The 72,089-nt window shown below is 43.7% G+C and overlaps 2 protein-coding genes across 2 annotated transcripts; both read right to left on the bottom strand.

Moving 5' to 3' along the window:
- Positions 1-44,735: 44,735 nt before the first annotated feature.
- Positions 44,736-45,348, bottom strand: LOC127348447 (uncharacterized). Its single transcript, XM_051374474.2, has one exon. It carries the CDS (start codon positions 45,207-45,209, stop codon positions 44,913-44,915), a length of 297 nt encoding a protein of 98 aa, XP_051230434.1. The 5' UTR covers positions 45,210-45,348; the 3' UTR covers positions 44,736-44,912.
- Positions 45,349-53,327: 7,979 nt separating this feature from the next.
- Positions 53,328-60,042, bottom strand: LOC127292979 (uncharacterized). Its single transcript, XM_051322531.2, has 14 exons — positions 59,701-60,042; positions 59,543-59,625; positions 59,055-59,112; positions 58,312-58,371; positions 57,547-57,676; positions 57,198-57,424; positions 56,675-56,767; positions 56,515-56,586; positions 55,657-55,689; positions 55,388-55,528; positions 54,404-54,460; positions 53,955-54,041; positions 53,794-53,874; positions 53,328-53,636 (listed from the first exon to the last, which is right to left on the bottom strand). Exons 1-13 carry the CDS (start codon positions 59,794-59,796, stop codon positions 53,836-53,838), a joined length of 1,176 nt encoding a protein of 391 aa, XP_051178491.1. The 5' UTR covers positions 59,797-60,042; the 3' UTR covers positions 53,328-53,636; positions 53,794-53,835.
- Between the last annotated feature and the right edge of the window lie 12,047 nt (positions 60,043-72,089).

Genomic DNA, 72,089 nt, shown 5'->3' with positions numbered 1-72,089 from the left:
CGACGGTACCCCGGAGGAGGGATCCTCACGAGGGGGAGAAGAAGTAGGGGCCATAGGGCGGAGTGCACACGGGACGATGGTACGCGATTTACCCAGCTTCGGAACACCTGCACGATGACAGGGCCTACTGCTGCTTGTCTGGTATTATCTGGGCGCTTTCGCGTTGTTACAATGAGTTGTTGTTCTGCACGTGAACGTGAACGTCAACGTGCCTCTAGGGCTCCCAGGATCCGGCTTATAAAGGCGCACGAATCTAGGGTTTACATGGAGAGTCCTAGCCGGATTACAGGTCGCCTAACTACGGTACAATGTCTTGCCGTGTACGTCAAGGATCTGCCTTCCTCCCTACGTCGTACTGGATCCGGGTTCCACACTGGCCTCCATGGATCCGGGTTACTCCTGGGCCTCCATGGATCCGAGTCACACATGGGCCTTCACGGATCCGACTTCCTCCGATGGTCGGTTGGGATCCGGCTCCCCTATCCTGGGCTGGACTTCATCCCTTAGGATCAACAGCAACTGGGCCGCCCGACGGGCCACACGCCACGTCACCATCTATGGGCCACCCGGGCTTGCCGAATCCAGGCACTGTCGATGGTACACCCATGAAGTATACCCACAACAGTAGCCCCCAGAGTTCTCCGAGTTTCTCCTCTCATTTCCGCCTTGCTAATACCTTATGGTTTCCGGCAATATTGGTAACGCGGAGAAACTTGAAGAGCTCTAACTTCACATTTTCTTCTTTCCCAACTTTCAGTCGGAAAAAAAAAACCCTCATCCTGCGGGACTTCATCCATCGACAGTACAGAACATGTCTCCGGGTTACTCCCCTGCTTGCGGACAAGAATTTGCTTATCTTCACGCCGTTACCCGGAACCTTAAAAGATTCAAACGGTTCCGCCTATCTTGGCGCCATTTTCACGTGATTTGAGCGGTAGGTTGAGGTGCGGATCCGACTACCAAAAATTAGGTGCAGATCCGACTACCAAAAAATAGTTGCAGATCCGGCTACCAAATATATAGGTGCGGATCCGTCTACCAAATATATAGGTGCGGATCCGGCTAGTTAGCCCCCGAGCATTGAGTCGGCTTGCTCCAAGGAGACTCGATGCTCAGAAACTTAGCCCCCAAGCGTCAAGGTGGAAATTTTCCGGCTTGTTGCTCAGAGAACTTCATCGATGTAGCCCCCGAGCGCCAAGGTGAATTTTCTTGAAAATCTGGCTTGGTGCTCTTAGAGTAGCTTTATCTTTATATGTGACTTAGGAATAGCGTAAATCCCAAGCATCTAGGCGGAAATTTCCAGCACTGATACCGAAAGGAAACACACTTTTCACCTAAGATCAAACCGCAGCCCCCGAGGGTTGGTTCCGGCTAAGCATAGCGGAATCAAGACTCAAGCTGCTTCTCCAGCTGTGCACGCCATGGATCCGCCTAACCTTCTCTCATTGGATCCGGCTAGCTTCTCCTGGGGCTTCGCGCGATGCTAGATCTGCTTGAAAACACCTTAAATCGAGGACTGTTGTATGTCCAAGTGTCATGTACCTGATACATAAACATAAAAACATATTTGTATTAAATTGTTTCTTTGATCATGTTCAACGAACAAATGTAAGGCGGAACAAAAACGGCCTTTGAACAAATGTTTTAAAGCTGAAACTATGCAGCAGTTGAACATAAAACTGTCAAGGCGGAAATAACTCGACTATCTTGAACAGTTAATGTAATTTATATGTTTTAAGCAAGTGCTGGTTTATCCGTTCTTCTGGTTTATATGCTTGACTTTTCGTGAGACGGCAAACTTTAAACACAGAACATGTGCTGAGGCGATAGCGCTTGATAGCGAAACAATCAAGAACCTCAGAAACAGAGGCCGGCTTTAAGTACCGAGATGTCACTACTAAGGAATCCACACATAAAACAACAGAAAACGTGTAGGCCAGAAAACTTAAGCTAACGCCCGAAAGCGGAATTTTTGCAGCGTACTGGAGCCTTAAGCGGCAAAAACAGTACAAAAATTTTCACGAGCGCGAGGCAAATCGTGGAAAAGATATGACCAACAGTGAAAGCGGTAAAAGACTCAGGATATGAGTGAACCAATCTTAATCTCATGATCATAAAATTTTAAAATATTAAATATAAATAGGGACTTAGCTGTTTGGAGCGGAGTCAACGTCGGTCGTGGCGGTTTTTCTTCAGCGTTCCGTCGAGCCGGTGCGAGATTGATTGTCGCAGTGGTCATGTAGGTGCGGATCCACCTACCAAAATTTAGGTGTGGATCCGACTTCCAAAAATTTAGGTGCGGATCCACCTACCAAAATTTAGGTGCGGATCCGACTACCAAAAACGTAGGCGCGGATCCGAGTACCAAAAACGTAGGCGCGGATCCGGCAACCAAAAACATAGGTGCGGATCCGACTACCAAAAACGTAGGCGCGGATCCGGCAACCAAAAACATAGGTGCGGATCCGACTACCAAAAACGTAGGCGCGGATCCGGCTACCAAAACCAGAATTTGAAATTTCCAGGTCTAAAGCGGATTCTTCCGTGGAAAGCTCCAGCGACTCAGATCGGATCTTTGCAGCTGCGTCCTGCTCGGCGGCGGTCGTAGCTACATTACTTACCAGTGCGTTTCCGTCGAAATCAACGGTTTCGCCGATGAAGATGTGTATGCCACCGACTGGGACGATGGAGAGCTTGACGGGGTTTGTCTTGGCCGGAATCCAGCACTCGTCCGGAGGGACGATCGGAAGGTTTCCGGCGTAAAGGACGCGCCCCACAGCGATGGTGTCGTCGTAGCTTCCCATGGCGGAACCCTCCCGGTTCCGGCCTCCAGACGCCGCAGGCCCCACGGTGGGCGCCAACTGTCGTTGCCTAATCGACAGTACCCCGGAGGAGGGATCCTCACGAGGGGGAGAAGAAGTAGGGGCCATAGGGCGGAGTGCACACGGGACGGTGGTACGCGATTTACCCAGCTTCGGAACACCTGCACGATGACAGGGCCTACTGCTGCTTGTCTGGTATTATCTGGGCGCTTTCGCGTTGTTACAATGAGTTGTTGTTCTGCACGTGAACGTGAACGTGAACGTCAACGTGCCTCTAGGGCTCCCAGGATCCGGCTTATAAAGGCGCACGAATCTAGGGTTTACATGGAGAGTCCTAGCCGGATTACAGGTCGCCTAACTACGGTACAATGTCTTGCCGTGTACGTCAAGGATCTGCCTTCCTCCCTACGTCGTACTGGATCCGGGTTCCACACTGGCCTCCATGGATCCGGGTTACTCCTGGGCCTCCATGGATCCGAGTCACACATGGGCCTTCACGGATCCGACTTCCTCCGATGGTCGGTTGGGATCCGGCTCCCCTATCCTGGGCTGGACTTCATCCCTTAGGATCAACAGCAACTGGGCCGCCCGACGGGCCACACGCCACGTCACCATCTATGGGCCACCCGGGCTTGCCGAATCCAGGCACTGTCGATGGTACACCCATGAAGTATACCCACAACAGAGGGGAATCATCTCCCGGAGGACTCTTACCGCCATGGTCGCCTCCGGAGTGATGAGTGAGTAGTTCACCCCTGGACTATGGGTCCATAGCAGTAGCTAGATGGTCGTCTTCTCCTAATTGTGCTTCATTGTCGGGTCTTGTGAGCTGCCTAACATGATCAAGATCATCTATCTGTAATGATATATGTTGTGTTTGTTGGGATCGGATGGATAGAGAATACTATGTTATGATGATTATCAATCTATTACCTATGTGTTGTTTATGATCTTGCATGCTCTCCGTTATTAGTAGAGGCTCTGGCCAAGTTTTTGCTAGTAACTCCAAGAGGGAGTATTTATGCTCGATAGTGGGTTCATGCCTCCATTAAATGCAGGACAAGTGATGAAAGTTCTAAGGTTGTGGATGTGCTGTTGCCACTAGGGATAAAACATCGATGCTATGTCCGAGGATGTAGTTGTTGATTACATTACGCACCATACTTAATGCAATTGTCTGTTGTTTGCAACTTAATACTGGAAGGGGTTCGGATGATAACCTGAAGGTGGACTTTTTAGGCATAGATGCATGCTGGATAGCGGTCTATGTACTTTGTCGTAATGCCCAATTAAATCTCACTATACTCATCATATCATGTATGTGCATGGTCATGCCCACTTTATTTGTCAATTGCCCAACTGTAATTTGTTCACCCAACATGCTTATTCTTATCGCAGAGACGCCTCTAGTGAACTCTGGACCCCGGTCCATTCTTTTAATTGAATACAATCTACTGCAATACTTGTTCTACTATTTTCTGTAAACAATCATCATCCACACTATACATCTAATCCTTTGTTACAGCAAGCCGGTGAGATTGACAACCTCACTGTCACGTTGGGGCAAAGTAATTTGGTTGTGTTGTGCAGGTTCCACGTTGCCGCCGGAATCCCTGGTGTTGCGCCGCACTACACTTCGCCGCCAACAACCTTCAACGTGCTTCTTGGCTCCTACTGGTTCGATAAACCTTGGTTTCTTACTGAGGGAAAACTTGCCGCTGTACGCATCACACCTTCCTCTTGGGGTTCCCAACGGTCGCGTGTTGTATGCGTATCAAGACTGTTTTCTGGCGCCGTTGCCGGGGACCTGAAGAAAATTTACACCACAAAGATTTCTAACTCCCACGTCAACTGCACGCCATCAACTGTTTTCTGGCGCCGTTGCCGGGGAGATCAAGACACGCTTCAAGGGGAGTCTCCACTTCCAATCTCTTTACTTTGTTTTTGTCTTGCTTTATTTTATTTACTTTCTTGTTTGCTGCACTAAATCAAAACACAAAAAAATTAGTTGCTAGTTTTACTTTACTTGCTATCTTGTTTGCTATATTAAAAACACAAAAAAATTAGTTACTTGCATTTTACTTTTGTTACCATGTCTAGTTCTGCACCTGTTACTTCTTCACCTGAGGAATTAGTCTTCACTTTTAAACAAGGGGATGAGGAGAGTTTTAAAGATGCTTGGTCCAGAATTTTTGATTCTTATCGTAAAGCTGAACCTCAAATGACTCTAAGTTTGCTCCTTAGTAACTTTTATTTTGGGCTTATGATTCGCTATAGATATGCCTTGGATGCTGTAGAGGGAGGAGATTTCCTTCATTGCAATGGGGATCAAGCTTTTAACGCCATAAAGAAATTGGTTGCATCACATGATTCAGCTAATAACTTTGATTCAGCCCTTATTAGCATTTATAATAGATTAAACACTCTTGAGACAAGTGCATCTCGCATGCACGAAAATTATAGCTATGTTCGTAACCGTCTTGATCAAGTTTTAGTGAACTCTGAACCTTCATTATGGGATCCTACTATTAAAGTTGTTATCGGTGATCAAACTTTTCATGCCAATTGTGATATTATGTCTGAATTTTGCCTTATGCCTAAGAGTATTTATGAATCTTTGACACTTTGGGGACTCGTTGAAGGGGGAGAAGGAATAACTCTTATTGATAACTCTGTTATAATCCCTAAGGGAATAGCTGCAGGTGTGCATACAACCATTCTTGGAAGAATAATATCCATTGATTATCTTGTTATTGAATGTGTAGGAACATGACAAATCACACTCGGAAGATCTCTGCTGAAACTATTGGGAGCAGTCATAGATGTGGGAGAAGGCACCCTAAAATTCACCTCTACACCGGGGGGTAGACATGTATTCCCTAAATCAAAGAGTAAGAAAAAGAACAAGAAAGGTAGGTGTAAAACCCAAGGTAATGTTGGTGCACCATCTCTTGATAATACTTGATACACACTTTATGCGCCTAGCTGAAAGGCGTTAAAGAAAAGCGCTTATGGGAGACAACCCATGATTTTACTACTGCACCTTTATTTTATATTTGAGTCTTGGAAGTTGTTACTACTGTAGCAACCTCTCCTTATCTTAGTTTTGTGCATTATTGTGCCAAGTAAAGTCGTTGATAGTAAGGTTCATACTAGATTTGGATTACTGCGCAGAAACAGATTTCTTTGCTGTCACGAATCTGGGCCTAATTCTCTGTAGGTAACTCAGAAAATTATTCCAATTTACGTGAGTGATCCTCAGATATGTACGCAACTTTCATTCAATTTAAGAATTTTCATTTGAGCAAGTCTGGTGCCTCTTAGAAATTCGTCTTTACGAACTGTTCTGTTTTGACAGATTCTGCCTTTTATTTCGCATTGCCTGTTTTGCTATGCTTGATGGATTTTTCGATTCCATTAACTTTCAGTAGCTTTGTGCAATGTTCAGAAGTGTTAAGAATGATTATGTCACCTCTGAATATGTGAATTTTAATTGTGCACTAACCCTCTAATGAGTTGTTTTGAGTTTGGTGTGGAGGAAGTTTTCAAGGATCAAGAGAGGAGGATGATACAATATGATCAAGGAGATTGAAAGCTCTAAGCTTGGGGATGCCCCGGTGGTTCACCCCTGCATATTTCAAGAAGACTCAAGCGTCTAAGCTTGGGGATGCCCAAGGCATCCCCTTCTTCATCGACAACATTATCAGGTTCCTCTAGTGAAACTATATTTTTATTCCATCACATCTTATGCACTTTGCTTGGAGCGTCTGTTTGTTTTTGTTTTTGTTTTGTTTGAATAAGATGGATCCTAGCATTCATTGTGTGGGAGAGAGACACGCTCCGCTGTTGCATATGGACAAATATGTCCTTAGGCTTTACTCATAGTATTCATGGCGAAGGTTGAATCTTCTTCGTTGAATTGTTATATGGTTGGAATCGGGAAATGCTACATGTAGTAATTGGTAAAATTTCTTGGATAATTTGATACTTGGCAATTGTTGTGCTCATGTTTAAGCTCTTGCATCATATACTTTGCACCTATTAATGAAGAAATACATAGAGCTTGCTAAAATTTGGTTTGCATAATTGGTCTCTCTAAGGTCTAGATAATTTCTAGTAAGAGTTTGAACAACAAGGAAGACGGTGTAGAGTCTTATAATGTTTACAATATGTCCTTTATGTGAGTTTTGATGTACCGCTTCATACTTGTGTTTGTTTCAAATAATCTTGCTAGCCTAAACCTTGTATCGAGAGGGAATACTTCTCATGCATCAAAAATCCTTGAGCCAACCACTATGCCATTTGTGTCCACCATATCTACCTACTACATGGTATTTCTCCGCTATTCCAAAGTAAATTGCTTGAGTGCTACCTTTAAATTTCTATCCTCTACGTTTGCAATATATAGCTCATGGGACAAATAGCCTAAAAACTATTGTGGTAATGAATATGTACTTATGCACTTTATCTCTTATTAAGTTGCTTGTTGTGGGATAACCATGTTCCTGGGGACGCCATCAACTACTCCTTGTTGAATATCATGTGAGTTGCTATGCATGTCCGTCTTGTCTGAAGTAAGGGAGATTTACCATGAGTTGAATGGTTTGAGCATGCATACTGTTAGAGAAGAACATTGGGCCGCTAACTAAAGCCATGATCCATGGTGGAAGTTTCAGTTTTGGACAAATATCCTCAATCTCATATGAGAAAATTAATTGTTGTTGAATGCTTAAGCATTAAAGAGGAGTCCATTATCTGTTGTCTATGTTGTCCCGGTATGGATGTCTAAGTTGAGAATAATCAAAAGCGAGAAATCCAATGCGAGCTTTCTCCTTAGACCTTTGTACAGGCGGCATAGAGGTAACCCTTTGTGACACTTGGTTAAAACATATGTATTGCGGTGATAACCCAGGTAATCCGAGCTAATTAGGACAAGGTGCGGGCACTATTAGTATACTATGCATGAGGCTTGCAACTTGTAGGATATAATTTACATGATGCATATGCTTTATTACTACCGTTGACAAAATTGTTTCTTGTTTTCAAAATCAAAGCTCTAGCACAAATATAGCAATCAATGCTTCCCTCTGCGAAGGGCCCTTTCTTTTACTTTTATGTTGAGTCAGTTCACCTATTTCTCTCCATCTCAAAAAGCAAACACTTGTGTGAACTGTGCATTGATTCCTACATACTTGCATATTGCACTTGTTATATTACTTTACATTGACAATATCCATGAGATATACATGTTACAAGTTGAAACTAACCGCTGAAACTTAATCTTCCTTTGTGTTGCTTCAATACCTTCACTTTGATTTATTGCTTTATGAGTTAACTCTTATGCAAGACTTATTGATGCTTGTCTTGAAAGTACTATTCATGAAAAGTCTTGGCTATATGATTCATTTGTTTACTCATGTCATTACCATTGTTTTGATCGCTGCATTCATTACATGTGCTTACAATAGTATGATCAAGGTTATGATGGCATGTCACTCCAGAAATTATCTTTGTTATCGTTTACCTGCTCGGGACGAGCAGGAACTAAGCTTGGGGATGCTGATACGTCTCCGACGTATCGATAATTTCTTATGTTCCACGCCACATTATTGATGATATCTACATGTTTTATGCATACTTTATGTCATATTTATGCATTTTCCGGCACTAACCTATTAACGAGATGCCGAAGAGCCAGTTGCTGTTTTCTGCTGTTTTTGGTTTCAGAAATCCTAGTAAGGAAATATTCTCGGAATTGGACGAAATCAACGCCCAGGGGCCTATTTTCACACGAAGCTTCCAAAAGACCGAAGGAGTCACGAAGTGGGGCCACGAGGTGGCTAGACACCAGGGCGGCGCGGCCCAAGCCCTGGCCGCGCCGGCCTGTCGTGTGGGGCCCTCGTGTGGCCCCCTGACCTATCTCCTCCGCCTACTTAAAGCCTTCGTCGCGAAACCCCCAGTACCGAGAGCCACGATACGGAAAACCTTCCAGAGACGCCGCCGCCGCCAATCCCATCTCGGGGGATTCAGGAGATTGCCTCCGGCACCCTGCCGGAGAGGGGAATCATCTCCCGGAGGACTCTTCACCGCCATGGTCGCCTCCGGAGTGATGAGTGAGTAGTTCACCCCTGGACTATGGGTCCATAGCAGTTGCTAGATGGTCGTCTTCTCCTAATTGTGCTTCATTGTCGGGTCTTGTGAGCTGCCTAACATGATCAAGATCATCTATCTGTAATGCTATATGTTGCGTTTGTTGGGATCCGATGGATAGAGAATACTATGTTATGATGATTATCAATCTATTACCTATGTGTTGTTTATGATCTTGCATGCTCTCCGTTATTAGTAGAGGCTCTGGCCAAGTTTTTGCTAGTAACTCCAAGAGGGAGTATTTATGCTCGATAGTGGGTTCATGCCTCCATTAAATGCAGGACGATGTGAGAAAGTTCTAAGGTTGTGGATGTGCTGTTGCCACTAGGGATAAAACATCGATGCTATGTCCGAGGATGTAGTTGTTGATTACATTACGCACCATACTTAATGCAATTGTCTGTTGTTTGCAACTTAATACTGGAAGGGGTTCGGATGATAACCTGAAGGTGGACTTTTTAGGCATAGATGCATGCTGGATAGCGGTCTATGTACTTTGTCGTAATGCCCAATTAAATCTCACTATACTCATCATATCATGTATGTGCATGGTCATGCCCTCTTTATTTGTCAATTGCCCAACTGTAATTTGTTCACCCAACATGCTTATTATTATCGGAGAGACGCCTCTAGTGAACTCTGGACCCCGGTCCATTCTTTTAATTGAATACAATCTACTGCAGTACTTGTTCTACTGTTTTCTGCAAACAATCATCATCCACACTATACATCTAATCCTTTGTTACAGCAAGCCGGTGAGATTGACAACCTCACTGTCACGTTGGGGCAAAGTAATTTGGTTGTGTTGTGCAGGTTCCATGTTGGCACCGGAATCCCTCGTGTTGCGCCGCACTACACTTCGCCGCCATCAACCTTCAACGTGCTTCTTCACTCCTACTGGTTCGATAAACCTTGGTTTCTTACTGAGGGAAAACTTGCCGTTGTACGCATCACACCTTCCTCTTGGGGTTCCCAACGATCGCGTGATGTACGCGTATCAAGGTCGCAGTCGCCGGAATTGCTCGATGCCGGCACCGGAGAAGACGACCTGGCATGGTCGATTGAGGATGTTTCAGCTTGATTCCTTGTGCACGGTGACCGAGTCGAGGACGGTGGTCACAGTGGTGGTCACGGCGGGGCTTGGGGCTTCCCCAATCGACGGCGGTGATCGGTGCCGGAGCAGGTTAGGGTTTTGGTATGGGGAAAAATTGGAGCCAGGGAGAAAGAACCCGATGCTGCTGTGCGTTGTGAAGCTTTTATACGGTGCAGGTTCACGCCTCGTCATGACGTCGAGCGAGGATGGGCTGCCAGCGGCTAGGAGAAGCGAAGCACGGCTTCGTGCTGTCCACCACGCGAGGAAGAAGATGAGGACGAGTTCCTGGCGTGGATATTTCCCTGAAGGGGTATGTTGGGCTGGGCTTGGGCCAGTGCTAGGCTGTGGTGCTGGACTGCACCATGGGCTCCGTTGCTAGGTTCTACTGGCCAGGTAAGCCCATTTCTCTTCTCTCTTTTCTTATTTCTGATTTTATGTCTTGTTTTGAATTCTGTTTTGAATTCATACTTGAATTATTTTCTATTTTGCAGGTCTTACTCATTTCATTCATACAAGAATTAGTTCAATGGTTATTACACCACTTGCTTATTAGAAGAAGGTATTTTATATTTGATTATATTTCATACATGTGAGATTATTCAAAACATCAATTAAGCATGATTATAGGTGTTCTTTAAGTTCCCTTTTTATTTGGATTGCAACTCCCTTTTTAGTTATTAGAGTTGATAATTCTTACTGCAAATACTTTAGAAGTTATCATTAGAACTTGACCTCTTAATTAAGATGTTGGTTTCTTACATATGATTTCATGTGAGCATTTATTTAATAAGGTCATATAGATTTTTGTCATAACCCTATTTTAGGGGTAGCTTTAAAATCATATTTAATAACACTTTGAATTACCTAGAGTAGATATTACTCTCATCATGGTTTGGTCTTGGTTATAATGATGAGTGGTTGATCACCACCATGGTTCTAATCAAATGGTTTAGCACTAGGTTATTCTTAAGTTCCATAATGAATCATGAGCTTTAATTAGTGAACAATTCTAGGGTTCTCATCATATTCACCTAATGGCAATTGGTTTGAAGCTCACTTAGGATCTGGTTTTATAATTGTAATCACCCAAGTGGTTCATAACTTGGTTTGAGATATAATTCTGGGTTGTAGAATTGAGATAACACCATAGTGCATTGGCTAGGGTTTAATCTCCCCTAACCATGGTATTATGGTTACTTGCTTCATATCTTATGTGCTTCTTTAATCACTAAGGATTTGAGAATTGGTTTTATCTTCTACCAATTAACTTCTATTATTATCTCCAATTTATCATTAAAGTAACTACAGTGGTTATAGTTCTTTTTATAGTTAACTTTGGTCATATGTATTGATGGTTTCTCACCATATAAAGTATAGAGTTTGTCTCTAAAGGTTTTCTTGTGGTTCTTAAGTGAAGAATAGGTGGAATGTAAATGTGGTAGGATTCTACTTATGATCACCAAGTGATTCACAAGTTAAGGTTGGGATCTAAGCCTAGGGTTTCTTACTAGTTACCTCCCTATGATTTCATGTGGTGAATGATATCTACTTATCCTATTAGAATTTAACTTATCCTCACATACCTCAAGAGCATGATCATGGTTTAAGCATGATCAACTTGTTCTTAATATCTTCTACCTCAAATTCTAAGGGTTTATGCTCATTACTCAATTTATAATGATCAAGGTTTAGCTTTCTCAGTTATCTCTCATGGAATAGGTTCTCACTTCCATGATCAAGCATAGTCTTGATCAACTAGGATATAATACTTCTATTTTACTTTCTTAGATGGGACTACTATGGTTGCCTCAATAATTTATATCCTAGGAGAATACCTGAGATATTCTGTTAGGGTTTTACTTAATCAATGTTGATATACTCATCAGGACATATGGATAGTCCTCTCCCCTAAATTTAAGTGTTGCCTCAACTAACTTGAGTGTAGCACTATAGCTTGAGCTCTCTTTCATAGGAATAGTTATTCTGGGGTTTATGGTGTATTCACAAGATCTCATTAGATAGTAAAGGTTAAGTCTCCACCTAGATGCTTAGTTGGATTAGTTGCTACTTTACTTCATCAATTCATGGATATGATCTTACTCCATTTGGTATTGGCTATCTCACCACTCCCAAATGAAATGGTTTAACTCCTAATACTTTAGTCCAAAGGTTGTCCTTTATTCTTAAATAGGTCAAGCTAGAATTAATATGATTGGTCTCTCTCATTTTGGAAGGTCTTTAATACTGACCTAAGGTTAGGCTCCTTAGAGGTTGATGTGATCATCAATATCTATGGTTAACATAAATGGATTCTCTCACTAGGGATTGTCTTGAATAATATCCTAGGGTTTCTCTGAAAGATGATGATTTGATTACATGGATGTATATCCAAGGTTTCAGCTTAAGGTTTTCCATTGCTTCTCTAATAAATACTATAGAACTCTCACCTCTCTGGGTTTGAAGTATAATAATATGTAATAGAGAAGAATATATGCTTCTAGAGTTGATCTCCTTGTCTTGTTTCCAAGATTGAAATAGAATGAATACCATGAGGTTCATGGTAGGATCAAGGATTAGTTTAATACATGGAGAAGATAAGTGAAGAATAGTTTCTCCAATTATTGTTACTTGATTTCCAATTAACTGGATGTTCATTTGTTGTGGCCAGGAATATCATGTTGTGATCTTTAATAAGATCAAGTAGTTGCTCCTTGATTAATAAGTTCTTGTGTTGATTTTAATTCCATTTGATCTAACCCCTTAGATCAAATTATCTCTACCCAAAACAAGGTTTTAGCAAAGTCACATTGAGGTTTATAGCGCTTTACTTGATGAGCTACTTCAATTCCACCAAGGTCAAGTGAAACTTCAGTTACTGTGACTGTTTTACTTTAAAGCGCGAAAATTCCCCAGATTTTCTATGCATGAATGCAATGCACACATCTGTTTCCTCTATTTTTGTAACCCCAATACCTGGGATATTACAGTCTCTACCCCTTAAACTAAACTTCGTCCTCGAAGTTTGATCACTCTCACGTTTCCGAAGTGTGGATCAGACTTGTGCAGACTACGACTTTTCTTGAACTCCGTATTGATCTTACTGGATATAATTGAATATATCCCTTGTCCAGATTCTTCCTGGAATCCATTACGGTTTGTCTCTGAATATTAGTTTCTTACTCCAGTTCTATGATTTTTCCCTGGAATCCAATACCTGGGATATTACAGTCTCTACCCCTTAAACTAAACTTCGTCCTCGAAGTTTGATCACTCTCACGTTTCCGAAGTGTGGATCAGACTTGTGCAGACTACGACTTTTCTCGAACTCCGTATTGATCTTACTGGATATAATTGAATATATCCCTTGTCCGGATTCTTCCTGGAATCCATTACGGTTTGTCTCTGAATATTAGTTTCTTACTCCAGTTCTATGATTTTTCTCTGGAATCTAATAATACCTATCTCTGAGCCATGGCTTCGTACTTCAATTCCATGATTTCTTTCCATAGTATAATCTTATTTCATTTCCCATTGAAAATTCAATGACTGGGACTTCTTCTGGTGCTGCTAGTCTTGACTGAAGACTAATTTGATAACATACTCCTAATTGGTAAATAGGTCTTTGTTTTCCCTTACTACCAAAACTGCAATAATGGTACTAAGTAAGGTACTTAACATGGAAATGATCTTGACGGTTTATTTCCCTAAGAATGGATTAAACTCACTTAGTCCATCCAATCCTGGATTATGATTGATACCTCTAACTAGTTTGGTTCTTTTAGGTTCCATGAAAGGAATCTTTCAATTAACATTTAGTTTTGATATGGTCAATCTTCTTCGGTCTTTGGCCTTCTTGAGCTGTATTTGGTCTACGGTATTTTCTTCGTCCAACTTCTTTATGCTTGACTTACTTGAGCATTCCTACTTCTGAGTAAATACTACTTACTTTCTCAAGTTATAGACCACTTCTTGCTTCCTCGAGGTATAAATCTCTACTTCTGGTCTGACATCCTTCTGAAATTAGTGTTCAACATTCTTATGAAAATAAGATCGAACTTCCTCTCAGTTCAGACCTTCATCAACTATCTTGCTCAAAATATTGAGTTATTATACAGCCAACTCAATCTTTACTCTACCCCTTAGAGTTTTCTTATGGTCTTCAGCTCCTTTTCTTCCAACCATTGGACTTATGGTTAGAATATTGGTCTGGGTCTAGCTTATGGTTTATACTTTTCTAAAGGTCTTGTGAAGAATCTTTGTGGTGTATCCACTCAATTGTGGACATCCAGTATGAATCCTTCGACTAAATGATTATAGGTCGTTGTTATTTGGCTAACAAAATTTTATTTGTTCACAACTTCTTGGTACAAATAATCCAATTATGGACTACTTGATACCAATTGTGGCTATTTGTTATCTAAAAAAATGGTTTCTATTATAGGTTCTGATCAACTGGTCGAGACATCTTCTACTTTATCTCACAGTTCTGATCCTATACCAATTGTGGTCTTCTGATACCAACTGTGGTCTTCTTATATCTCCTATGGTTTCATAGGTCATCTTCCTTCATTCAGGGTTTATTTTGCAAGAAAACCACTAGCTGACACTATGAATATAGTATCCTAAGTGATTTCCCATGCATTCCCTCTTCTATAATGACTATGGTTCTACTTCTACTTCTCCATAGTCATCATATTTCTCACCTTCATGCTTCTAATGTACTAAAGTACTCCTCTGTTGAGGTAAAGCATGAGTTTTGATTGGTACTTCCTTCTGAATATTGTGGTTGCTTCCCACAACTTTGTTTCCTTTATCTGATGAACCTTCATCTTGTCTTCAGAATCTTCAGTATTCGTCACTTCCTCACACGAATACTATTACCCTCTAGATCTATAGCATCAAGTAAGGACTTGATATTGCAACATGCATTTGCATACCAGAGTCAAACTTCATGTATGGATCTAGTCAAACAATGAAAATCCAATAAAATCCAAGAAGATTCAGCTTTGTGCATATAATACACACCATCATAAGCCCGAATATAATAGTTGAGTAAAACATCTCTAAACATCAGGCTCTGATGTGTAGTATATAACACCACATAAGATAGGTTTATATTGTGATACTTAGCACATATATTTGGGCATTCTACTATTTGTCTTGACATTTACCTGAATTGCACAATTGCAATGAGATAAACTTGAAACAAAGTGGTCTAGGATAGTTGTGGTTGACCTAATTTTGTTTGGAAGTACCAAAAAAGTATTATACCATATATAAGTGCTATTGAGGACTATTTTGTATGATACCACTAGTTCTAATATGGTTACTCTGAATACATATTTATTAGGATATAGTTCCTATACTTCTAAGTGTTTCTACCATAAGCATATGGTCATGATGTGCTTGGCACACTTCCCATGGTTTTGGAACACAATTCTTGCACTATTGTTTAACACTTGGCTTCTTATTGTTCTCTTCCTAAATACTTTAGATGTTTATCACATAATGATCCTCAGATGAATCATATATGATTACTACCTCTACTCTGTAAGTAGACATGATTTATTTCTATTTCCCTTCCTTACTTCCCATGATTGACTCATCATGGTCTATACTACCTCATATCACTTGTTTGTATCACTTACTATGAGTTGTTTCACATGTATAGATAATTTTCCTTACTCATTACTTAACTTGGTCTACATCTTCTATTAGGATATCTTAATTATCTTCATCCCTTGATATTACTCCTATTACAGGTCTGGATAACTCTTACTTAACCATAACATGTGTTGGTACACATCTTCCAATAGGATATCTTCCTTATGGTTGTATCCTCTCTTTGGACTATCATGTGTTGTATACCAACTGTGATCTACTCATCTATTGTTTTAAGGACTTATTGATGTTCTACATACTTGGGATTGGCTATCTTTACTTAGTAAAGATAGGTAAGAAATGTTGACTCAAGTGTGTCAGGATTATTCTCAAGTGAATATCCATCTCAAGTCATAAGAAGTATTTGGTTTATCTAAAACAACTTCCTATAGACACTACCAATCCTATAGGTCTCCTTTAAAGGGTTTTAATCCTAGGGTCAAAGCATTTGCTCTGATACCAACTGTGGTGACCCGGCATACCACTGCATGGTGTAGTATGCAAGTCTGATATAACATCAATGAAACACCGTTCCACTAGTATTATATCGCTCAGAGTGGTACAACAGAAACATATGCGGGTCCAAGGCATGTCTATAGAATTACAACATTGACTCTGTTACATAAGATCAACACAACCTCCTACTTTACAATGAGGTAAATCTGCAAATAAACTCCAGAAGAATGACTCGTAGTCTAATCCTATCACGAACTCTATTTGTAGAGTATTTGACTAGCTATATAGGCTATGAATAGATTCTAGCTAAATAGGAGCTAGGTTTAGGAGGCTAGTTCCCTTCTATGGCTAAACTAGGTTTTCTCCATGTTGGATGTGGTATCTGACTCCTTTGACAGGGTCCTGTCTCTTGAAGTAGTTGTTGACTCCTCGGCCTTTGAGTTGCACTATAGATCCTCCTTCGATGCCTCCATATCTAAGCAGGGGATTTAAGAGTGGGATGAGTACGAGCCTACTCAACAAGTTCATTATAGGAAAGAGGTGTTTAATGCACTAGATACGGCATTAGACCAGAAAGTCTAATACCAATGCAAGTTTTCATAACCATTTCTTCAAAAGGTTGCTTTTATTCAGAAGAACTATGTCTGTCAGCCTTCACCGGTTTACTAGAACTTCATGGAGCTCCTTTCCGGCAGCGTTCGCAGTTCCATATCCCGGAACAGGGAGTGACAGGTCACGATTCATTACACTCTGCATAGGTGTGTTGCTTTACCCATAAGAGATCTTAACCTTGGTGCCAACCGGGCGATCTTCCCGTCCACACTTCCTATGGTGTGAGGCCCGGTATAAGGTCATAGCCAATCATATTCCTCCGCTACCTCGCACACCCACCCTTTGTTGCAGGCCCCGACCCTGGGTCCTCGCCGGTCCCATTATTCCCATATTAGGGTGGACCCTGACCACGACAACAGTTCTGGGCTCATACCATAAACTCCTTCGCCGGTAGCTGCAACCCCTCATAGACTGCAATACCGTGGGGAACTTTGGCTTCCCCAGCCTACCGCTTGCACTTCGGCGACAAGTGTGCTACAGACAAAGCCGTGGGGACTTTTTTGGCTTCCGCAGCCTACCGCTTGCCCCGATAGATGACAAGTGTCTACTGTAAAGCGCGTCCGTTGATGTACAAGAGGTGGAAATACGATTGACTATTCCGTCCCACTCCAGATCTTACGGTTAACACGGGTATTACGGCACAAGAATCACTGGATAACATTTGTTGTTTAATCCTAGATGGATATAACCCTTGCAATGGAACCTCCACCATATCAACACAATCCATGGTTCCATTGCCCACCACATAGTCATATTCATAGTTATAAAAATAGTGGTTTTGGTTTTTATGCAATAGTGATAAACATAGTACTTTGAAAGTAATTTGGTAAAAATACTCAAATGACATGAGCAAGTGATGAACTTGCCTTTCTTGGCTGCAAGATTATGCAGACAAGGTCTTCGATACATAATAACTCCAAATTCTGAAATAGCATCATCGTCCGGTAAGGACGATGTTTAAAAGATTGGCAAGGATGCAATAATGCATAATTATGAGATACAATCGCTCTAAGCGTGACTTAACCCCGATGATTTAGGATTAGTGAGTTGTAATGATTAGTTCAGGGTGTGTTGCACTTTTAGAATGATTCACAAACAAGGTTCTTATTCAGGGTTGTGTTGTTTTAGAATCATAAGCAGGTGGTAAAATGAATAGTAACAATCATACACACCCAGGAATAGTAGTTGTATAATAAATAAAGAGCAGTTGTCGATTTTTAAGTCCTATAGTGCATGGTTGATGATTACTTATTATATATTTCAAAAGAATAACTTTTGAAGAACATATTCTTTAATAACGAACAAGTATGATAATTAGGTTGGGGGTTCTATGGTTGACTATGGTTTCATATAGTTGCTGGAGTAAATATTAAATGGATCACAACCTAGCTGGATTCATCAACACCAAGGGCTTGTAAGGTTGAGTTAAGCCTAGGTATCCTAAGTAATTATTCATACAAGGTTGCTATCAAGATTGGTTCATCTTATTGGTGATAGCTAGCTAGGGTTTATAGGTTCTTATAAGCAGGGCTGATGATTCTTTATTTACTTCAAAAGAATAATTTTTGAAGAACATACTTCTTAAGTAATAAGAAGTATATCAATTAGGGTTGAGGTGGTCTAGGTTTTACTGTTGGTTCTATTAAGTAAGGAATAATTGGCTCCTAAATAGGATGGTTCATAAGTATCTAACACTAGTAGGGTTTAGTGGAGTATGGGATTGTGGCATCCGAAACCCACCGGAGAGTAGCGACGGGCAACACGTAGAGCCGGGAGGCTCCCAGAGCTGCGGCTGGCCCTGGTCCCTCGAGCGACGGCCCGCAAAGCCTCGGCACGCACGTCCAATGTTGGTGCAAGGGCGTGCCACCTGACCTATACCTGGTCAGGAAGGTGATGGATTTGCTTCGCTTAGTTTCCTGCGTGGCATACACGTAAACATTAAATACGAGCCTCGATCGGCTCTCAGGTTGTCCCGTGAATCGGCTCAAGGAGCCGATCCACCCATGATTAGTATGAGGTCTACGATCACATGGTGGTCCTGCTTGATCAATATAAAGCTAAAACGACCTACGACGATTTAGGGTTTTCACCGCATAATCGGAACATCCTACACGTGATTGAGCCTGGCAGCCACGCAAGATGATAATAAACCAGCCCTAGATAAGGCCTAAAAACCAACACGGAGTTGATTCCCGGAACATCTTATCTAGGGCTAGCAAACTACACCCTACGTGCTACTGGATCCTTCAACCCGTTTGCAAGGCCTAACTATGCAGATATCAAACTAATCCTTGAAGAACAATGAGCAATCATAACAGATCGGATCTACTAAACACAGATCAAGCAAGGTGCCGCCCTTACACCTAAGATAGGTGTAAAGGCGGCTAGACGTCTAGGGATAGCATGGATCAAAGCATGTATAAAGGTAAAACAATGCTAACCCTAACACGTCTACGATAACTACGTTGCTCGCCATCAACAAGGCTTCAGCACGAGCAACGCATGGACAACGAATAAACGTATACTGCCTAGATCGCAAGATGCGATCTAGGCAGCATGATGCTTACCCGGAAGAAACCCTCGAAACAAGGGGTTGGCGATGCGCCTAGATTGGTTTGTTGTGAACGTGATTGTTGTTTCTCTCAATAACCCTAGATACATATTTATAGTCCGTAGACTTTCTAACGTGGGAATAATCCCAACCGTGTACGAGCCAAATTCTATCTAACCAACACGTATCCTACTATATTTACAGATACACGGGCAAACTAGCCCAAACTTCTTGTACAAGGCCGTATCATGTATATCTTTCGTGTATATTCTTCAAGCCCATCTTTAATCACGGCCCACCTCTGATCTGGTCAAATTCTGGTGATAACACATGCCCCCCTGGTTTTGGAAATGATAATTCCAAAACCATTCCGCCTTTTCTTCGTTGGGTCACGTCGTGGCAGGGCAAAACCGCCGCAGTATCCTTCATCATGATGCCTTGCCTTCTCAACTTCTCCGCGTGATTTGACAGTTGTTTTTTTTCTTTTGGCACCCCTTCCTCGGAAACTGTTATGGCATTAAATCCACCATACTCCTTTTATTTAACTGCGCCGAACAGTTTGCATCTTCATCCTATTGCTCTGCTCTAGCCATCGGCACCCAAAAATTCCCCATCTCCTGTAGCAATGTCTTCCTCCTCTTCCTCCTCCGCCTCGTCGGATCTTTCTTCCCAGTCCTTCTCCTCTTCATCCTCCTCCACCTCATCGGATCTTTCCCCCCAATCTTCTTCATCTCGTGAGGCGACGCCGGAGTGGGGCTCGCTGGCGGCGTACGACATCCTCGCCTCAACGGAGTGGGACAACGAGGATCACGAGCCCTTCGTCTGGTCCGAGGACGACAAGTCCTTGACCAGCGGCGACGATGACCTCCAGTTCCTCGCCGACGGGGAACTGGAAGCGACGAGCGAGGACGACTCGTTCTCCTGGGACGGCTACACTTCCTCCGAGGAGGAGGAAGAAGAAGACGACGACGACTCCCTCGAGGACTACCCGCCGGCGAAGCGCTTCCGCGCCGGATCAGATGACGACTGATACGTCTCCGACGTATCGATAATTTCTTGTGTTCCATGCCACATTATTGATGATATCGACATGTTTTATGCACACTTTATGTCATATTCGTGCATTTTCTGGAACTAACCTATTAACAAGATGCCGAAAGAGCCGATTCTTTGTTTCTGCTGTTTTTGGTTTCAGAAATCCTAGTAACGAAATATTCTCGGAATTGGACGAAATCAACGCCCAGGGTCCTATTTTGCCACGAAGCTTCCAGAAGACCGAAGAGGAGACGAAGTGGGGCCACGAGGTGGCCACACCATAGGGCGGCGCGGCCCAGGTCTTGGCCGCGCCGACCTATAGTGTGGGCCCCTCGTGACGCCCCTTGACCTGCCCTTCCGCCTACAAATAGCCTTCGTCGCGAAACCCCCAGTACCGAGAGCCACAATACGGAAAACCTTACTGAGACGCTGCCGCCGCCAATCCCATCTCGGGGGATTCTGGAGATCTCCTCCGGCACCCTGCCGGAGAGGGGATTCATCTCCCGGAGGACTCTTCACCGCCATGGTCGCCTCCGGAGTGATGAGTGAGTAGTTCACCCCTGGACTATGGGTCCATAGCAGTAGCTAGATGGTTGTCTTCTCCTCATTGTGCTTCATTGTTGGATCTTGTGAGCTGCCTAACATGATCAAGATCATCTATCTGTAATACTATATGTTGTGTTTGTCGGGATCCGATGGATAGAGAATACTATGTTATGTTAATTATCAAGTTATTGCCTATGTGTTGTTTATGATCTTGCATGCTCTCCATTATTAGTAGAGGCTCTGGCCAAGTTTTTGCTCTTAACTCCAAGAGGGAGTATTTATGCTCGATAGTGGGTTCATGCCTCCATTGAATGCAGGACGATGTGACAGAAAGTTCTAAGGTTGTGGATGTGCTGTTGCTACTAGGGATAAAACATTGATGCTATGTCTAAGGATGTAGTTATTGATTACATTACGCACCATACTTAATGCAATTGTCTGTTGTTTTGCAACTTAATACTGGAAGGGGTTCGGATGATAACCTGAAGGTGGACTTTTTAGGCATAGATGCATGCCGGGATAGCGGTCTATGTACTTTGTCGTAATGCCCAATTAAATCTCACTATATTTATCATGACATGTATGTGCATTGTTATGCCCTCTCTATTTGTCAATTGCCCGACTGTAATTTGTTCACCCAACATGCTTTTATCTTATGGGAGAGACACCTCTAGTGAACTGTGGACCCCGGTCCTATTCTTTACATTGCATACAATCTCTTTGCAATACTTGTTTTACTGTTTTCTGCAAACAATCATCTTCCACACAATACGGTTAATCCTTTGTTACAACAAGCCGGTGAGATTGACAACCTCACTGTTTCGTTGGGGCAAAGTACTTTGGTTGTGTTGTGCAGGTTCCACGTTGGCGCCGGAATCTCTGGTGTTGCGCCGCACTACATCCCGCCGCCATCAACCTTCAACGTGCTTCTTGACTCCTACTGGTTCGATTAAACCTTGGTTTCTTACTGAGGGAAACTTGCCGCTGTGCGCATCACACCTTCCTCTTGGGGTTCCCAACGGACGTGTCAACTACACGCATCAAGCAAATTTCTGGCGCCGTTGCCGGGGAGATCAAGACACGCTGCAAGGGGAGTCTCCACTTCCCAATCTCTTTACTTTGTTTTTGTCTTGCTTTATTTTATTTACTACTTTGTTTGCTGCATTATATCAAAACACAAAAAAATTAGTTGCTAGTTTTACTTTATTTGCTATCTTGTTTGCTATATCAAAAACACAAAAAAAAATTAGTTACTTGCATTTACTTTATCTAGTTTGTTTTATTTACTACTGCTAAAATGAGTAATCCTGAAGTTGAAGTTCGTTCGTTTAAGCAACAAGGGGGAGAATGTTTAAAAGATGCTTGGTATAGAATTAGTGATGCTCATAGTAGGTGCACTAAGAAACACTCCACCACTATCCTGCTCAGGAATTTTTATGTAGGTATCTCTAGTTGGAATAGATATGTTCTTGATTGTCTCGCGGGAGGTAACTTCCTTGGCGCTCCCGCTTTAGAAGCTAGTTGCATTATTGAGAGTTTATTTGGAACACCACCTGTTAATGAAACTAAAATTCAAACCTCTCTTGAGGATGTTATGAAAAAATTGGAAACCATAGAGCAAAACCTTCCAATTATTGATACTACTTTGAAAGCATTACTTGATAGCACTGATAAACCTGATAAATCTCTAGGTGGAATTAATGAGAGAATCGCCATCTTAGAATCTTGTGCTATTCATGATAATCAAACCCAAAGGATTAGTGAACTAGAAGAGGCTATGGGAACATTGGGTTCAACCTTTTCATCTATAAAGTTTAGAGAGAAAGCTTATGTGGGAAAGGAGCAAAGGTTCATGTATATCTCTAAAGGGGCTAAACCAAAAAGCTATTATAGGCCCAAAGTCGATAAAGCTCTTAAAACCACTATAGATAAGGGAGCATCTAAGGTACCCAATGGGATAAATTGTGAAAATGATGTTGATGCTTCGTCTCTCGATAATACTTGATATACACTTTCTGCGCCTAGCTGAAAGGCGTTAAAGAAAAGCGCTTATGGGAGACAACCCATGTTTTTACTACAGTATTTTTGTTTTATATTTGAGTCTTGGAAGTTGTTTACTACTGTAGCAACCTCTCCTTATCTTAGTTTTGTGTTTTGTTGTGCCAAGTAAAGTCTTTGATAGTAAAGTTCATACTAGATTTGGATTACTGCGCAGTTTCAGATTTCTTTGCTGTCACGAATTTCGACCTGCCTCCCTGTAGGTAGCTCAGAAAATTAAGCCAATTTACGTGCGTGATCCTCAGATAAGTACGCAACTTTCATTAAATTTGGACATTTTCATTTGAGCAAGTCTGGTGCCTCAATAAAATTCATCTTTACAGACTGTTCTGTTTTGACAGATTCTGCCTTTTATTTCGCATTGCCTCTTTTGCTATGTTGGATGAATTTCTTTGATCCATTAATGTCCAGTAGCTTTATGCAATGTCCAGAAGTGTTAAGAATGATTGTGTCACCTCTGAACATGTTAATTTTTATTGTCCACTAACCCTCTAATGAGTTGTTTCGAGTTTGGTGTGGAGGAAGTTTTCAAGGATCAAGAGAGGAGTATGATGCAATATGATCAATGAGAGTGAAAGCTCTAAGCTTGGGGATGCCCCGGTGGTTCACCCCTGCATATTCTAAGAAGACTCAAGCGTCTAAGCTTGGGGATGCCCAAGGCATCCCCTTCTTCATCGACAACATTATCAGGTTCCTCCCCTGAAACTATATTTTTATTCCGTCACATCTTATGTGCTTTGCTTGGAGCGTCGGTTTGTTTTTGTTTTTTGTTTTGTTTGAATAAATGGATCCTAGCATTCATTGTGTGGGAGAGAGACACGATCCGCTGTTGCATATGGACAAATATGTCCTTAGGCTTTACTCATAGTATTCATGGCGAAGTTTCTTCTTCGTTAAATTGTTATATGGTTGGAATTGGAAAATGCTACATGTAGTAATTCTAAAATTTCTTGAATAATTTGATACTTGGCAATTGTTGTGCTCATGTTTAAGCTCTTGCATCATATACTTTGCACCCATTGATGAAGAAACACCTAGAGCTTGCTAATTTGGTTTGCATATTTGGTCTCTCTAAAGTCTAGATAATTTCTAGTATTGAGTTTTGAACAACAAGGAAGACGGTGTAGATTCTTATAATGTTTACAATATGTCTTTTATGTGAGTTTTGCTGCACCGGTTCATCCTTGTGTTTGTTTCAAATAACCTTGCTAGCCTAAACCTTGTATCGAGAGGGATTACTTCTCATGCATCCAAAATCCTTGAGCCAACCACTATGCCATTTGTGTCCACCATACCTACCTACTACATGGTATTTCTCCGCCATTCCAAAGTAAATTGCTTGAGTGCTACCTTTAAAATTCCATCATTCACCTTTGCAATATATAGCTTATGGGACAAATAGCTTAAAAACTATTGTGGTATTGAATATGTACTTATGCACTTTATCTCTTATTAAGTTGCTTGTTGTGCGATAACCATGTTTCTGGGGACGCCATCAACTATTCTTTGTTGAATATCATGTGAGTTGCTATGCATGTCCGTCTTGTCTGAAGTAAGAGAGATCTACCACCTTAATGGTTGGAGCATACATATTGTTAGAGAAGAACATTGGGCCGCTAACTAAAGCCATGATTCATGGTGAAAATTTCAGTTTTGGACATATATCCTCAATCTCATATGAGAATAATAATTGTTGCCACATGCTTATGCATTAAAGAGGAGTACATTATCTGTTGTCCATGTTGTCCCGGTATGGATGTCTAAGTTGAGAATAATCAAAAGCGAGAAATCCAAAATGCGAGCTTTCTCCTTAGACCTTTGTACAGGCGGCATGGAGGTACCCCATTGTGACACTTGGTTAAAACATGTGTATTACGATGATCCGGTAGTCCAAGTTAATTAGGACAAGGTGCGGGCACTATTAGTATACTATGCATGAGGCTTGCAACTTGTAAGATATAATTTACATAACTCATATGCTTTATTACTACCATTGACACAATTGTTTCATGTTTTCAAAATAAAAGCTCTAGCACAAATATAGCAATCGATGCTTTCCTCTTTGAAGGACCATTCTTTTTACTTTTATGTTGAGTCAGTTCACCTATTTCTCTCCACCCCAAGAAGCAAACACTTGTGTGAACTGTGCATTGATTCCTACATACTTGCATATTGCACTTATTATATTACTCTATGTTGACGATTATCCATGAGATATACATGTTATAAGTTGAAAGCAACCGCTGAAACTTAATCTTCCTTTGTGTTGCTTCAATACCTTTACTTTGATTTATTGCTTTATGAGTTAACTCTTATGCAAGACTTATTGATGCTTGTCTTGAAGTGCTATTCATGAAAAGTCTTTGCTTTATGATTTACTTGTTTACTCATGTCATTACCATTGTTTTGATCGCTGCATTCATTATATATGTTTACAAATAGTATGATCAAGGTTATGATGGCATGTCACTCGAGAAATTATCTTTGTTATCGTTTTACCTGCTCGGGATGAGCAGAACTAATCTTGGGGATGTTGATACGTCTCCGACGTATCGATAATTTCTTGTGTTCCATGCCACATTATTGATGATATCTACATGTTTTATGCACACTTTATGTCATATTCGTGCATTTTCTGGAACTAACCTATTAACAAGATGCCGAAGAGCCAGTTGCTGTTTTCTGCTGTTTTTGGTTTCAGAAATCCTAGTAACGAAATATTCTCGGAATTGGACGAAATCAACGCCCAGGGTCCTATTTTGCCACGAAGCATCCAGAAGACCGAAGAGGAGACGAAGTGGGGCCACGAGGTGGCCACACCATAGGGCGGCGCGGCCCAGGTCTTGGCCGCGCCGACCTATAGTGTGGGCCCCTCGTGACGCCCCTTGACCTGCCCTTCCGCCTACAAATAGCCTTCGTCGCAAAACCCCCGGTACCGAGAGCCACGATACGGAAAACCTTACTGAGACGCCGCCGCCGCCAATCCCATCTCGGGGGATTCTGGAGATCTCCTCCGGCACCCTGCCGGAGAGGGGATTCATCTCCCGGAGGACTCTTCACCGCCATGGTCGCCTCCGGAGTGATGAGTGAGTAGTTCACCCCTGGACTATGGGTCCATAGCAGTAGCTAGATGGTTGTCTTCTCCTCATTGTGCTTCATTGTTGGATCTTGTGAGCTGCCTAACATGATCAAGATCATCTATCTGTAATACTATATGTTGTGTTTGTCGGGATCCGATGGATAGAGAATACTATGTTATGTTAATTATCAAGTTATTACCTATGTGTTGTTTATGATCTTGCATGCTCTCCGTTATTAGTAGAGGCTCTGGCCAAGTTTTTGCTCTTAACTCCAAGAGGGAGTATTTATGCTCGATAGTGGGTTCATGCCTCCATTGAATCTGGGACAAAGGATGTAAAGTTCTAAGGTTGTGGATGTGTTGTTGCTACTAGGGATAAAACATTGATGCTATGTCTAAGGATGTAGTTATTGATTACATTACGCACCATACTTAATGCAATTGTCTGTTGTTTTGCAACTTAATACTGGAAGGGGTTCGGATGATAACCTGAAGGTGGACTTTTTAGGCATAGATGCATGCTGGATAGCGGTCTATGTACTTTGTCGTAATGCCCAATTAAATCTCACTATATTTATCATGACATGTATGTGCATTGTTATGCCCTCTCTATTTGTCAATTGCCCGACTGTAATTTGTTCACCCAACATGCTTTTATCTTATGGGAGAGACACCTCTAGTGAACTGTGGACCCCGGTCCTATTCTTTACATTGCATACAATCTACTGCAATACTTGTTTTACTGTTTTCTGCAAACAATCATCTTCCACACAATACGGTTAATCCTTTGTTACAGCAAGCCGGTGAGATTGACAACTTCACTATTTCGTTGGGGCAAAGTACTTTGGTTGTGTTGTGCAGGTTCCACGTTGGCGCCGGAATCTCTGGTGTTGCGCCGCACTACATCCCGCCGCCATCAACCTTCAACGTGCTTCTTGACTCCTACTGGTTCGATTAAACCTTGGTTTCTTACTGAGGGAAACTTGCCGCTGTGCGCATCACACCTTCCTCTTGGGGTTCCCAACGGACGTGTCAACTACACGCATCAACGACGACGACGAGGAGGAGGAGGAAGCTCCCATAGAGGGCTATGGGAGCAGCGACGAGGAGCCCGCCGGCAGCAGCGCCGACGAGAGCTCCGACGACGAGGGCAGCGACGGCCCGTAGGGTAGCGTCTACTAGTATAGGTCTAGTAGTAGTAGATTGGTCAATAGACCTTTCTTTTGTTTTTCCTCCTTTGAGCAATCGGCTCTTTCTTTGTAAGAAATCCCCTTTATTAATGAAGAAAATATTCTCCTATTGCTTTTGCTCTCTTATCAAATTTGCCGATTGTCAAACGAAATCAATGCACAAAGAGCCGATGGCAGGGCATCGGCTTGTACCATAAACACGCTTTAAGGCCAAACTAGTTGCCTATCCACACGGTCAAACAGATCCAATCCGCATCCACGCCATCCTCCAATCTCAAACGCACAGATCCAACTCCTCAGCAAATCCAGTGGGAGAATCATCTCAAATGCCATGGACTCTGGCCCGACCTGATCTGTTAACCTGCTCAACTAAGCTTGTTCCTCTAGAGTTGATGACTCTGCATCGGCTTTTTATTATTCTAAAGTCGATGTCCGAGCATCGGCTGTACTGGTATCCATATTTCTCAAGTCGATGTCTGCGCATCGGCTGTGATTTGCATATAATTTTTTTTTACTGGCCGATTTCATGAATCGGCCCCCATATTTCACTGTTCGTCATCCCACATGCTTGGGAAATATTTCTTGAGATGTTGACCATTGACAGCTGCTGGGAACTTAGCGCCGTCCAGCTGCTCCAGCATGCATGCATTACCCTTCAAAACCTGGATGACTTTGTACGGACCGTGCCAATTAGGAGACCATTTGCCATATGCTTTATCCTTGGTTCCTAATGGCAACACGGCTTCCCATACTAGATCACCAACTTGAAACTCCTTTGGTCTCACCTTCTTATTGTATGCACGAGCTACCCTGGCTTTATTCTCTTTAATCTTCTCCAACGACCAAAGTCTAAGTTCCGTTGCATCCTCAATAGTGTCACTCATCAGGGCTGCATATTCTTCAGCTGTTAGATCATTTTGAAACGTGACATGTCTCGATCCAGCCGTAATTTCCCAAGGTAATACGGCTTCCTGCCCATAGACAAGCTGGTATGGCGAAGTTTTTATAGCTCCATGGCATGACATGCGGTAGGCCCACAAAGCTTCTGACAACGTTTCATGCCAAACCCTAGGGTTCTCGTCAATTTTCCTCTTGATCAGCTCGATCAGGCTCTGATTGGACGCTTCAGCTTGCCCATTGGCTTGAGCGTAATATGGAGATGATCGGATCAGCTTAATTCCCATGTCATTGCAGAACTTTCTGAATTCCTTAGAAATGAAGACCGAACCTCCATCGGTCGTGATGGTTTGGGGAATCCCGAACCTATGAATGACGTGTTCTTTCATAAACTTGATCACATCTTCTGATTTTACCTTCTTCATAGGGACGGCCTCCACCCATTTGGTGAAGTAATCTGTAATGGCCAGAATCCATTCGTGGCCTTTGCTTGACGCAGGATGGATTTTGCCGATCCTATCCATGCCCCAACCTCGAAATGGCCAAGGTTTGATGATGGGGTTCATTGCTGATGCAGGTACCATCTGAATCTTCCCGAACATCTGACACGCTTAGCATCCCTTGTAGTACTTGAAGCAGTCCTCAAGCATGGTGGGCCAATAAAACCCTGATCGCCTAATCAGCCACTTCATCTTATGAGCCGATTGGTGAGTTCCACAGGCGCCTTCATGCACCTCATGCAAGAGCCGATTAGACTCAGTTGGTCCCAGGCACTTGAGCAGTAACCCTTCCAACGTCCTGTAGAACATGTCATCTCCTATATGGACATATTTCATGGCCTTGTACCTTATCCGTTTAGGTGCCCCCCGAGCCGAATCCTTCAAGTAATTGAAGATATCGGCTCTCCAGTCATACTGTTCTAGGAACTGCACCTGAACTTCTGACCCGTCTGGTATGTCCTTGTAGCCTGACGCCATCTGTGCGAGATCGTTGGCCTCGGTATTTTGAGATCTTGGGACCCAATTGAAGTTGATGTACCGAAATTTTGCCATCAGCTCGCGGCATTCCATCCAATAAGGGACGAGTGACTCACTCTCGCACTTGTACTCATCCGTGAGCTGGGAGATCACCAACTTCGAATCTCCAAAAAGTTCCACCGCTTCTGCCCCGGCTTCCAAAAGCAACTCCATTCCCTTGCGTATCGCCTCATACTCAGCGACATTGTTGGTGCAAGGTGTAGATAGCCTGATGGAGAAGGAATATGCTGCCCCCCGAGGTGACACGAGCAGAATGCCGATGCCACAACCATCGTCACAAGCCGATCCGTCGAAGAACATAGCCCATGCACGTATAGATAGTGCTACTATATTAGTATTGATCCGTTCAGCTATCAGATCGGCCAACGCTTGTCCCTTGACTGCTTTCGCAGGCTGATACCGGAGATCGAATTCCGATAACGCAAACATCCACTTACCAAGTCGGCCTTTCAAAACAGGAGCCGACAGCATGTGCTTGACAACGTCTGACTTGCATATGACGATGATTTCTGCCGTCAAAAGAATATGATGAAACTTGGTGCAGGTGAAGAATAAGCAGAGGCATAGATTCTCGACCTCAGGATACCTTGTCTCTGCATCCAACATCCTCCTGCTGAGGTAGAAAACGACCTTTTCAACACCCTCATAGAGTTGCACCACCACTGAAGCAATGGACGTGTCAGCTACTGATAAGTAGATATAGAACGGCCTGTCTTGCTGAGGTGGAACTAGCACATGCGGCATTGTTAGATACCGCTTAATCTCGTCAAACGCTCCCTGCTGTTCTGCCCCCCAGTGAAACTCGTCATTAGATTTGATTTTCACCAACGCCATGAACGGCTCGATTCGTCCTGACAGATTAGAGATGAACCGTCGGACGAAGTTGATCTTGCCGATGAGACGTTGGAGTTCCTTCTTCGTGGTAGGCGGCTGCATGGTACGTACTGCCTCCTGACTTTTCAGGCCGATCTCAATTCCTCGTTCATGAACCAGAAAACCTAGGAACTGACCGGCCGTCACACCAAAGGCACACTTCTTTGGATTCATTCTCAGTCCGAATTTCCGAGTCCGGTCTAGGATGCGTCGCAAATCATCCAAGTGTCCTTCCATGGAGACAGACTTGACCACCACGTCATCGATGTAGATTTCCACCAACTTGCCGATCAGATCATGAAAAATATAATTCATGGCTCGTTGGTACGTTGCATCGGCATTCTTCAACCCAAAAGTCATGACCACATATTCAAACAAGCCCACTGATCCTGGTACTCGGAATGCAGTCTTGTGTATATCTTCTAGAGCCATGAAGATTTGGTTGTAGCCGGCATTGCCATCCATGAAGCTTAACACCTTGTGGCCAGCAGCTGCATTGATCAATGTTTCTGCCACAGGCATTGGATATTCATCGTTTGGAGTGGCTCTGTTGAGATCTCGGAAATCTATGGCCACACGCCATCGGCCGTCCTTTTTCTCTACAGGTGCGATACTGGAGATCCATTCAGCATACCTGCATGGCCTGATGAACCCGGCGGCTAACATTTTCTCGATCTCCTTCTTGACTTCTTCGAGAATTTCGGCCTTCATCTGACGTGCTCGTTGTTGGAACGGCCGAAATCCTTTCTTGAGTGGGAGCCGGTGCTCAATGATGCTCCTGTCTAACCCAGGCATCTCTGTGTAATCCCATGCAAAGCAATCTGGGTATTCTTTTAACAGAGCTATCATCTGGCTCCTGAGATGTGGATCTAACTTTTTGCTGATGAAAGTTGGTCGTGGCTTATCCCCAGGACCAATGTCGAATTCTTCTAGCTCATCAGCCGATGTAAACCCATACCCTAGCTTTCCGTCGCCTGTTAGATCGACGCTGAACACAGGCAAAACGTATGACGAGGATAATAATATGGGCCGATTGCTGGAATCGGCCCCCATGTTGATTGCACTGCTCAATGAGGGTTTACATCTTGTTCGTGCGTCACTACGACTACGTGGCATGCTTGAGACAAGATCATTGATGTCTACTCCCCCCTCCTTTTCCTGTAGACAGTGTTGGGCCTCCAAGAGCAGAGGTTTGTAGAACAGCAGCAAGTTTTCCCTTAAGTGGATCACCCAAGGTTTATCGAACTCAGGGAGGAAGAGGTCAAAGATATCCCTCTCATGCAACCCTGCAACCACAAAGCAAGAAGTCTCTTGTGTCCCCAACACACCTAATAGGTGCACTAGTTCGGCGAAGAGATAGTGAAATACAGGTGGTATGAATATATATGAGCAGTAGCAACGGTGCCAGAAAATAGCTTGCTGGCGTGTAGTTGATGGTGGTAGTATTGCAGCAGTAGTAACACAGTGAAACAAGAAACAAGCGATAGTAACGCAGCAGTATTTAGGAACAAGGCCTAGGGATTAGACTTTCACTAGTGGACACTCTCAACATTGATCACATAACAGAATAGATAAATGCATACTCTACACTCTTGTTGGATGATGAACACATTGCGTAGGATTACACGAACCCTCAATGCCGGAGTTAACAAGCTCCACAATTCAATGTTCATATTTAAGTAACCTTAGAGTGCATGAAAGATCAATTCGACTAAACCAAGTACTAACATAGCATGCACACTGTCACCTTCATGCATATGTAGGAGGAATAGATCACATCAATACTGTCATAGCAATAGTTAACTTCGCAATCTACAAGAGATCATGATCATAGCATAAACCAAGTACTAACACGGATGCACACACTGTCACCATTACACCGTGTAGGAGGAATAAAACTACTTTAATAACATTGCTAGAGTAGCACATAGATAAATTGTGATACAAAATACATTGCAATCATAAAGAGATATAAATAAGCACCTCACTATGCCATTCATCAGTGAATAAGTATTCTGTGAAATATAGCCTAAGAGACCCACACGGTGCACACACTGTCACCTTTACACACGTGGGACAAGGAGTCTCCGGAGATCACATAAGTAAAATTCACTTGACTAGCATAACGACATCTAGATTACAAGCATCATCATATGAATCTCAATCATGTAAAGCAGCTCATGAGATTATTGTATTGAAGCACATATGAGAGAGATGAACCACATAGCTACCGGTACAGCCCCGAGCCTCGATGGAGAACTACTCCCTCCTCATGGGAGCAGCAGCGGTGATGAAGATGGCGGTGGTGATGGCAGCGGTGTCGATGGAGAAGCCTTCCGGGGGCACTTCCCCGTTCCGGCGGTGTGCCGGAACAGAGACTCCTGTCCCCCAGATCTTGGCCTCGCGATGGCGGCGGCTCTGGAAGGTTTCTGTGGGTTTCGTCGAACGTCATAGGGTTTTCGCGACGGAGGCTTTAAATAGGCGAAGAGGCGGCGCAGGAGGGTCGAAGGGGTGCCCACACCATAGGGTGGCGCGGGCCCCCCTGGCCGCGCCGGCCTATGGTCTGGGGGCCCAGTGCCCCCTCTCTGGTGGCTCTCGGTTGTTCTGGATGCTTCCGGGCAAAATAGGAACATGGGCGTTGATTTCGTCCGATTCCGAGACTATGTCGGTACGTGGATGTCTGAAACCAATAACAGCAGAAAACAGGAACTGGCACTTCGGCATCTTGTTAATAGGTTAGTTCCAGAAAATGCACGAATATGACATAAAGTGTGCATAAAACATGTAGATAACATCAATAATGTGGCATGGAACATAAGAAATTATCGATACTTCGGAGACGTATCAATCATCACTTTTTATTTTTTGGGGCCGATCACAAGGATCGGCCTTGCCACGTACGTCCATAGCCTTTGCTCTTGTTACACGGTCAGGCCGGTGGATAAGACTAGCCTCACTCCGTTTTTTGTCACGTCGATGCGCTCACAGTCGTCCAAAGTGATGCCGGAGAGTGGCTCTTGGCCCGCCGTCTCCCAAACGTTCATGCCAGACGTTGAGATCTCGGCTGAGTCATCTGCGTGGACGACCTCGACATCATCTCCATCCCACTGTATTAGGCATTGGTGCATCGTAGATGGAATGCAGCAGTTGGCGTGGATCCAATCTCTCCCTAGCAAGACAGCATAGGTGCTCTTGCTATCGACGATGAAGAATGTCGTAGGGATTGTTTTCCTTCCTACGGTCAGATCCACGTTCAGAACACCTTGTGCCTCTGATGCTTGGCCGTTGAAATCGCTCAATGTTATGTTGGTCTTGATCAGATCCGAGCTAGAGCGTCCCAGGCGACGTAGCATGGAGTATGGCATGATGTTGACTGCCGCTCCGGTGTCAACCAGCATCTTGTTGACGGGCTGCCCATTGATATAACCTCGTAAGTACAGGGCCTTCAGGTGTCTGTAGCTCTCGTGGCTTCTCAAAGATAACTGGCCGTGGGCCGCAGTCAAGTTGTGCCACAGGTGCCTCCTCTATGCCAGGAGCACAAAACTCCGCCGGAAGGATGAACACCATGTTTGTGCCAGCCGATGTCTCATCATCGGCTTTCTTCTGTTTGGGGCGCCACTTTTCTTCTGTGGTCGACCCTCCTCGTCCAGAGTTCGCTGAATTTTCGTGGCCAGATCAGGCCGCGCCTTCCTCAACGTATGCAGGTACAACCTTTCGGCTTCCTCCAAGCAACGTAGTCGCTGAACCCTACGTTTTTGTGAGTGGCTGAGTCCATCAGGGCACCACCTTGGCCGGTGGTACTTATCTTCTTCTTGATCGTCATCTTCTAACTCCTCGAGATCTTCCACCCGAGAGGACCCAACTTGCTTGTTCCGAGATGGGAGAGGTCCTAGACGCTTGAACACTGACACGTCTCTCGTGCCCTTCTTCTTCTGTCTACATTCTGGCCAGTTGCCGATTGTGGGCAATCGGCTCATTCCTGAATCCCAGCAGTGCTTGAAGAAGGGACAGTCCCAGTGCTTGTCCACGTCGTCTTGCTCTCTTGACTTTTCCTTGGCATGGCGCTCATATCTCTTCTCGTCGTGGTCATGCCGACGGTATCTATTAGCGTCCCTGCTAGCCAGACGATTGCTTTCATCATCGTCGTTGTATCGCCGGCGTTGGTCGTACTGACTCACATATTTGTTGAGGAGGTGATCAGAGAGAGGTCGTTGATATCGCACATTCTTCACTTCTCCCTCTGTGATGTAGCGCTTGCCATCGTGTCGGAGCCGATCGTGTGGAACGGCTTCCTCTTTGTCCTTGCTACGAGAGTGGCTGCTCTCGTCTCTGTCCTTACCAGAGTGGTGCCCAGGTCCTACCATGTTGATGCTGAACGAAAAAACTGGCTGGCACCTCCCAGGGTAAGTGCACTCCACCATGTTAACGGTGGGGAAGGGGTGCGTGTCGACTTTCATGGCGTATTGGCTGAAAATTAGACGCCCGTGTTCTATCGCCATTTGGATCTGCTGACGCCACACCCTGCAGTCATTGGTGGTATGGGTGAACGTGTTATGCTACTTGCAATATGGCTTGCCGTTCAGCTCTTGTGCCGTGGGGAATTTGTGGCCTTCGGGTAACTTCAGCTGCTTCTCCTTGAGTAAGAGGTCGAAAATTTGCTCAGCTTTGGTCACGTCGAAGTCAAACCCTCTTGGAGGACCTTGTGGCTTAACCCACTTGCAGGACACGGGGCTTGCCCCCCGAGTCCATTCAGCCACAGCTACCTCTTGATCTCCCGCAGAGCCTTCATCTTCCTCTGCCTCAACCAGGACTACCGCACGCTTGAATTTGTCCTGGTACAACTCTGGGTGGCGCTGTTCATATAATGACAGTTTCTGAACCATATGCGCCATGTCCTTGATCGGCGATGCAAGACCCACCACCGCCAACTCGACTGCTTATTTTTCAGTCAAACGAGCCAAATAGCATCGGTTCCTAATGGTCCTGAAGCGTTGGATGTATTCTGACACTGTTTCTCCGCGCTTCTATCGTACTTGTGCTAGATCGGCAATGCCAGCCTCGGAAGCCTCTGAATGATACTGCATGTGGAACTGCTCTTCCATCTGCTTCCAAGTCCGGATTGAATCTGGTGGCAGCGAGGTGTACCACCCGAAAGCCGATCCTGTGAGGGACTGTGCGAAGAACCTCACGCGTAGTGCATCTGATGCTGAGATCGTGCCCAGCTGCGCCAAATATCGGCTCACATGCTCGATTGAACTGGAGCCATCTGACCCACTAAACTTGGAGAATTCAGGGAGCCGATATTTGGGTGGTAGTGGGATCAAATCGTACTCATTGGGGTACGGCTTGGAATAGCCGATCGCCCTCCGTTTCGGCACCATGCCGAACTGGTCTCTCAAGATTGTACTGATCTGATCCGCGGTGCTAACTGCAGGAGTCGAACTCTGAAGATTCGCTGAAGTGGCGTACTTAGCTAGCCACGCTTGCTTCTCAAGATCCGAGCTAGCTGCAGGAGTTGAGCTTTGAAGAATTGTTGGGGTGGCATACTTAGCTAGCCATGTCTGCTTCTCAAGATCCGATCCAGAAGCCCCTCCTGCTGTTCCAGAAACCCCTGCTGTCGCAGTCTGGCTCGTGAGTGCCCAGTCACTGCAGTCTGGCACATATGTGCATGTGTATCCGTGCGGGATCTCCTTAGGCGCCTCATTCAAGAACTGGTAATCACGAGGATCACCACCGATCTTGTAGACGATGAATGTCGGTGAGCTCGGCACTTCTGGTGCTGCCAGCGCGAATGGCAGCGGTGGTCGGGTCTGGAGGGGTATCTCTCCTTGGTGAGTCCCTAGAGCAGGTCCTGACAGAGAGTACTGGTGTCTCATGATTTCCTGGATCACCCGAAGCGCGACACGCTCCAAAGCGTTCACCAGGCTCTCAGAATGGCGGTGTAGCGAATGAGCTACCATGTGATTGACCTCCTGACGCAGAGACCTGGTGCGTTCTTCTGAAGGGGTAGACAGGTCTACTCCATCGAGCGCGCCTTCAGGTGAGAACCCTTTCCACCTGATGCCGTGTGAGCGGGTCCTCTGGAAAGAGCCGATTAGGTCGGCTTCGAAGATAGCTTTGACATCGTCATACTTCTTCTTGAGCTCCTCAGTCAGATCTTCGTATGTAACTGGAGGACCTTCCGCCATCTCAGACGCAGATGGCGATGCCGTTGATGCCGTTGATGTCGAAGACCGTCCCACCGGGCGTGCCAGAATGTGTTGGCGTCCGAAACCCACCGGCGAGTAGCGACGGGCAACACGTAGAGCCGGGAGGCTCCCAGAGCTGCGGCTGACCCTGGTCCCTCGAGCGACGGCCCGCAAAGCCTCGGCACGCACGTCCGATGCTGGTGCAAGGGCGTGCCACCTGACCTATACCTGGTCAGGAAGGTGATGGATTTGCTTCGCTTAGTTTCCTGCGTGGCATACACGTAAACATTAAATACGAGCCTCGATCGGCTCTCAGGTTGTCCCGTGAATCGGCTCAAGGAGCCGATCCACCCATGATTCGTATGAGGTCTACGATCACATGGTGGTCCTACTTGATCAATATAAAGCTAAAACGACCTACGACGATTTAGGGTTTTCACCGCATAATCGGAACATCCTACACGTGATTGAGCCTGGCAGCCACGCAAGATGATAATAAACCAGCCCTAGATAAGGCCTAAAAACCAACACGGAGTTGATTCCCGGAACATCTTATCTAGGGCTAGCAAACTACACCCTACGTGCTACTAGATCCTTCAACCCGTTTGCAAGGCCTAACTATGCAGATATCAAACTAATCCTTGAAGAACAAGGAGCAATCATAACAGATCGGATCTACTAAACACGGATCAAGCAAGGTGCCGCCCTTACACCTAAGATAGGTGTAAAGGCGGCTAGACGTCTAGGGATAGCATGGATCAAAGCATGTATAAAGGTAAAACAATGCTAACCCTAACACGTCTACGATAACTACGTTGCTCGCCATCAACAAGGCTTCAGCACGAGCAACGCATGGATAACGAATAAACGTATACTGCCTAGATCGCAAGATGCGATCTAGGCAGCATGATGCTTACCCGGAAGAAACCCTCGAAACAAGGGGTTGGCGATGCGCCTAGATTGGTCTGTTGTGAACGTGATTGTTATTTCTCTCAATAACCCTAGATACATATTTATAGTCCGTAGACTTTCTAACGTGGGAATAATCCCAACCGTGTACGAGCCAAATTCTATCTAACCGATACGTATCCTACTATATTTACAGATACACGGGCAAACTAGCCCAAACTTCTTGTACAAGGCCGTATCATGTATATCTTTCGTGTATATTCTTCAAGCCCATCTTTAATCACGGCCCACCTCTGATCCGGTCAAATTCTGGTGATAACAGGGATGTAAGGTAATCATTAATAATGGTTACTATTAGGGTTCATCACAATGGTGTGATACTAAATATGGATTGTTAAGAACAATAATAATTGGGATGGTAGGAACTAGGATTTAGACTTGGTTGATCCTATTTGATCATCTTGGTTTAATGGTATGCATACATGGAATACTAAATTGCTAGTGATAGGGTTTTACATTTTATGTGGACATAGGTATGCCTTTAGTTGCTAATCATGGCTCTATGGTAATGGAGTAACATGATCACATGTTCTAACCTAGGGTTTAGGTTAGAAGTAAATTAGGGTTCAAATGAAATAGTGGAGCTAGGGTTCCTATTTGGATTAGGGTTTTAGGAACCACATGAAATGATGAGATTCTAGTTTTCTTTCTTATGGAACTAGGGTTTACTAATTACCCTATAATACTTGAATTAATGACTTGTTTGCAAAGTTAAAGTTATTAATAACTTTGAAATAAAAATAATATTGGATTTGACATTTTATTATTTTTAATGAATTACTAATTCAGGTAATTATTAATTAGGGTTTAAATCCTCCCGATAAGGATTTAATAAGTTAATAGTAAAGGAAAATTAATTTTAATTTTTTCCTTATTTACTTTCTGGTTTTTATTTATTTTAGGTAGTTTTCCTAATTTTTGAATTTTAATTGCATTTTGAATTAAAAGAAAAGGCTTAATTAACAAGTATTAAATAATTGAATTTTTATTAAAAATAAAAATTTCATATTATTTTTTTATTGGATAGAGTTTACTTTTCTAAGAATTTTGATATCTTATTTTCATTTTTCTGAGTTATTTTGAATTTTTTATAAATTTGCAAAGTTGCAGTAATTATTGAATTGAAATTTAAATGAAAATTACTAAAGTTACCCGGCCAGGGCTACCCACAGCCACTGGCCAGTGGGGTCTAGACCACGTCAGCAGCCACGTGGCGATGCCGTGGCCAGGGAGGCTCACTGCCGGCGGTTTGCCGGTGACGGCGCCGCCGTTCCAGGGCTCAAGCGGACCAACTACTCATGCTACTCGATTCAGCTCGCCGCGGTGAACACCAGGGTACCAACGCCGCCCTTAAATCATCGCCGGAGCTAGTCCGACGGCGAGGTGCTGCGGCGGTGCCCATGGGCCTACGATGCTGGGCATGCTAGGGAGTGCTTGCGGAGAATCGAGGATGCTCAGGAGAGTCAGAGACTCACCGCGAGCACGACGGGCGTGTCGGCGAGGCAAGGGGAGGTCGCAGTCGCCGGAATTGCTCGATGTCGGCGCCGGACAAGACGACCTGGCACGGTCGATTGAGGACGTTTTAGCTTGATTCCTTGTGCACGGTGACCGAGTCGAGGACGGTGGTCACAGTGGTGGTCACGGCGGGGCTCGGGGCTTCCCCAATCGACGGCGGTGATCGGTGCCGGAGCAGTTTAGGGTTTCGGTAGGGGGAAAAATTGGAGCCAGGGAGAAAGGACCCGATGCTGCTGTGCATTGTGAAGATTTTATACGGTGCAGGTTCACGCCTCGTCACGACGTCGAGCGAGGATGGGCTGCCAGCGGCTAGGAGAAGCGAAGCACGGCTTCGTGCTGTCCACCACGCGAGGAAGAAGATGAGGACGAGTTCCTGGCGTGGATATTTCCCTGAAGGGGTATGTTGGGCTGGGCTTGGGCCAGTGCTAGGATGTGGTGCTGGACTGCACCATGGGCTTCGTTGCTGGGTTCTACTGGCCAGGTAAGCCCATTTCTCTTCTCTCTTTTCTTATTTCTATTTTTATTTCTTGTTTTGAATTCTATTTTGAATTCATACTTGAATTATTTTCTATTTTGCAGGTCTTACTCATTTCATTCATACAAGAATTAGTTCAATGTTTACTACACCACTTGCTTATTAGAAGAAGGTATTTTATATTTGATTATATTTCATACATGTGAGATTATTCAAAACATCAATTAAGCATGATTATAGGTGTTCCTTAAGTTCCCTTTTTATTTGGATTGCAACTCCCTTTTTACTTATTAGAGTTGATAATTCTTACTGCAAATACTTTAGAAGTTATCATTAGAACTTGACCTCTTAATTAAGATGTTGGTTTCTTACATATGATTTCATGTGAGCATTTATTTAATAAGGTCATATAGATTGTTGTCATAACCCTATTTTAAGGGTAGCTTTAAAATCATATTTAATAACACTTTGAATTACCTAGAGTAGATATTACTCTCATCATGGTTTGGTCTTGGTTATAATGATGAGTGGTTGATCACCACCATGGTTCTAATCAAATGGTTTAGCACTAGGTTATTCTTGAGTTGCATAATGAATCATGAGCTTTAATTAGTGAACAATTCTAGGGTTCTCATCATATTCACCTAATGGCAATTGGTTTGAAGCTCACTTAGGATCTGGTTTTATAATTGTAATCACCCAAGTGGTTCATAACTTGGTTTGAGATATAATTCTGGGTTGTAGAATTGAGATAACACCATAGTGCATTGGCTAGGGTTTAATCTCCCCTAACCATGGTATTATGGTTACTTGCTTCATATCTTATGTGCTTCTTTAATCACTAAGGATTTGAGAATTGGTTTTATCTTCTACCAATTAACTTCTATTATTATCTCCAATTTATCATTGAAGTAACTACAGTGGTTATAGTTCTTTTTATAGTTAACTTTGGTCATATGTATTGATGGTTTCTCACCATATAAAGTATAGAGTTTGTCTCTAAAGGTTTTCTTGTGGTTCTTAAGTGAAGAATAGGTGGAATGTAAATGCGGTAGGATTCTACTTATGATCACCAAGTGATTCACAAGTTAAGGTTGGGATCTAAGCCTAGGGGTTCTTACTAGTTACCTCCCTATGATTTCATGTGGTGAATGATATCTACTTATCCTATTAGAATTTAACTTATCCTCACATACCTCAAGAGCATGATCATGGTTTAAGCATGATCAACTTGTTCTTAATATTTTCTACCTCAAATTCTAAGGGTTTATGCTCATTACTCAATTTATAATGATCAAGGTTTAGCTTTCTCAGTTATCTCTCATGGAATAGGTTCTCACTTCCATGATCAAGCATAGTCTTGATCAACTAGGATATAATACTTCTATTTTACTTTCTTAGATGGGACTACTATGGTTGCCTCAATAATTTATATCCTAGGAGAATACCTGAGATATTCTGTTAGGGTTTTACTTAATCAATGTTGATATACTCATCAGGACATATGGATAGTCCTCTCCCCTAAATTTAAGTGTTGCCTCAACTAACTTGAGTGTAGCACTATAGCTTGAGCTCTCTTTCATAGGAATAGTTATTCTGGGGTTTATGGTGTATTCACAAGATCTCATTAGATAGTAAAGGTTAAGTCTCCACCTAGATGCTTAGTTGGATTAGTTGCTACTTTACTTCATCAATTCATGGATATGATCTTACTCCATTTGGTATTGGCTATCTCACCACTCCCAAATGAAATGGTTTAACTCCTAATACTTTAGTCCAAAGGTTGTCCTTTATTCTTAAATAGGTCAAGCTAGAATTAATATGATTGGTCTCTCTCATTTTGGAAGGTCTTTAATACTGACCTAAGGTTAGGCTCCTTAGAGGTTGATGTGATCATCAATATCTATGGTTAACATAAATGGATTCTCTCACTAGGGATTGTCTTGAATAATATCCTAGGGTTTCTCTGAAAGATGATGATTTGATTACATGGATGTATATCCAAGGTTTCAGCTTAAGGTTTTCCATTGCTTCTCTAATAAATACTATAGAACTCTCACCTCTCTGGGTTTGAAGTATAATAATATGTAATAGAGAAGAATATATGCTTCTAGAGTTGATCTCCTTGTCTTGTTTCCAAGATTGAAATAGAATGAATACCATGAGGTTCATGGTAGGATCAAGGATTAGTTTAAGACATGGAGAAGATAAGTGAAGAATAGTTTCTCCAATTATTGTTACTTGATTTCCAATTAACTGGATGTTCATTTGTTGTGGCCAGGAATATCATGTTGTGATCTTTAATAAGATCAAGTAGTTGCTCCTTGATTAATAAGTTCTTGTTTTGATTTTAATTCCATTTGATCTAACCCCTTAGATCAAATTAGCTCTACCCAAAACAAGGTTTTAGCAAAGTCACATTGAGGTTTATAGCGCTTTACTTGATGAGCTACTTCAATTCCACCAAGGTCAAGTGAAACTTCAGTTACTATGACTGTTTTACTTTAAAGCGCGAAAATTCCCCGGATTTTCTATGCATGAATGCAATGCACACATATGTTTCCTATATTTTTGTAACCCCAATACCTGGGATATTACACTACCTCCGCCACTGGTACAACGTACATACATGGTATTGGATTAGGAAGTCTGACAGTTTCATGACACGGTAAAGATGGAGTAATAAATTAACAGAACGGACATCGCTTTCAGTTTTCCTCTAACCCCAAACTAAACTTGGGTAGCAAGATTTTTTTCCAAATTCTCTTTGCTTATAAATTTAACGATAACATAATTACATGTTTGTCTCTCCGTCGAAACAATTGGTGCCAGCTATGCTTATCACTAACTTGTTGTTGAAGAGGTAAAATAGAACCATGGTCTATCTTTTTTTAAAATCAAAGGTTTGTCCTGCTGCACGTCGCTCATCATTTTTCTTGTTGGTCCCTGTACAATAATCAAGTAAACAAGTCCAACAACAGAAGGAAACTACAAGCCTGTATTGGAGACTCAACATATAAATTAATAATATTTCAAAGTTTGCACATATTCAAACAATATGGTGGGAGTCAAGGATATCTGTGAAAACAACGGTTCACTTATCCAGGTTTCCAAAGCCTCGCACGCTTTGAGTTCGAGATAAGCAAAGAAGTTGGAAGAATTTACTTTACTTCGAGGTAATCAAGGGACACCAAAGAAACCATAAAGCAAAAGAGAGCATCTTGGTGATCATGAAGGGAAGGCCTAAGGCCATTACAACGATCAATGTTGGGTTATGAAAAGAGAAGGTACATGGTTCCGACATCCCAATGGCAGAGCTTCAAAATGACGAAGTTGTTATACTTATACCAAGTCATAATTCTATTACGGTGTTACAGTCTTGAGATGCAACTAGGATGTCTGAGCTCTTTCTATACTAGCTACAAGGATAGCTTCAAAACCATAACGTTGCACACAAAGCATCCAACTTAAGATTCCCTTACTAATATATGTCCCCAAGGTCCAAATTTGTACCCATAAGATAAAGCATGTCCTCCCATAGTAAGCCACCCTACATATTACAGAAGCAACAATAAATCTTGGTTGAATCGCATCGGAACAACTAATGAGAAATAATCGTAGTTGCATCCCATAGATGTTCCCATTGGCTGATTCTTGTTGACTTCCTGATCATTCAATTCTAGGCCAACCAATCACATTATTACCACAACCTAGCGTGTTCCCATGGTTTCAGCCTCTACACCAATAACAATGTTCATCATGGCAATGTAGGTGCAATGAATACATGGACTTGGGACGAACTAAAATTATTTTATAGTAAAATTTTATACTTAAAAAATTAGTTTTTGCATTGTATATCTTTTGGCATAAATAATTACATGCCAAGGTTGGTAAATCTTAGTCCCAGTGTTGTTGTTACACATTTTAATGTGTAGGTTCAGATATATTATTTCGTTGTATTTTTTATTTTTATTTTTGTCATAAAATGAGGACTCAACTGTATGTTATAACCAAAGTTACTTCCTGAATTACTTTTACAATTTTAATAATTGTATTGTATATACTTATTTACGCTGAAGAACTCTAAACTATACAACCAAACAAGTATCTTAATGGTTTCATGCATGTGACAAACTCTGGAAGTATCTATTGATTCTTTGTCGGATTTGTATGATAGATCTAATATAAAAAACTAAAATGGTTCAATAATAAGTTGACAGTGTGTGCATGCTGTGAAAGACTTCAGCTTCGATACATTTCTTTTACCAAACTTAAACACAAAAACTATTGAGATCGCTCTATACCCTTTTGATACATTTGGTCCAGATTATAGGATTGTAGTACTCTTCTTATTCTCTAAGAGACTCTCTGTTTATTGAATCCACGGGAAGAATACTAATGGTGTAAGATCACTACAATCGAAGCTTCTAGACTTCATATAGATGTTGTTTCACCAGACCAATGTTTTCTTTTGTTTTATATTTTATCAATGAATGAAAATAGGCTATGATCAAAGGTTCCACCAGATGGTTATGAGATTATAAAGATAATAATAACACACATATAATGTATGTACTAATAAGATAGTGTAAATGTGTGATACGTCCAAAGGACACATGGCATGCGTACAATATGAGTCATGGATCCATTATCCTACCCTTGCCCCGAGCATCGCTGGACATAAAAAAAATTAAGTAAATAGAAAAAAAAAGCTTAAGATCAGTGATGCCATCACAAGTCTCTAGATAGCAATTTACATATCCGACTGTTTGCTACTCTTACCGCGCAGACACACCGAAGTACGTGAATTATCAGCTACTATTCACTATTAAGCCCATGAAACTTAGATACCTGACAAGCTTGAGATTGGGATAGGAAGACAACCGTTAATACTTGTAGCATGTACTTGTTAAATATATAGTCTAGCTCTTTCTAATTGTTCAGACTTTTAGAAAATTTGGCTAGTAAGAAGTGAGCCCAACTCACTTGGTTAATTAGGAAGTGGATGTACAACACAGCCACCCAGGTTCAACTTTTCATGAACGCGAATCGGGGTTCTTATTATTTCAAAAACAAAATCACTGTAGAGGCTTCCCCTACCGTATTCTTTAAAAAAAATGGCTAGTGCATCAATCTAATATAGTATTAGAGCCAGGAGGTCTTAAGTTCAAACCCGACTAACGCACTATTTAATCTGAAAATAGTTGCAGCCTCATGTTTATCCCTCGTACCTAACGATTTCCAACCGTTATAACTTTTGAAAAAATTAGCTGGTGCATCAATCTAGTAGTAGTTAACCGAACGCTCCATCCATGTGACGTGTTGAATAATCCTCCAGCCATACCCAAGCGAAGCAAGCTCGCCCAATTCGTTTCTCCATTTTGTTTCTAAATCGTGTTGTGGAGTTGGCCGATCCTTGGCAGTCGATCTCAGTAACTTAAAACCTGTTTGCCGTTACTCGAACTAAGACATCGATGCTCGGCGGCAACAGATTTGACAGTCCAACAACAGACAAGAACCATGACAGGTGCAAGCAAGAAAATCACGTTTCTTTGATCAGTTGGCACGAGGGCATAAACGAATTAAAGAATGGTGTTACAGACTTGTATCTACTCATAGCAGGTCTCAAAAAATCCTCATCTCAGGGGTCTCCTCCCGAAGAACTAACTGCTAGCTAGCCGTCGTTGTTTCGACTCCTGAATTCCTCATACGACCTCGTAGATGAGGACCTGCGCGGTGTCGAAGCCGAAACCTGACTGAGCGCCGGCGCCGAACCCCGCTTGTGACGTTGCAGCGAAGGGCCGGAAGGCAGCGGCGGCCGCTGCCTCGTGGTCGAAGCCGGCGGCCTTCCGATCCGTGGAGGCGCCCGCGGCGGACGAGGAAGAAGAGGAGGCGGACTGCGGCGGCTTGTAGTACATGCGCGCCGTCTGCGGGCAGTGGGAGTGGAACCTCGCCGCGATGCGCACGCCCATGTCCAGCATCTCCACGTACCGGGCCGCCATGGATCGATCGGTCGAATTCCTGCTGCCTTTGGCCGTGTCTCTGCCGAGGGAACAAGGAGAGGAGCGGTGGCTTTGAGGTTGAGCTTTATCCGGCTGCGTGTGTGCTTTGGTTTGGCACGGGAAGAAGAAGAGGAATGGAGGGCTGGTTATATAGCTGGGTACGGGAAGGCTTGTGCGAGGAGGCAGCTGGGAGCCTGGGAAACGGCGCGGCCGGGCTGGTGGTGTGTTTCGCGTGGCTTTCGTCTGGCGGTGCGGCTGAAGCTTGACTTTTAAACGTGGCCCCGTTGCTTTCGGGCCGGGTTTAGGTCGGACGGCAGTGGTTGGGACTAACGGCCGGCGCATGCGGTTTGACCACGCACGAAGACGCCGTGACCCGACGCGCGCGACGACCACGTACAAGGGCGCGTGGCCTCGACGCACTCTGCTTCGAGACGCACCCCCATGGCTCGATCGGTGAGAGCATCTCTAACAGAACCCGTAAATTCCGTCGGAACCGAACTTTTCCGGCAGATTTACGGGTTCGGGCCGAATGTGTCGCAGATCAGCGATCGAAAAGATGGGCCAGCACGTAAAATAAGTTCAGGGGTTCGAATCGGTCACCGAACGGCCCCTATTAAAAGGGTTCGCGGAGGGAAGTTTGGGTCGCAAACCCTACTCCCCTCCGCCGTTCCTCTCCCTCCGCCGCCGCCCCTGACCATTTCCGGCGAGCAATCCAGCTCGCCCCAGCCACCGATCGAAAGCCCGCCGCCACGCGATGTCATCCCGTCGAGGCTCCCAAGGCCGTGGCGCCGGATTGGGCGGCGGCGCCTCGCCGCCACGCCCACCCGTCTTCCGCACCGACGCGGAGCGGCGGAAGTGGAACCGGTCGGAGGGCGCGCGCAAGCGCATCGCCCGCCGGTGGACGAACTGGGGGCTCACGCCCCCAGGGAAGCTCGCCAGGTACGGCAACGCCGGTGAGGGCTCGTCCTCCGGCAAGTCAAGCCGCGCGCCGCGGCTCCCCGTCGCGGACAGCAGCGACGACGAGGATCTCATCCTCGCGCGGTCGCCTACCTTCTCCGCCGGGGACTATGTCCACGGCAGCGACGAGGAGGACGTCGTCCTCGCGCAGACCAAGGCCATCAGCGAGGCGGAGGCTCGCGCGTGCTTCCGCCGGGTCAAGCTCGAAATAGTCGAGCTTGACGCCGACGACGCGTGAAGCTCGTCGACGACAGAGTCGGCGCCCTCTGCCGAACCGCTCCGCCACCAACGGCATCGCCGCGCGCGTAGGTCAATATAGTGGCCGCATTTTGCTTTAGCTAACTAGCGTCCGCCGGTGTACCAGTAACGTAGCTTTAATTTTATGAACAATGCATGTTTCGATGCTTAATCGGGGCATCAATTGGATGTCGAACTATGATCATCGCAAAATTTACCCGCGTCATTTCAAACTCTGCTTTTCAGTTCCACTTTTTCGGTTTCTAATCTGCGCCACTGCCAATATCGAACGAACTATCGTTTTCGGAAGACTGAAAACCACTTTTTCGGTTTGCACTTTTTCGGATTCCGTTAGAGATGCTCTGAGGTGTGGACTCAGCTGCCGGACCCCCACGTTTTCTCTAATTTTGTCTCTTTCACCGCCCGACGGCCGTAAAAGCGAGCCATACTTGACCGGGAACTGGTGGCTGAAGGGGGCACTCTCTCGGCAAGTGGGAAAAAGCGAGGATGCGGTCGTGGCTGAAAGAGACCGCGTGGCCTCCTCATTCACTGGACTCGATCTATGCGGAATACTTACGCAGCCTGTCATGATCGTGCGGCACTGGATTAATTTGATTTCTCGCCAGTCGCGATCAAGGTAGTACCACGGATCTCTGCTCCGTCTCTTCCGGGCATGTATCTCGCGTGTGAGTACTTCTTTGTCTAGATGTCTTTTTAGAGATTTGCTAGTTCTCACCTAGCTGAGAATTAAGTTTGTGCTCAGTCAAATTCTAGATTGTTAGATTTGCTTCGTGATTCGTGCTAGTTATCAGTTACAATATAAGTTGCAACTGAAATTCAATGATATTATTTGACTGAAAACGAAATTAGTTTTCAATCGACTGAGAAATAGTCACACCTTTAAGTAAACCTTTTAGACTAGTTACAACGGGTAGTAAGTAGTAATATAGAGTAGTGTCATCATATGACACTATTCTGGGCATGGCGTTTTGGCACCCAGGTCCAGATGATCCTGATATCTGGACCAACTAATCTGGTGAGGGGATCCGTGCCAAAATAATTTTCAAGAGAGATACGGTGTGCCTTTAAAGGTGGTAAATAGACCACTGTATTCCGCATTGAAACAACATGTCCCACGTAAGGATACAGTGCATGTGTGCCGTGACGGCGCTTGTGACTCGTGAGGCAGACCGAGAGTTTGGGCGTGGGTCTCATTACGGTGGGGCCCATCATTCTTATGATGAAATTAATGCGGGTAAGTTACGGTGGTGCTGCCCCTCCGTGCGTCATTCGGTTGCATGTCCTCCGCGTTCGACTTCTCCCTTCTCCCCTAAGACTGCTCATAGTGGGAGTAACATAGCTAGTAACATCACACATCTCAAGGCATTTTGGTGACATGGCATGCTAATAAATGAATAAAGAGAGTGAGGTGGTAACTAGCTATGTTACCATAACATCACACACCTCAAGGAAAGATGAGTCTACAACATAATAAATGATACAATGCATGACATCACATATAAGTTACTACCCACTATGAAGGTAGTAACCTAGACTAGTAACATGGCATATGTTACTAGTCTAAGTTACTCCCCACTATGACCAGCCTAACGTCGTTGTGAGCGCCAGGCAGTTGGGAAGCACCTGCCCATCCCGGCATGGCGGCATCGTTGCTGGCGCTAGACCATGGTGGACTCCGGCACGCAGTTCGCCTTCCTCCTCGGCGACGCCTACGCGGGAGTGAAAGCAGAGTTCTTGAGACAGACCAGGCTGCTCCTCCCGGCGTTGGATGGCTCAAGCTTCGCGTTCCAGGAGGCGTTCGGCACCTGCTCCTGCGTGCCCCACGGGCGGTCGCTGCCGGAACCGAGGCTCCTGACCATGACGCTGCTGTTTAACGGCTCGGAGATGGCAGTGGCCGGGTCACAGCGGAGCGGCGCGGTGACGAGGCCGTGTGGTACCTGATGTTCGGCAACGCGGACATGATGCCCACCATCCATGCGCACGTGGTCGGGCACCAACACCAGATGATAGTGTGGGTGGAGCATGACCTGGAGCGCGGGCGTGTCAACCTGACGCCCGTCCGGTGCGAGTTGGAGCGTGGCCAGCTAGCAAGCGGCTCGGCCTCCTGCTGTGACGCGCCGGGCATGAGCATCCTTTCGTGCTTCCATGGGTTCGAGCGGGGGGTGGAGGAGATGACACTGGTTGTCGTGTCGCGCGACAGACGCACGTTCTGGGCGCCCTCCTTCCCTCAGCACCAGGGGCGCACGAGGAAGTCTAGCTGCTTATTCGCCCTCAGCATCTTCACGCCTGCCGTGGAGTTAGCATCTCCGTCGGCAGCTCCCTCTGGCTCATAACCAGTCCGTCTCATGTAGGCTCGTCAGCATGGCCGCACAGCTCTCCATGGCCGCGGCCGCCGGATGTGGCGAATGCCGCTGCACGCTCGCACTCCGACACCATGGGAGGCAGTGGCCGGTCCACGATGTCCTCCTTTAGAATGCGAGCCACTCCGTCAGGATGCCCTCGTCACGCAGCGTGCGATCTGGTCCTGCTGCATGGTCGTGATGTCGAGGAGGCCCATTTCCACATGCCCTCGCCGTCGCAACAATTAACGAACTCGTGGACGTGTGTCTTTACGCCCTCGCGCGAGCGAGTAGAGGAGCCGGATGGCCCGTGATGGCCAGGACCCGTCGAGCAGCCGGCCACTTTTGTTCGAGTACATGAACTACGTGCAGCAGGGTGGTGAGAATGAAGCCATGACACCGTCCTCGCGAGCCATGGCGCGCAAACCAGCGGCTACTACACTCATGCCTGTGCATGCATCTCTCCACCGCCATCTTCAGCTCGTCCGTGGTGCGTCCAACAACGACATTGGCAGCAGCCTCCACGAGCTGGTCAAGGTCCACCTCGTGGCCGGCGATCCGCTGCCGGTAGCCTCCACGTATACGCAATGTCTATCCCGTTGATCTAGTCCAGGACGTCAGCCTTCATTTGTACCGCCCGAACCGCAACGGTCGAATAGGACTTAAATGCAGGCTGGTGGTCGTCCTTGTCACTGTTTCTAATTCTGGCTGCAGGTGGAGATACTTCAGGAAATACAGCGCCTAGTACGAATCTAAGAGCAGTTGGCCGGTCTAGATAGTGAGAGCATCTGGACCTGGGTTCCGTTTTGAATTTCCGCACTATTCTATGTTACTACCTTTATAGTGCATAGAAAGTTAGATATATATCATGCATTAGTGTATTAATTAGCTTGTAAACTCATTCTATCTTAAAAAATATATGATGTTATGGTAACATACTCCATTCATCTTTAAATAAGTGGAGGTTTAGGCTAAAACTTTGTTCACAAAAGTGTGTACTTTACCTTCTCAATGCACTTTAAAGGAGCAAAAATTATATCTTTCTCATCGCACGAAAATCAAATCCAATAATATCCAGCACATGTTATACTATTTTCTACACGCGATTAGCTTACTGGAGATGCAAGAATTGTGCAATAATTAAAGAGGAGAGGGATGTTGGTTTACATCTTCCCAATGCAATATTCTCTCCACTTGATAATCTGTCTTGAAAACCACGCATGTATACTCTTTTGTGGACAGGGGGAGTAGCTAGTTACCATAACCATCTCTTTCTTCATTTAATGTCATGACATGTCATCAAAATGTTTAGTTGGCAATGCATGTGGTTATATGTTAGGGCATCTCCAAGATGGCGACGCAAACGGACGCCGCGCGGACCAAAAATGCGCATGTACCCCGTTTCAACGGCCCAACGCATAGTGTCCGACCCGTCCGCCGAGACGCAAACGCGGCCCAAATATGTGGCACGTTTGCGTCTGCACGGACGAATCTGTTCGTCCGCACGCTTCTCGCACTGGTCCACCTGGCAGCAGCACAGACGCTTCGTCTTCAGCGCGCCATGACTTACGGGCGGCGCGTTGCAGCTTTTCAGGGCCGCGTTAATGGTACGCCTCGGCTTCCACGCGCGTGCGCTGGTGGGTGGCGTCGCAGTGGCAGGACATTGAAAGCGAGATGGCGTCCGAGCCTTTTAAAGGTCCGTTGGCAGCGCCCATTTTCTCGACCAGACCATTGCCAGAGTTCGCCGTATCCACCCGCCCGACGTCATGGGGAAGAAATCTTGGCCGTTCCGCAAAACCAAGAACAACCACAAGGCTAGCGGCTCGCGGTCCGGTAAGAAGCCGCGGGTCAGGCGGTACGTCCGCATCGAGTTTGCACGTCGCCTCTGGGAAGAAAGCCGGCCGGTGCCATGGTCTGGCAGTACGTCCGCATCGAGTTCGCGCGTCGCATCCTTGGAGACATGGTCCGCTGTTTCTCGGTGCGCCCCTCTGGTGCTTGTCATTGTCCAAGCTTGACTGTCCGGGGCACTATGTACGACATCGCCGGAGAATCCAAGACGATGCCTTTCTCGGTACCGACTAATTCCCGCCATCTTCTACTTTGGTGGTGCGTTGACAAGGAGAGTTCAATGGGGCTTTTGTTCATTGGAGGTGACCGGAGTGGTTGGAAACGTGGCTTTGATGTTCTGCTTTGGATAGGTTTTTTTGTGTCGTAGTTGTAGTTTCGGTTGTGGCTGTCTGGCCGGTGTGAAGTAGAGTGGAGTTCGTATTAGGCTTGTTGTTTGCAACGAGTTGTAGTTATCTTGTATTCAAAATTCTGCCTTCTATAAAGATATGGTACGCCTACTCTCGAAAAAAGAATAGCACCTATATTTGCGCAGGCATTACTATCCATATCAAAGAGCAAGCCTGTCACTTTGACTTGGTTTTCCTTAGCTATATCGTTTCCAGCTATAGATCGTCATAGCTCTCCCCGTTCCCAAAATATTTCTGCAATTCCTACACTATAGCGCTATTCCCAAAGCCTGTCACTTTATTTTAAAAAAAAAATCTTCGTTAATAGCACGCTGTAGTATATTTTGATAGTTCACGCTAAGTTCTAGTAATTTCGTTCGTTATGACGCTATTTGCAAAATAGGATGTCATATCGCGCTAAAATATTATAGCTTTAGCTCACTATTTTTTACAGCCTATTGATACAAGGGTTTGATTTTCTCTCTTTAAGAAAAGAAGAAATTTCCTTTTGTTTATTATGGTGATGAATGTTAATCTGTTGATTCCTTTTCTGAATTTAAAGGCAATATCAGTAACAGTAATAATTCTTAATAATTAATTTATACAATGTCGTTACCTTGTGAAATATTGATGTTAGGCTTGTAAAAATAGGGAGAAACTATTTTTATATGTGATTATGTATGTATGAATATGTTATTTTTTGACTAAAATCCTTTATTTTTAGACTTTATCTGGTGTTTTTTTCAAAACGCTAATTGAAATTAGCATGATATAACGTGCATAACATTTAGAGGATACCACCGCTATTTCTTTTAGCACGCTATTTTAAACCTTGATTACTTTAGATTCAGATGGACAGTGGGGATGTTTATGTACTATATACATATGATGCTAGCCGTCGGATCTTGTGCCAGAATAATTTAGTACTGAGGTGTCTATGTACTGTCTAATTTATACACACACACTGTAAATTTCCGGTACAAGACCATAGCCTGTCTACACCTCAGTCTACATAGATTTCCTATAGTATCTCAGTTGTATGACCTGGATCAAATCTCGATTCCACCCGACACTCAAAAGGATCTCAACACTCTCCGGGTATATTGATTTAGAAATAATTTATAATATTTTCTCTTCTGATGTCGAGATGATGCCACTGGCCGGCAGAGCCGATTGTGTCAACCTACCTCGGTGTAGTAAGAAGCTAACTCAGGGAGTAAACGGGGCAGGTTTCATGGGGTAGAGAAGAGCTTAAGCTTCTTGGGTAGAGAGAAAATAGGGTGGCAGTCAAGGATATATCGTTGAAAAAAAGGTTCACTTATATAGGTTTCCAAAGCCTCGCACGCTCGGGAGAAAAGTTCAAGGAATTACTTTACACAGGTAATCAAGGAATACAAAGAAACCAGAAAGTGAAACAGGGCATCAGAAAGGGAAGAAGGCCTAAGGTTATTACAAGAGAGAATTTCTTATTTGGACCTGGCTGAAGTTTGTCTTCCTTTTTTAGCCCTGGCAAATCTTTTCTTCCTTTCATGACCCATAAAGTTTGGTTGGTTCCTTATTTGGCCCTCTAGTACAATTTAAGCACTAAGATGACCATTTTGCCCCTGCTGCAATATGCTGCCAAATTTTTGAGTTTCATAAAAAACTCAAATTCTAGAAATACATGTATATGCTTGGGATGTACGTGCAATGTTTCGGGCACAAACTCGTTTTATTTTGGGCTGTGAAAAAAAAATAAAAAGCTGACATTATATAGGCTGTACAGTGTACGTAGTCTGTCAGAAATTTGTCTTTTTTGTATCTTCTAAATACGATGTATTTTGGGCTGAAATTTCTATCGTGCCTGTGGATTGTATCTATGTTTGTGCCTATTTAATATAAATTTTTTCTGGAGTTGTGAAAATAAAAAAACTGCAATAGTACCAGCCATAGTGGGGATCGTTTCCGGAATAAATTTGAGTTTTTTTCCGGAATAAATTGTACCAAGGGCAAAATGGTGCGGTGGTACCAGCCATAGTGGGGATCGTTTTTTTAATAACCAACTAGTATATCATAACTTTTTTAGTGCAATTTCATCACATATTGCAGCAGGGGCAAAATGGTCATCTTAGTGCTTAAATTGTACTAGAGGGCTAAATAAGGAACCAACCAAACTTTATGGGTCATGAAAGGAAGAAAAAATTTGCCAGGACCAAAAAAGGAAGGCAAACTTTAGACAGGGTCAAATAAGGAATTATCTCTTATTACAACGGGGGTCGAATATGGGAAGTGAAGGTACAGGGCTCGACATCCGAACGGCAGAGCTCCAAAGATTTTTTTTTTTTTTTTTTTTTTTTTTGAGACCCCTCGATCTGTGTTACAGCTGTAGCATCTGAACTTATGCACTAACTCAACACCACACTCACACCACACACACGCACACCACTAGTGCTAACGGCAGAGCTCCAAAGATGATACAGTGTCTTGAGTTGCAGCTACGATGTCTCAGCTCTTTGTATATTTAGAAGGATAGTTTTGAGGAACAATTGATGATGCAAAGCAGCCATCCAACTTAAGAATCCCTTACTAATCTCCGTCTCCAAGGTCCAAACATGTACCCAGCTGATAAGGTAAAGTATGTCCTCCCATAGTACGCCACACTACAGATTACAGAAGCAGCAGTAAACCTTGGTTAGCAGCTGCCAACATCCCAAGGTGCAAGAAGCAAAATAGACCATCTCAAGGTGCAAGAAGCAAAATAGGCTATCTGCTTATCGAGTATCAGTGAAAGGCGGCAGGCGCGTGTTCGCTACATACCTGTCATACCACATCCTTGAAAAAATTCACAGAATGTCCGTCTTACGACGACCCGTCCATCTCCACGACAACAGGAGCAAACTGCGTCCGGAAGAAGAGAAGAAACTCAGTCAAGTGCTGCAGCAAAGAAATGCTACCGCTCATCTGCTCTCCAGTTTTACCTCGTCATCTTCATCGATAAGGTTAGCTGCACTATTCTCGAGGTCCCATCCGAACGTGGTCTCCAGGAGTGTCTTCAGCTTCCTAGCCTGGATACCAAGGGAAGATCTTAGAAACACCCATGTTTTTTTTTTAAGTTCTGTGTGCAGTTCACAGCAGTACATGGTATTATCCAGAACATTTTTTCAACGGCAATAGTGAGGCTACACTGGCTGAATGCACTTGTTCTGTCCTAGATATTGATGTTGTATTTAATGATATAGGCACTGATTTCCAACTTACTGGTCTACAACTTTATCATACATGGATGACAATCAAGTGTCTCAAATAGCTGAATCGCAGTTCACGCACTGGCTAGTAAGATAATAGAAAACAAGGACACGGTCTCGCTTATGCAGCTAGGGTGTGTGTAAACAACTAAAAGATCAGAGGACAAGGTTCGAATGCTAACCCATGATAGAAGGTCTCCATCCACAACTGGGGCTTCAAGTATTACCGTCAAGAAATCCTGACAACAGCAGTTGAGAGAAATAAAGTTGGTAAGTCTCAGTTTATTGAAATTTTCATGACGCTAAATCGATTCAGAGAAGTGCAAAGGTAGTTTATAGAAAAATGCACCTTGCGCTTTCTAAAAAAGTTCAAACGGGTGGAAAAGTGCAACTGCAATTTTGTGAAAAATAGTGTGCAACAACAGCTTAATGAAAAGTGCAACATGCTCTTTTAGAAAGGTCAACTAGGTGAAAAAAGTGAAAGTTACACAAGATGAACTTTATATTAGACTACGGTTGCATTTATATGAATTGATTGAACAGTATAAGATATCAAACTTTGATCTGCCAGTCATATAATTTCAGAAAGTATGGAAAAAAATTAAAATTGTCTATCTTTTTATTTATGTGTATGGCCCAATTTAAAACACAAAGACATAATACAGTCAGAAACTAGGACATGAGGAAAACTATCCATGTGCTTGGTGCATCTTACTAAGACGGTACTACACCAAAAGAGCATCAGCATGGCTACAACAATACTCCAAAGTTAACTTTTGTTTTCCACCGCGAGTCACAGCAGATTAACTGTTCTACTAGTTTACAAATTTACAAGGTGTTGCATTATGTCGGGCCAGAAGGTGTTGCATTATGAATTAAACACAAATGACAAAACTGGACAATAACTGAGCAATTACTTTCCCTCTTCACAACAATATCAGTATTCAATAGTGGACAAGGGGGAAAAAACGAGACCCTGCAGTCATGGAACTAATTGGAGGCGAACAGCATTGCCAAAACAACAGGAAAAACAATGATGTACCAGGATAAACTAATTTCATGGCGAAATCACATCAAATATTATCTTCAGTGGTGTGTATAACTACATATTGTGTTGCTATGAGGAAGCGAACGAATTGTCCAAATAAAGATTACAGTAAAATTACCTTGGAAAGGCGGTACAGAAATATGTCTCTTGAAAACCACGCTTCATCCAGAAACAAAGAGTTGCCCTTGTCCTCACTACTTCTAGAATCATGTGTCCGTTGAAAACCATGCTTGAATTGATAGTAAATAACCCTAATAAACTGCACGTAACAAATAAGTGACAAACAGAACTCCTATTACTCCTTAAGGTTCGACTGCATTGCCCTGATAACTTCAACAAAGAATGCCTGAGGTACAAAAATAAACAACAAATACGGTCACAGAATACCTTCACAAACATTTGTGTCCGTGCATGAAGTGGCTGCCAGGGAGAAAGAAACAATGAGTCAACTAAGAATGTATTGGTATGTATTAAATAGTGCAGATGTGCAACAGATCCTCATGAGGATGGCATCAACTATCAAATGCAGTGCATTTCCTGATCTCTTTCATTCCATTTTCCCACAATCCCCGCATCGAAAATACCCGGATTAATAATGAGCTGTTAAACACATACTCAGTTATTTCATATAGAAGCACAATGACTCAAGTCAACCAATACATTCCCTGACATGGTAGTTCAAACTAAAAAGTATATTGCATGCCTAGCCTTCTCACTTCAAAAAGGAAAGCAGAAAAAAGACCTGGTTGCAAGAAAATCACTGATAGAAAATGTCAAACTAAGGGCAAGAAAGGAACCAAAAGCATTTAGGTTAGAGTTAGACCCAACATGATAAGATTTCGCCCAAGAATGAAGATATTTAGGTAACATTTAGGACTGAATGCCGCATCGTTTCTAAACTGTTATGGGGTTGTATACCAGAACCTGGTCAGTACCAATTTTCACTCAGAAACATGGTTTAATATCTCGAATTTGAAATTCGGTCATTCTTTAGCTTTCAACCTACTACTATTCCTTGAATAGAATAGGAGGTCAAAATGGGGTCATTGGTGACGGAACTGAGCCAGGGTTCTGAAAACCGCTCTATGGTAATTTTGGTAACCAGCTGATTCACACATGATTTTCCAAACCCTGAATAGTAAACTAGTAATACTACAGAGGAGTGGGGTATATACAATTTAACAATCAATATTTAAGGAGCAAGAGTTACAACACTGTTTAAGATTTTAAAAAAATAGTACTTACAGCTTCGCTACAGCTCAAAAGAAGACTGACTAATGCTTTCCACTGCATGAACGCCTCCAGTGACTGCCCCATCTACACAGCTCGCATACATAATACATTAGAGAATAGAGCTGTATAATATATAAGACGTCTTCAAAATAATTGTTTGGTTCTGTAGTACCATAAATGCTATGAAAGAGAACTGCAGCTCTCCCAAGAGCAAATCTTCCTGGTCTTGATAACTTTTGGCCAAAACACTTTCCAGCAAGCTTGTCTGAGAAGTAGAACAGACATGTCAACAAATAATGGTATAACATGTTAACCCAGTGTTTTCTACAAAAGGAAACCTATAAGAGGAACTAATAGAGCAAACCACCGTTAGAAGCAAGTTATGATGCCTATTTGTATATTACAGTATGATTGATGGCGATGTGATTGAAATGGACAAAAAGCTGGAAACCAAGTTTTTCCATGGGTGCTGGTTACTGTGCTAACTATAACTGCAGCTTGTACTATTCAAATTCAGGTGGTCTGTCCATATGTAGCGGCATCCAAACATTTCAGTATTGAATTGTAAGATGTGCTCAAATCAGAAAAAATACTGCTCCAGGAAATGATTGAGAAAAGAAAATCTAGAAAAAAAGATACGTAGTGATATTAACTATGCCAAAGTATGCTGCCAAATAACATAATAAGAACATTACTCTGTCCAAATTCAGCAAAGTCAGCTCATTCGCAAAGATATTCTTGTGCTTAACCGAAGAAGGGATAGTTGTGTAGTAGCATCCTCTCCGCTCAGGCTGTGCGGGAGATATCTTTGCGAACTTGTCTTCTCTAAGTTGTCCCATCAATCGTCTCTCCATATCAGTTTGGGGAGCTCTATCCATCCATGATGTCTCCAATGCAATTGTAATTTCCCCTCCAATTGGCTCTGGACAATCCAAACACAAATAATCAGTAGTTCATTAGTTGGTTCTATTGAAAATATCATAAATACGGCTGCTCCATAACTATTAAGGATAGGAGGAAAAAATGAAAATGTATCACGCATACCAAGGCGTTCAATCACACTTTGTGACAAGTAGCTTGAAAGTTGTTTCCAGTCTCCATAAGAATCCAAATTGTATGGTCCAAGCTGATCATCAAACTCGAAACGCTTCACTGCTTCAGAGTATCTGATTTCCTACCAGAAAATAAAATTTAGTATTCCATCCCAAGAGAAATCAAGCACATGCATCCCCACTTTAAGGGATTGTTATGCTATGTCAGTCAATAACAGGAAGGTCAATTATGTTGAATATGCTGCAATTTTGAGACATCCGGACACATACAGTTTGTGTATTCTGTATTTCATATACTATAAATACAACAGCTGCAGGGAAAACAATTTGAACATAACATAGGTAAATTTTGTATAGTCTATCATATTAAATTATCATCTGGTGCAGAACAAGTGGATTAGTCACGTATTACTAATCCAACTGAGGCAATGCATCCTCAATTTATTATCAAGTTATTTGTAAAGTTCCAGGTCTAAATTTACAAGGCATGTCGAACATTAGCACCTAGAGTTTTACAGTTACAGTGCATGACCCAAATAAGAACTACAACAACTGCTGGAGCTGGAGCTGCCATACTAATATTTTGCAAAATGCAGTATGCTTATCCTAACGGAATATTGCCTTTTAACACTGGTTGCCATCTCATCCAGTATAATCTCAAGTGATGTACTATGCATACGTTACAAAGATATGGGAATACAAAATAATAATGTGGCCTAGAGTAGATCAAAGAGTATAATGTAATCCGACATATAACCTCCTCTTCAGATAGTTTCACTAATCTCTCCTCTTGAGCATGCCATTTTCGAACGACCACCTGGACATATAAGGCAGGAGATGAGTACATGAAAGTAATTAACCGTGTAATTATTATAATTTCTTGACAGAAAAATATCCAACCACTCAAATTCAAAAACACAATGAGAATCCTTGTTTGGTTCTGATGCTTTACAAGTATAGTACTTTTCTATCTATTTTGCACCCCCATCACTCCATAGACAGGATATTTGAAGCTTGATACATAAATAAACAGGAACATTATGCTTTATTTGAAAATGAGCTATCCGATTCAGACATGGATATACATATGTATAATATCAGTTCCCAATTCACGCTAAAAGAAAGAAAGGCAAAACACTCGACATGTAGTATACGATAGAGAGGAACAGATGAAATAAATGAAATACAGTTATTTTAATACTACTACCCTTAAAAGTAGATGCTTTACATTGAATTGATATGATATTCACTTTTTCCCTATCTAAACCAGATAAGATACTACTAAAGTAGAGTTTTACATGGATTTGATATTCTATTTATATTTCCCTACCAAAACCAGATAACAAGCCATGTGAGTCATTGATCTAACAGTTCATCTGAATCCTTTTATAAAACAGGTCCCAGTACACACAAAAAACTGACAAAAACTCAAAACATGATATGCACTTGCTCATTCAGCACACGAAGTTACTGAACTTGCTTCGGGAAACAGGGGGATACCTCAGATGGGTGAGTAGTAAGAAAGAATCCGACAGTAGGTGCAAACTCACTCCCGTGCCTACAATAATCGTAGATAGCAGCGAAACAATCAATACAGGAAATCAGAAACAATGAAACACGTTTACCATCCGAAAATATGTAAAACTGAGAGTAAAATGACCAAAGCGTGCACATAAATTTTCAGAGTCTAAACACAGTCGACAACAGTTTTCAGGATGCAACCTGAACAGGTTATGGATCAAACGGACAACAAAACGACAGCATGGTGTTGCTAACAAAACACTCCATAAAGCATGTTTGGATCCACCCTCACATGAATGTGTCAATACGACAGGTATGCATCATATCTAGACTGTAGCATATTCTCACCGAAATCGCTGCTACTTCTACAGCAGTTAATTTCTCTTTAGATTCTACGAACAGCTGTGCATCAAAATCACTACCTAAAAAGGAAAAAAAAAACTACAGTAACTGAAGCATGTTCCTACCTGCTGGGGGAGCAGTAGTAGACGAAATGCGGCCCTGGAGGCGCCATCTTGATACCTTTGAACCTGGGACCGACCGAGAACACCTGAAGAAGCACTTGGGTGTCAAGCCCTTAACCAATCGACGCAACCATGGAGGAGCAATCTCAGAACAGCACTACCTGCGTGTCGAGGCCGAGGACGGTGTGCTGGGGCACGTCGAGGAGAAGGAGGGTGACGCCCTTCCGCGCCAGCTCCGTCGCCGCCTCGGGGTCCATCCGCGCCGCCGCCGCCGCCGCACCTCCCCCCGCTATTCGCGCTCGATGTGGTGGGTCGGGGCCCCTCGGGGCAGCGTGGAGAGCGCGGCGGCAGGGGAGCGCGTAGCACGTCGGACTGCGCCCGGAATTGTCGCCGGCTAGCCAACTTGAGGCACGGACAAGGATGAGAATCCCTGAAGTGAGCCGCCGCCAGCCCCTGTCTTTGCCTCTGTTCTCTCCTTTGGGGGTCGGCGCCTTGCCTGCCACGTGGCTACTGGCTGGTCAACAGAGTCTATACCCACAAGCTAAATATAAGAGCATCTCCACTCGTTTGCCCTCTCCACGCCGAAAGCCTGGGGAGGAGAAGACGGTGATCTAAATTTGAAAAACGGAAACTTGACAAACTACGACATAAAACGGTCGAATTTGGACTAAATTTAATGATATTTACTATATAGAGGGCGAAGTTCATACATAGAGACCGAATTCGACTATATTTCGAATTCGGCTAGGGGAATACAACTGTAAATATTAAAACACGGCGCTCTACATGCCGAAATGGCGGTAGAACACCGTGTAGTCCATGTCGCCATCGTCGTCGGAGCCGTCGTCGTCGAACTGCGGCGGTGCCGAAGCCCCCTGGCTGCTGCCTTGGCCGGCGTCTCCCCACCGGCCACTGGTGCGAGGCGGGGACGGCGATGGCTTGTACAGGTCGTCGTCGGAGGCTTCGAGGTCGACGACGGGGACGGCGTCACCGGATGGAGGAGTCGCAGGCCGGCGGTAGCGAGCGACGTCCTGGAGGAGCCTCGCCTGCCGCTCCGCCTCCTCCTTCTCCCACTGCTCCCTCGACCAGGCGCAGGCCTGGTCGAGCGGCATGGCGTTCTCAGCGGGAACGAGGTCCTGGAGGGACCTCGCGATGACGGCCTCGAGGATGGCGGCGTCCTCGGCGCTTTCGGCCTCCTCCACCTTCACCTTCGCCGGGTTGCGCTTCCGCTCGCCGGAGGTGTCCTGTTCGCGCTTCGGGCGGAGCCGTCCTTGTGCCGTCTAGGGCTCGCGGATGACGATGCCGCCGCCGCGCGTGCGGTTGCTCGGCGGGGAAGCCGGCTCCTTTTTCACCGGCGCCAAGGATGGCGCCGACCTGGAGAGCGACCTCGACGCCGTGTCGAAAGACGACGAGCTGGCAGCCATGCGCCGTGGCTGCCAGCTGTTTCCCCGGCGGCGGCTGGTCGATGCCCTCGATGGAGGGGGCATCGTGAGCACCGGGGAGTTGCCGCCCTCGATGTGCTCGAGGACGTTATGGAGCGTCCTATTCGGCGCGCTCCACCAACGCCGGCGACCCGTGGCGTTGTTGCGCGGAGGCGGAGGCGGCGGGCCGTCGTAGGACGCCAGTTCCCGCTCCCACCGCCGGAGGAAGAAGGAGTTCCACCTCGTGTAGTTCTCGGGGTGGTGGCGCGGGTCGGCGCGTTCTTCCTCCGTCATCGCCATCCGAGCCTCCTCGATGGCGGCGTCGAGGGCGTGGCCCTGGGGCGGCGGCGGGATTGGCACGCCACCAGCACTTAGCCGCCACCCGCCGCCGGGAGGCCTCGTGTCCGGCGGGCAGGGGTACCCCGCCTGGTGGAGGAGGTGCCCCTCCCACGCGTGGAGCGACCGGCGGGGGAAGCCGTTGTTGGCTGCGCCGTCTTCGTCGTTGAACGCCATGGATCGGGAGAGTGGAGGGAGAGTGGAGCAGGGATAAGCGTCGCGGCGAGCGGAGCGGCGTATATAGGTGCGGCTGGTGCCGGCGATTAATGCCGCGTGGAATGCGACGCGTCCGCGGCGAGCTGACCGATGGCAGCCTTTACTGCGCGCGGAAGACGATGCGTGCGCGGAAGACGATGCGCGTGTCGCTGACCGGTCGGGGCCACCTCTGCGGCGAAGACGAAACGAAAGCGCGGGAGAGATTTCTCGGCGTTTCGCGCGCTTTCGCTTCGTCCGGAGTCCCCGAGCGCTCCCCGGTAGGCCGGGGTTGGCGTGGGCTCGCCGGATGGATGAAAGCCCAAATCCGGCGAAAAACGAGGAACCGGGGGCGCGGCTGGGCCATTTTTCGCCGTCCGGATGAAAAAATGGCACGCCGAGGGCCTGTTCGGGGAGACGAGTGGAGATGCTCTAATGCTCCCTCTCACCAAATTACTTGTTACAGGTTTAGTAAAAATATTATCTAAAAAGTGTCTATAATACTCCCTCCCACCAAATTACTTGTTGCTATGATTACTCTACTCCTAAAAGAGAATGATGCTAGATCCATAAAAAAAATTAGACCCATACCATAAGCTTACTTAATTGTAGCTTCAAGGTTTTTATAAAAACTGTGACAAACAGATATGCTAGAGTTATTAATACGCTAATTGCTCTTTATCAATCTGCTTTTATAAAAGATAGATTTATTCTAGAAAGCATGGTTAGAGCATCTTCAGTAGGCGCTTTAAACGGCCCACGCGCTACAAAAAAAAGGCCTATTTAGCGCGCTCTCTCCCGTGCGAAGGTCCAATGGGCGCGGAAAAACCTCGCGCGCCAAAAAATCCCCCGCACGCGGCATCCTGGGCGCCAAATCTCCTGCGCCGCTTCGAACGAGCCATAAAAGCCAACGCGTCGTCAACCGCTGGAACATTCCTCACCGCTTCGCTTCGAGCCGCGCCGCTCACCGCTTCGATTCGATTCGGCCCGCTGCCGCTCCACCACCATGCTTCGTCCACGCGCTCCCAACGACACGTACTACGCGGAGATACGTACCGGCGACGAGCGCATCGGCCTTGGCACCTACGAGATCGCCCACAAGATCGCACCCGCGTACGACACCGTGGCGTGGCCGATCGGGAGCCCGCTCTCATCGATGATTTTCAACAACGTGTGGACGCGCCATCATGCTGAGGATCTCGCGTCGCCGCGGTACACCGTCACGCGGGACGAGTGTGCGGCATGCCCGCGTGGCCCGCTTCCCTGACGACGTTGTCGCCGAGAACGAGCACTTCCACAGACGGAGGGCGCAAAAGGCGGCGATGCGGGCCGCGAAGAAAGAAGACCACACACAATGGAGGGCGGAGAAGGCGGCGAAACGGGCCTTAATCGAAGCGCAACTCACCGGGCCGACCACCACTGGCGATGACGAACCCCGTTGGGTTGACTTGTTCTCGTCGGATCTGGTGTCGGACACGACACTAGTCCAATTTTTATTTTTATCGCACTACTTTGTAAAAATATGAAATATCTATCTAGATAATTTTTTCCTATTTTCTCTCTATTTTTTAGTCTTTGTTTGAATTGTATTATGTTTTTGGCGCTGCATTTTGGCGCCTCTAAAAATACGATGTTTCAGCGCTGCATTTTGCTACGCAATTTGTAGCTTTCGGTGAGGGTCTAGCGCACCATGTATCCACGCTTTACAGCGCCAAAATTTAGAGCCACTACTGGAGATGCTTTTACTGCTCATGAAATCATTCGTAAGATCCATACAAGGAAAACCCTTGGTTTAGTTTTTAATATTGATTATGAAAAAGCTTATGATAAAGTAAATTTGGATTTTCCTTTTTAAGTCATGGAAAAAGGGGGTTTGAGGTCAAAATTTATATACCCCTATTAAACATATCACTTTAGGTTGATCTGTTGGTGTGAGAATCAATGATGTGGAAGGAGAATTTTCCTCACAGGCAAAGGGCTTAGACAGGGGATCCGGGATCGTTTGGCTCCCCTGCTGCTTAACACTATAGTATATGTATTTTCTAACATGCTCATCAAAGGATGTGAGGCTGGTTTAATTAGGGGATTATCCCTGATGGAGTTGTTAGCTTGCAGTATGCTAATGATTTGTTTCTGAAAAAAGAGTATAGAGTTGTTGTTAATTTTAAATAGAATCTCACTTGTTTTGAGCAAATTTCTGGTATGAGAATTAACTATCATAGGAGTGAGTTGATAGGGAATATCTTCGTCTCCCACTGCATTTTGAAAAAATCAAAAGATAGGATTTGCAACCTTTAACTGATAATTTGTTTGATAGAATGGCTGGTTGAAGAGGGAAACTCTTATCACTAGAGGCTAAGAGAATCCTAATCCAATTTGTTCTAGCCATATCAACATCTATATGTTATCTTTTTTAAAAAAATTCCCAAAATGAGCTTTGCATTTGATTAATACTAGTATATCTAATTGCCTATGGAGTGATGCTGAGGATAACAAGAAGATTCACCTAGCAAATTGGCCTTCTATTTGTCAAAAGAAGTTTGGATGTTTGGGTCTTGGATTACTAGGCTCTTGGATTAGAAGATACATTCAAGCTGAGGATAGTCTTTGGGAAAATGTAGTTGTTGCTAAATATAATACTAGAAATCCAAATGTTCTCTATTGTCAAGGTGCACACCACTCTGTTTTCTGGAAAGGGATCATGCTGGAAGATGAAGCATTAAAAGTTGGGAACAAATGGCAGGTTGGTAATGGCCAACAAATTCGTTTTTAGGAGGACATTTGGTTTGGAAATACCCCTTTGGCCACTCAATTTTTTGATATTTACTTCATAGTAAACCAACAAACTAAAACCATTGCTGAACTTTGCGATGGTTCAAAGCTTAGGTGTACTTTTAGGAGAACCTTTAATGAAGATCTTATGACCCAATGGTTTGAGGTTTTGGCTATTGCTATTTTATTTCTTTGTCTCAGGAAGAGGACCAACTGATCTGGTTGTATGAATCCAGTGGGGTTTACTCCTCCAAATCTTTGTACAACATTATTAATTTTAGAGGTGTTAAACTTGTTTTCCTGAGTTGAAAATTCCACCTAGGATTCAGATTTTCCTTTGGCTTCTCTCTCAAAATAAGATCATGACTAGAGATAATTTGAGGAGAAGAGGGATCCCAAAACCTTTAGAATGTGACCTTTGTAGTGAGATATAATATGTGACTCACCTATTCTTCGATTACTTAGTGTCTCAACTTGATGAGTGCATTTTTAGCATGTTTTTACACTGTTGTTTCATTAAGATATCATCAAGTGGTAATAGGATTTTTGTATTTCACCGTACTACCGCGCCCATTTATGCTTGTCTATGCAAGATCTCAAGATAATAAGGCAATGATGAAATATCAATAAAAACTATCATTTTCTGATATTTTGACGTGATAAAAATCATTTTATCACTTAATTATGCACCTGGGCGAAAGGAGGATTTGAGGACAACTTTTGGTAAGTTTAGTGGGCATTGGTACGGGGGGGAGTCCGCCCGTACCGTCCGCCCATACAGTGTGCCAGGAGCACCGCCTCGTCAAATACTTTCATCTCGCGCAGATGGCAGGGATATCTGAGACACACAGCTCCGAAAAACACAGAAACACCGCCCCTGGTCAGATCTAGAGAAGCAACTTTGGAGAAGACATCACCCGGGCTGCTACGCGGATCATCGGAGGACAAGGCATTATCCGCTTAATCATCAACCGCTGAATCTCCATCACCATCACCGATCCCATTCTCCTTCAACCATAGTTGTAATCTTGATTACTATTGTGGATTTGTATTCGAATTCATCCATTACCTTCATCCCATCCATAGGATTATGATGATGTTCTTGATTGTTTCCATGTGTGAGTAGTTCCTTTAGTTCTTGGGGAGATGGAGAAACCCTAGCATGAATATGAGATGAATCTAAGATGGTCTATGGTTTTAAGTATTATTGTGTGTTAGTTCTCTCTCTTGATATTGTATGTTGTGCACCATGTAATAATTGCCTTATGGTCTCGAGGGGGAACTACCCTTTGAAGTGTGGTAAGGTGAACGGCGAGAAGTGACATTACCGTATCGGCACTTTAACACATGGATGAGGGGGGTAAAGAGGGACTCACCAAGCTCATACTGATAACCATGGGGTAAAACCCTTAATAGCAATAGTCAATATGTGGCTTGCAAAAGACTAGCTGCTATGGTTATTTAGAGATACGATGACAGATGGCTTTTGGGGCTCATCTTTTTATGGAGCTCTCCCCACACACAATATTATTAAAAGCATATTTTATCTTGAATCCAAATTCTATAGGTGGATCCAATAATCCCCGAGAACACTTTGTCTATTAAGTTTCAACCCATTCCTCACAACGCTTTTTAAATTATTACTTTGTTTACTTTCTTGCAACCAATTACAACCATCCTTTAAAACACCTTAATTTCAGATTCGAGAATAGTTTACAAATAGACTTTAATATATAGTGTAAGGGGCATTAAGACCTTAATTAGTAGCTCCTCATGGTTTGATACTCTAATTTTGAAACTAGCTACAATTGATTTGTGTACTTGCTGTCATAAAGCTATTTTCTGGCGCCGTTGCCGGGGAGCTCAGCGCTTTTGGTCTTTGTCCTTAGTTGCTAATTTATTAATTGCTTTTACTAAAGGTGTTTAATAGTTTCAGGTAGCACCATGGTTGCTCTTGGGCTTCTGAATAAGCTCGATACAACTGAATTCCTTGGGAGATTCAACCGAGGGTTTGTTAAAGAATTCCCGAATGGGAGTGACGTGGATTGTGCAATTCATCCACGCCTGATTGCTATTACGAAAGAAAAAAAGTTTTGCAGGAGATGATCCCGATGAGGATCCCTATAATCATTTACATTTCTTTACTGAGTTGTGTTGGACAATTAAATTGAGAGAATATTCTGATGATGAACTAAAACTTAAATTGTTTAGCCAATCTCTAACCAACACTCATTGTCTTGGTATAGAACTTGTCCTGCAGAGAATATTGATACTTGGGAGAATTTCGTGAAGGAGTTTATATTTCGATTCTACCCCAAGTTTAAGTCCGCCAAAGCGAGAATATTCATAAACAATTTCAAGAATCGCCGTGGCGAAAGTTTAATGAGAGCCTACTTGAGATATAAAGGTATGGTTCAAAATTGTCCCCATCATGATTTACCACCTTGGTATGTTTTGCATGTTTTTTTGTGGAGGACTTGATCAAGATAATAAAAGAGAATTAGATTTACTATCCGGTGGATCTTTTATGGAACTCAGCCCTGAGCAAGCTTGAGTATGCCTAGATAAAGTTCATAGAAATAGAGAACCTTGGAGCTTTGATCTAGGGAGTGAGGTGAGATAGAAATTGAATATGATTGTCTAAATTCTTATAAGAACACTGGACAAGTAAAAGAAACGGCTAATGAACTTAATCTTGATGATGTTATGGTATTAGATGTTCTTCAAGCTTTTACAGAATTTGTTGAAGCACCTAAGAAGGAATGGCTTCATTATACTCTGCCACCTCAACCCGTTGAAGCTATACAAGTTGTAGCTGAAGTGCCTAAATAGGTACCCATTGAAAGGATACATTATGAAGAACCGCTCCCTTTCCCAATGACAGCGGCGAGGCACACTAGAGCTCAACTCCTTGCTGAACAAAAAGAAGAAGAGATGGAAGAGGTAAGAGCACCAGAAGAAAAATTTAGTAATAAGGAACCCACTTATCAAGTTGCAGATGAAGAAGGTGAGGTAACTGAGGAGGGGATTTTAGCTATTTATGCACATTGCAATGTAGTAGAGCTCGACTCCGAAGCCTCGCAATTCATAGAAGGTATGGTTAAAGCTAAAAATGTGGGTAAGCCTGTTCTACTGATACGTCCAAAACGTATCTACTTTCCCGAACACTTTTGCTATTGTTTTGCCTCTAATTTGTGTATTTTGGATGCAACTAACACGGACTAACGCTGTTTTCAGCAGAACTGTTCTGGTGTCTCGTTTTTGTGCAGAAATCCAACTTTCAGGAAAATCCTCGGAATTTATGCAGAAGGTCCTATTTTCCCAAAATATTGGCGGAGCCAGAAGGGCAAGCCAGGTGGGGGCACAAGGGCCCCACACACTAGGCCGGCGCGGCCCAGGAGGGGCCCGCGCGGCCCTAGTGTGTGGTGGCCTCGGCTGGCCCCCAACGCCCTCTTTCGGACTACTTATTGCCTTCGACCTAAAAACGCACGGAGGGAAGTCGAAGTCGCCAGAAACCCTCCAGAACGCCGCCACATCGCGAAACTCCGTCTCGGGAGCCAGAAGTCTCCGTTCTGGCACTCCGCCGGGACGGGGAATTGGAGGAGATCATCGCCATCATCACCACTGACGCCTCTCCATCGACCAGCCATGTTTCCCCCATCCATGTGTGAGTAATTCCCCCGCTGTAGGCTGAAGGGGATGGTAGGGATTGGATGAGATTGGTCATGTAATAGTATAAGATTGTTAGGGCATAGTGCCTAGTGTCCGTAATTGGTACTTTGATGATATTGTTGCAACTTGTTATGCTTAATGCTTGTCACTAGGGCCCGAGTGCCATGATCTCAGATCTGAACATGTTATTATTTCATCATGATATTCATTGTTTATGGTCTTACCTGCAAGTTGTATACACATGTCGCTGTCCGGAACCAATGGCCCCGAAGTGACAGAAATCGGGACAACCGGAGGGGATGGTAGTGATGTGAGGATCACATGTGTTCACGGAGTGTTAATGCTTTGCTCCGTTACTCTATTAAAAGGAGTACCTTAATATCCAGTAGATTCCCTTGAGGCCCGGCTGCCACCGGCTGGTAGGACAAAAGATGTTGTGCAAGTTTCTCATTGCGAGCACGTACGACTATAATTGGAACACATGCCTATTGATTGCTTTGTACTTAGACACCGCTTTATTATTATCTGCAAATGCCCTGCTTGATTGTTACATGAGTTTCTCTCATCCATGCAACGCCCGTTATCCGTCCCCGTGCCTACAGTATTCTAATCCTGCTGTTTACTATAATCACTACTGCTTTGTCTCGTTACTCGTCTGTTATTTCACTACTTGCTACTGCTATAAAACTATTACTACCGATAAACTCTTGCGAGCAAGTCTGCTTTCCTGTGTGCAATGAATTGACAACTCCGTTGTTAAGGCTTTCAAGTATTCTTTGTCTCCCCTTGTGTCGAATCAATAAATTGGGTTTTACTACCCGCGAAGACTGCTGCGATCCCCTATACTTGTGGGTTATCAAGACTGTTTTCTGGCGCCATTGCCGGGGAGCATAGCTTTATTTGGATGTTCACTTGGATTTATATTGTTCGCTGCAAATTCTCCATCATGGGTAAACCTCGCGATCCTAAAGTCGCCATATTACCATCCACTACAAGAAAAGGTACTACTCTGAGTACCTCTGCTACTCTTGATTCACCATCTGTGATAAGTCGACTTGTTTCACCGCCACAAGCTTCACTTGCTGGTACTTCTGCTGAATCTGAAAACTCTCATAATATTGATAATGTTTCTGTTGTGCTTGATGATAGTGGTTCATTGGGATCTTTTCTAGATGCTACAATTGCTAGGTCTAGACAAATTGAAAATACTGAAACTCCTAATGCTACTACACCTGTTAATTCACCTGAACTTGATTATTCTAGTGATGATCCTGATGAAGATTATGTGGAGCTTAATGATGATTTTATTAATAGATGCAATGCTACTGCTGATGCAAGTAAAATTAAAAAGTTTCTCACACAATATACTGTTAGACATAAGTTATCTCCTGATCCTAAATTTGCCACATCTCCTATATGCATTAAGGATAAAGATTATGATTTTTCTCTTGATCTATCTCATATAGCTATTGTAGAGAAAGCACCCTTTTGTGGTACTGAAAAAGAAAGTGCTGTAGAACACATGATTGAACTTTCTTCTATGAGTAGTTTGTTTTCTGATGATGTCAAGATGCGTACTTATTTTGTCGCTAAAATTTTTCCTTTCTCATTAAAGGATGATGCTAAAACTTGGTATAATAATTTGCCTCCTGGTTCTATTAAAAGTCCAACTGATTTGCGTGATGTTTTCTTTCGAAAATACTTTCCTGCTAGTGCTCAACATGTTGCTTTACAGAAAATTTATAGATTTGACCAGGGAGATGAAGAGAAATTGCGTGAGGCTTGGGCAAATTTTGTTCTCTTATCAAAGCTCGACCTGGACATGATTTAGAAAAGAATGAGCTACTTGATGTATTTTATAGTGGACTAACCATTGAGTGTAGGGCATATTTGGATAGTTGTGCTGGTTGTGTTTTCAGGAAAAGAACTCCAGACGAAGCTGAAGAATTATTGGCTAAAATAAGTCGGAATCATGATGATTGGACTACGCCTGAACCAATTCCAACGCCAATATTGAAGAGGAGGGGTTTAATTAAATTGAATGATGAGGATATGAGGGAAGCCAAGAAGTCTCTCAAGGAGAAAGGTATTAAATCTGAAGATGTGAAGAATCTACCTCCCATAGAAGATATATGTGAGATAATTCCCCCTTCATCCATGATCGAGGTAAACTCCCTTCAGCGCTTTACTAGGGAAGATATTCCGTATTCAAAACCTCCTGCGCAATGCTTAGATGAGTTTGATAATTATATTGTTAAGCAAGAAAATTTTAATATGAGAGTAGAGAATCATCTAATGGAAAATTCTCGAGCTATTGGTGAATTGCATGGTATTGTGGAGAGAACCTCCAATGATGTTAAGATGCTTGTTAAACATTTTCAAATGGTTCAAACTCAAATTGATCAACTTACTAAAGTGCAAAATGACTTATTAAAAAATAATTCTAAAGAGAAACATGCCTATGAAGTAACAACTAGAGGTGGTGTCTCTACCCAGGATCCTCTATATCCTAAAGGGCATCCCAAAAGAATTGAACAAGATTCTCAACGAACTGAAACTAGTGCTCCATCTAAGAAAAAGAAAAAAAAAATACTGTTGTGGAATCCTCTGAGCCTGTTAATGATCCTAATAGTATTTCTATTTCTGATGCTGAAACTGAAAGTGGTAATGAACATGATAATAATAATGGTAATGATAAGAATGATGCTTCTGATAAAGAAGAGGTTGAAGAAGAACCCGAAAAGCATGCTAAAAATAAAAAAGTATACTAAAGAAGATTTTATTGCTAAGAAACATGGTAATGAAAGGGAACCTTGGGTTCAAAAACAAATGCCTTTTCCTGCTAAGAAACTAAAATCAAAGGAAGAAGAGCACTATAACAAATTCTGTGATTGGATGAAACCTTTATTCCTGCAAATACCTTTGACTGATGCTATTAAATTGCCTCCTTATTCAAAGTATATGAAAGATATTGTGTCTAACAAAAGGAAAATTCCTAATGAGGAGATTTCCACTATGCTTGCTAATTACTCTTTTAATGGTAAGGTTCCAAAGAAGCTTGGCGACCCAGGTATACCGACTATTCCTTGTTCTATTAAGAATAATTATGTTAGAACTGCTCTATGTGATTTGGGAGCGGGTGTTAGTGTTATGCCTTTCTCTCTTTATAAGAGACTTTATTTAGATAAGTTGATACCGACTGATATATCTTTGCAAATGGCTGATAAATCTACTGCTATTCCTGTTGGTATATGTGAGGATGTTCATGTTCAAGTTGCTAATAACTGCTTGATATTAACTGATTTTGTTGTGTTGGAAATGCCTGAAGATGATAATATGTCTATTATTCTTGGGAGACCTTTTCTTAACACCGCAGGGGCTGTTATTGATTGCAATAAAGGAAAAGTTACTTTCAATGTTGATGACAAGGAGCATACCGTTTATTTTCCCAAGAGGATTGAGAAAGCATGTGGAGTTAATACAATTTCTAATGTGAGAACTATCAAAGTGGGAACCATTGATTGTCCTATATATGAGCCTAAAGAAGAATATCAAACTCTTGTGATTGGATCCATATCAATACAATTCAAGGTAACATGATTGATTTGAGGTTTATTTCTTCTTATGCTATGTAAAATTTATTTGGTGGCAAGACTTGATCAACCTTGTTAAGAAATACTTTTTATATGTATAGAGGAGGTAAACAACATCTCTTTCTTCCTCCACTTGTTCTACTTGCTGTAGCACTCTTGTTTTGTAAAGTTCCTTAGTTAGTTAGAGATTTCAAAAAAATTCCTGGCCAGTAATAATAAACTTAATACCCAGAAATGTGCATTTTTCAAAGTTTTCAAAAATTCACAAAAATTATACTGTTGGTCCTATTTTTCGACGAGGCTCGATATTGCTGCTATGAAGAGTCATCAATTTGTTACAACCGACTCTAGTTTAGATAAGATTGTCTATAGAATATTGTTTGCTGACGGGGAAGAGAGGGAAATCCTTTTGCCGCAGCCAGATTTGTTCAGTATTGACAGGAAACCATGGTCGCGCACTAAGGAGGAGGTGGATGAGCAATTGAAGATACAAGGCTTCCACCAGCAGCATGACTCCGAGGATGCCGAGCCCTCTTATAACTACACTGTCATGTATCCGGGTGC

Source organism: Lolium perenne, chromosome 4 (assembly GCF_019359855.2).
Source record: "Lolium perenne isolate Kyuss_39 chromosome 4, Kyuss_2.0, whole genome shotgun sequence".
NCBI lineage: Eukaryota > Viridiplantae > Streptophyta > Magnoliopsida > Poales > Poaceae > Lolium > Lolium perenne.
The sequence above is the reverse complement of the archived record's forward strand: the minus strand, read 5'-3'. Positions and strand labels throughout refer to the sequence as shown.

Bases quoted from the DNA above. Each gene is read 5' to 3' on its own strand.
- LOC127348447 (XM_051374474.2), bottom strand. From the start codon at position 45,209: ATGGCGGCCCGGTACGTGGAGATGCTGGACATGGGCGTGCGCATCGCG.
- LOC127292979 (XM_051322531.2), bottom strand. From the start codon at position 59,796: ATGGACCCCGAGGCGGCGACGGAGCTGGCGCGGAAGGGCGTCACCCTC. The intron at 59,113-59,542 runs GTAGGAACATGC...CGATTATTGTAG, and splicing joins TACTACTGCTCCCCCAGCAG to GCACGGGAGTGAGTTTGCAC. The intron at 54,042-54,403 runs GTTAGCATTCGA...CTTGGTATCCAG, and splicing joins ATGGAGACCTTCTATCATGG to GCTAGGAAGCTGAAGACACT.